This window comes from Phyllobates terribilis, unplaced genomic scaffold (genome assembly GCF_046119375.1).
Source record: "Phyllobates terribilis strain yellow unplaced genomic scaffold, ASM4611937v1 Scaffold_1__5_contigs__length_1240528914, whole genome shotgun sequence".
NCBI classification, from domain to species: Eukaryota; Metazoa; Chordata; class Amphibia; order Anura; family Dendrobatidae; genus Phyllobates; species Phyllobates terribilis.
Genome location: NW_027362761.1, coordinates 1,001,160,560 through 1,001,232,648, shown reverse-complemented (window position 1 = coordinate 1,001,232,648; position 72,089 = coordinate 1,001,160,560). Strand labels below are relative to the sequence as shown.

The following is a 72,089-nucleotide window of genomic DNA, read 5'->3' as shown; positions in this document are numbered from 1 at the left end:
TGCCCTGCGCCTCACAATCAGTGTCCCAATCCGTTAGCCTCAGATCTTGTCGGGCGACCTGCAGTCCCCTGGACCCTCTGTGGCCACCTTTGCAGCGATGTAATTGTGGCTGTGGCAACTGCACCCTAAAAGTACAGAAGCCTCTGGTTTCTAGCTGAGCCTTGTAGTTCTCCACTAGTTTAGGGGCCGGTCCCCTCTGCAGTTTGATCCTTCCACACCTGGTAGATTCGGGCGTACGGGTGGCCTCCAGCACTGCCCGCACCCCTAAGATCCCCTCGTTCCTCCTGGAGCCTTCCTTCCTGCTCCTCTCCTCAGTCTTGGGCCTCTCTGCTAGGCCCTCCTCCTGAGCAGAGCTCCTGCAGAGCTCCTGCTCCCCTCAACTCCACTGACTGACTGGCTTCCCAAGATGGTTCCCTCTTTTATATCACTTCCTTTCCTGTGCTCCCCTGAACTACGTCCTCCACCCACACCCACTACATGGTTCCCCCTCACTTGGTGCCCCTCCACTCCAGCCAGGGACCAGGGACTGTGCTCTCCCTTAGGAGCAATCTCGTCCTACTCTACTGAAGTGGATGTGTTGGATGCAGGTGTTAGGGTCCCGGGCAGCACTCTATCCTTACCTGAGAGTGGGATACCACACCTCTGGGTGAGATGCAATACCTCTGTGGTGACTGAACCCTCAGGGGCGCCACATTAATTCTTCCATTTGATAAATATATGCAATCTCTTTCTGCCAGAGTCTAGGGATCACCAGGTTGCGATCAAACAGAAACGGAGAAGGTTACGTTTTTGAGTTGCAATAGAACCTGGTAGCATAGAGAGGAGAGCTAACTGCGGGGTTGGTACAATATTATCCCCTGTAATTTTATGGTATACTGAAAAAAAACCTTTGCCACAATGGCTTTATGAAATAAAAAAGTTATAGCTCTCAAGCAAAAAAAAAATATTTTTTCTATAAAATAGTTTTTATTGTGTAAAAGCAGCAAAACATTAAAAAACTATATAAATGTGGTACCTCTGTAAACATACTGACCCAAAGAATAAACCTGCCTTATCAATTTTACCACACGTGGAACAGAATAAAAAAACAACAAACAATTCCTGAATTACTGGTTTCTGTTCATTCTGCCTCCCAAAAATCGGAATAGAAAGCGATCAAAAACTGTCATGTGACCGAAAATGGTACCAATAAAAACGTTATCTCGTCCCGCAAAAAACAAGCCATCACATGACTCTGTCGGACGAAATATGGAAAAATTATAGCTCTCAAAATATGGTGATGCAAAAACTTTATTTTGCAAAAAAAAAAAGCATCTTTTAGTGTGTGACAGCTGCCAAACATAAAAACCCGACATAAATCTGGTATCACTGTAATAGCACCGACCCGAAGAATAAAGTCACCTAATCAATTATACCGCACGAGGAACGGCGTAAAAAATAAAACCAATTCTTTACCTGCTGCTGATTTGTTCATTCTGCTTCCCAAAGATCGCAGTAAGGCTCGGCGCACATTTATCCTGCACTCTACGCTGAGCGCTTACACCGGGATTTCCGTGTAAATCTCTGAAATATGTGATTCAGATGGAACCTCCAGCGGAAGATTCCCTGTAATGAGGCAGATGGTGGCACTGTGGATGCCGTCTGGCCTGTGATCACCTTTAATAGATATTTTTTTTTAAATATAATAATTATGATATCTTTAAAACAACAAACCACATTATCAGTGCACAATTCAAAGATGAAGGGGATTGTGTCAGGCCCTATTATGACACTTCCTCACACCTTACCTCTCCCTTGAGAGGTCGCCCTATAGTTTCTGGAAACGATTCAATCACCCAAAACTGTGCCATTTACATTGATAAGGTATTTAGAGGATTTTTAACATGCCTACCATCATACATATGTGACACTTCCAACCTCCTACTAAAACTGGAGGACATCTCGGTGGGAAAACATGTACAGTTGACCTCCATTGACGTGGAGGCCCTGTACAGTAGTATCTCACATGATAGGGGACTACAGGCCACTGAGTTTTTTCTAAAATCAAGAGGAGTCCATTTGGTTAAACCAGTGTTTCTCAAACCCCATCCTCACCGCCCCCCACAGGTCATGTTTTCAGGATCTCCTTAGTATTGCACAGGTGAGAGAATTCCTGATGCCTTGATGATACTTCAATCACCTGTGTAATACTAAGGAGATCCTGAAAACATGACCTGTGGGGGACCGTGAGGATGGGGTTTGGGAAACACTGGGTTAAACCCAGTGAATTTGTAATTAAGCTATTGAGATTCCTGCTGACACATAATTACTTTAAGTTTGATGGAAAATTCTTCCACCAGTTCAGGGACACGGCCATGGAGAGCGCTTGCGCCCCCATGTATGCCAATTTGCTCCTGGGCTGGTGGGAGGATAGGATAGTATTTGGAGAGGAAGAGACGTTGTGGTGAAGCCCCCGGATATTATTCTGGGGTCGCTTCATTGACGACGTTCTGGTAGTATGGGAGGGAGACTCTGTGTCCTCCAGTAGATTCATCGAAGAACTGAATAAGAACGATATTGGTTTAAGATTCACATCAGAGAAACATTCTACATTGATTTATTTCTTGGACGTTAATATTGAGAAGAATGGTTTCGAAAATATTTCGTAAACCAACTGCAACCAATAACTTGCGGAGGTGGGACAGTCATCATCCACCTGCGCTCAGGAGGGGGATCCCTAAAGGTCAATATTTCAGAGTGAGAAGAAACTGTTCTTCATCACATCTATTCCATACTCAGTCGAAACATCTAAGGAATAGATTCATTGATAGGGGTTATCCTGTTAAAATACTTAATGATGCCTTTAAGAATGCGGCACCAGCAAATAGATCTGACTTGTTGAGACCACGACGTGACCAATGTGGGGACCCTCTCATGAGGGTTATAGGAAACTTTGATGACAGTTCCTGTAAAAGTGAGGAAGGACGTAGCCTTCCCTTGGCACTGAGGTAGTTAAAAGAAGTGTTCCTGTAGTTAGACCTCTCTGAACTGTTGGTAGGCCAAGCTTAGGGGTTAGCTTCAGTGGTCCAGTCAGTAGAGTAGAGGGGGAACTTAGTGCCCTGATCAAGCCTTGAGTGTTGTAGAGCTTGTTCCTGGCATAATTCCTTGTGAGCTGCAGTACCTGTAATCAGCCACAAGATGCCACTGTCCTGGGTGCAGATGCCAGGTTGAGTCTGCTAGCAGTGTTACAGACAGTGATGGGGTTAATGCTGTGTTATGACAGCCCACAGAGGGTGGGCACTTTAGGAAAATCCCTGCTTAGTTTCCAGAAGCAGGAAGTGATGATCAGTAAGAGATAGGACAGTGAACTGTACGGGCAGCCTGGCTATATGGTGGCTGCTAGGGTAGACGGGAGCTCCATACCCTCAGACAGTGGGATCACCAGTGTAAAAGTCTCCCTACGCAAAGGTCCTGTTAGCCGGCCGGAGAAACTCAACAGAGGTATTGAGGACCCGGGGCACTTCTAGTCTGCAGGAAGCAGAGGAAGATAAATAGGACTCCAGGCTAAGACGTGGGGGAGATATCGGATCCAGGACACTGTTGGTATTGCAGAAGAGTCTCTTGGGCTAGAGATTAGAGTCACAGAGATGCTTCACTTAAAGAGGGAACCAGGGCTGAAGATGTTGCCAGCGCCTGTGAGAGAGATAATAACCTGTCGGGCCTTATCCATTATATCTGCCTGTAAATACTGTACATATTCCTCTTTCCCAAGTAAAGTCCAAGTTATGGTTAAGAACCTTGTGTCCTCTGAATTTATTGCTGCCCTGGTCCCAGAAGAGAAATGCCTGGAGACAGCCACGATCGGATGGTTTGAAGTAAGGGGAGAGCCCCACATACACAGCCACACATCAGAGGGAGGACACGAATTGTCTGTAGGGTGCCAGAGCGAGAGGGGGCTACAGCTCGCCCACCACTACCTCGCTGGGGCACCTTACATTCCACTGAGGTAAGAAATATATTGGAAAGACATTGGGACATCCTTACGGCCGATACTGAAATCACTGAGTTCCTCCATGTAAGACCTGCCATCACCTTTAGGAGGGGCAGATCTATTAAAGATCAATTGGTGCATAGCACCTATGTTCCCTTAAAGAAAAAAAGGCACATGGCTTTATAATAGGAGTCTAGGCACCTTTTGATGTGGTGGGTGTAATTCATGTAGCTATATCAGGGTGGGTGATCATTTTGAGAGTATTAAAACAGGATTGACGTACAAAAATAAGCACTTTGCGAACTGTAAGACAGCGGGAGTCGTATATTTGCTCCAATGCTCCTGCCTGCTGGACTACATTGGCAAAAGAAAAAGGGAATTAAGAAGGATAGGAGATCATATAGGAGACATAACACATGCCAGAGACACGCCAACTTCAAGACATGTCAGAGAGAAACATATGGGTGATTTAAGCTCCTTTTCATTCTCAGTTATAGAAGTAGTAACACCTGCAGTTAGGAAGGGAAATTGGGATAAAAAGATTCTACAAAAGGAACTGAATGGGTTAAATGAGCAGCTGAATTTTGGCTGCTATATATGAATGATCCCCTGTGTAAATCATGATTATAATATGACTGTAAAGACCTGATGTACTGTATGTCACTGTCCCTTATGGGTAATAGGCCTTGAAATAATTTGCCCTAATCGTGGGCTTTTTTTCATCCACTTTATATGCAATAGTGCATTCTCTGCAAAATGTATCAAATTTGCTATTATTTTAATAAATTCCCCTCTAAAACTTGTTGTAAGTACATGGATGCTGAATTTAATATTTACCTATATGTCTGACATGATCAGCATAATCATTCCTGTTTTTATCCTTATAATGCACTATGGGGTTCTTTGAACTCCTAAATATGAGCCATACGGCGCTGCAGATGCTAATGTATCTGGCACACATATGATGGAATACGCATTGACTTCGGTCATGTGCTTCCCATTATTGTGATGACATCAAGGACGCGTATGTTGAAACGCGTGTGGTCATGTGCTTCCGACCACTATGAGGACGTGGGGAGCAGTGACGTTCGGGGGATGTGTGGTGGAACGCACATAGACTTTCGGTCATGTGCACGCGACCACCTGTGATGACTCCGACAGCGGCGGTATCTGGAACGTACACGGTGGAACGCATTTACACTTCCGGCCATGTGCTTCCGGCCAACCGGATGATGCAATATCCAGTCACATTGAGCACGCTGAGTGCGGCGCGGACTGTATGCTAAATCAAAGAGGGGCATAAAAAAGAAGGGGAGATAGTGAAAAGACTTCCCATCATCTGCCTATTGGAAATGCGGGGGATTCTCCTCAGACTCCAGGAGAGCTCTACTAAGGGACGGGGTCTAAGATGCTTATGGGTCATAACAAGTGAAGGATCCAGATAAGTAACTTTTGATATATAAACATCAACTCTGCCTGATTGACTACACTGGATGAACCTTGTGAAAGGAGAAACGCGTCGAGTTGTAATATGAGTTGGTTAGGCGATGCACTTTAACAATGGCTAAAAGTTCTGTCATTGGTGACTGATATCTTGCAATCCAGTGAATAATATGACTTTTTGATATTTTTTGCTATAAGCTTGATATATACCATGCTACTGGTTTGATATATTCCATGAACCCTATAAAGGATTATTCCTAAATAGGTCAGTTCTTTTTAGGCTATGTGCCCACGATGCAGAAATGAAGCAGAAAATTTCTGCAGCATTTCTGCATCTCCCTGGCAGAAAAAAACGCATGCAGATTGTGCATGCGTTTTTCCTGCAGAATACATGCGGATCCACATGTGGATTCACATGCGTTTCCGCATGCAGATTGACAAGCACTTTCCAGGCGATAGCATCACTTGGAAAGTGCTTGACAACTAGGTCACACTGTATAAATCCATGCAAACAGCATGGATTTATACAGTGTGACCGTAAAAATTAAAACAAAGATATACTCACCCCCGAGGCCCCGGCGTGTGCTGCAGCGCTCATTCCTGTCTGGTTCCCGGCTGCCGGCATATCGCGAGACAGAGCGGTGAAGGGCCTGCGGTCACATGACTGTGACGTCACCGAAGGTCCTTCAGCGTTGCTGGCATTCAGAGAGAAGACGCCGGACAGGTGAGTATAAACTTTATTTGTTATTTTATTCTTTTTTTACAGGTACAATGGTACCCAGGTCTGGATGAGAGTCTCCTCTCCCCCAGAACTGGGTACCATCCGCACATAGAGACGCATAGAAGCCGCTTGTAAAAATGTACAGTCGCGGTTTCTGTGCGTCTCAATGCAAGTCAATGGCGGGAGTTCCGCTGCACTTCCGCAAAATTAAATGACATGCTGCGGATTTTTGTACGAAGCATAAACGCTGCGGAAAAATCCGCAGCATGTGCATAGAACATGCGGAATCCCCTTGGGGACCATGGGGTGCGGATTACCTAGCGTTTTACAAGCGTTTCCGCTGCGGAAATTACGCAGCATAAACGCTTGAAAAACGCTACGTGGGCACACAGCCTTACTGTCATATCTGCAGCTGATATATGTATTTTTCCTACCATTACTATTGAAAATTATTACGCCTCTACTTCAATTTCTTGCTCTTTTTTAGACCCCTAGAATTTCTTTGTCACTATAGGGTGATATAGGATAAGGAGGGCTAGCCGTCGAGGAGCAGGGGCGCCATTGCGCAGGATATAGGGTGCCAACCTCTGCGGTAAGGTAGGATGGGGAAGTGTCAAAATAGGGCCAGACACAATCCCCTTCATCTTTGAATTGTGCACTGATAATGTGGTTTGTTGTTTTAAAGATATCATAATTATTATATTTTTTTAAAAATATATATATATATATTAAGGGTTAATTTTTTAATTTGTCTAATAAGGTACTTTTTCTGTGAGTCCCTAGTTTGACTAGTACTAATAGTATCTTTTGTCTGTGATTTCTGGCCTGTGATCACACGGTGTCCGTCTTTTTATTAGGCGTGCAAAAAAGTGCCGTCAGCCACAGTTTTGTGAACCTCTGAAAAAAAGGACACCGCTAAACAGAGGCCAGACGGAGTCCAGAGTAACTCTGCTGCCTCATTATAGTGAATGGATTCCTCGGGGGTTTCATCTGAATCACATTGCTCAGATTTTGATGAAAACTCCGATGTAAGTGCTCAGCGTAGAGCGCAGGATAAATGTGATCCCAAACATTTTGTAAAATGTTCCCAATAAAAGCTTCATCTCAATCCACAAAAAAAGCAAGTCCCCACTCAGGTCTGTAATCTGTTAACGGAAATATAGGGGGTTTCCATGTTACTGGTAGTACAAAGACTCTGGAAAAGCACTGTGGCTCCTCACCCCCTAAATGAAATCCAGCAAATTCTGTGCTCCCAAATTCTAATGCCCCCCTCCCTTCTGAGCCCTACAGTGTGTCTAAACCGCAGTTAGCGTCCACATGCTTGACATTTCTGTAGCGATGAGAGCCCGCCTAATTTATGGGTACATATGTTCAGAAGCATGAGCTGGGCACTACAACGTACTGGGCACTATAATGTACTGGGCACTACAACGTACTGGGCACTGCAATGTACGGGCACTACAACGTACTGGGCATTACAACGTACTGGGCACTACAACGTACCGGGAACTACAATGTACGGGCACTACAACGTACTGGGCACTACAACATACTGGTCACTACAATGTACGGGCACTACAATGTATTGGGCACTACAATGTACGGGCTCTACAACGTACCGGGCACTACAATGTACAGGTACTACAACGTACTACGCACTACAATGTACGGACACTACAACATACTAGGCACTACAATGTACGGGCACTTCAACGTACTGAGCACTACAATGTACGGGCATTACAACGTGCTGGGCACTACACTGTACAGGCACTATAATGGCAGATTTGACATTTACCCCACATATGGGGTAAAAATGTAATTATTTTTTCTTCACTGCCCAAAGGTATAAAATTATGTGAGGCACTTGAGGTGTCAGTATGATCACTACACCGCTAGGTGAACTCATTGAGAGGTGTAGTTTGCAAAATGGGGTCACTTACAGGGGATTCTGCTGTTCTGGCCACTCAGGAGCTCCCCCAGTGGGTTATGGCACCCACAAACCATAACAACAAGATCTGGCAGGCTTGTGTCAGCAGACTGGAGCTATTCACTAGCGATTGACCCTCTGTTACCCACATAACAGACAAGTGACCCCTGGGGTTACAGCTTCCCCAGTTCTGCCATAAATTAGCATGGCACAATGTTGTGAAAATAACAGGAATAAAAGCAATGACTGCAGTGTGTGAATAGAGCCCTGTATTGTCCTGCATTTCTGAGAACACTGTGGCAGTGAGTTGGCCACCTGAGTGGAAGGCTCATGTCAGGGGCCTGACAGCTCCCTGCCAGTGCCAGCTGCAGCACAGACCTGCCTAACAGCTCCCAGGCTGGTGCCGGCTGCAGCACAGACCTGCCTGACAGCTCCCTGCAGCACAGACCTGCCTGACAGCTCCCTGGCCGGTCCCTGCAGCACAGACCTGCCTGACAGCTCCCTGGCCGGTGCCTCCTGCAGCACAGACCTGCCTGACAGCTCCCTGGCCGGTGCCTCCTGCAGCACAGACCTGCCTGACAGCTCCCTGGCCGGTCCCTGCAGCACAGACCTGCCTGACAGCTCCCTGGCCGGTGCCGGCTGCAGCACAGACCTGCCTGACAGCTCCCGACTGGTGCTTCCTGCAGCACAGACCTGCCTGACAGCTCCCGACTGGAGCTTCCTGCAGCACAGACCTGCCTGACAGCTCCCGACTGGTGCCTCCTGCAGCACAGACCTGCCTGACAGCTCCCTGGCCGGTGCCGGCTGCAGCACAGACCTGCCTGACAGCTCCCTGGCCGGTGCCTCCTGCAGCACAGACCTGCCTGACAGCTCCCTGCCAGATGCAGCACTGCCGATATGATTGGTGATGGGCCCTCTTTGCAGCGGCAAAGCAGGGAGAGTGATCTCCCTGCTTTGCCTGCTGCCGCAGTGCCGCTCACTCCTCTGCGCAGCGCGACACTGCCGGCGTGTGCGCCGGAGATCAGACAGTCTCTGGGACTGCTTCCTTCCTGTGTGGGTGCCGGCGCTCATCGCGCTGCGGAGGACGGACCCGGCTACGCCCCAGGCCTGCAGCAGCTTAACGTGAGTATGGAAGGCTGGGGCCCGGGGGGTGAACGAGGGGGCTGGTGACTGAGGAGCCCATTTCTTATGCCAGAAGAGATGAGCAGTCACCAGCCTGGGGCCAAGGGTCCCAGACAGTGCTCCACTCATCTGTCCTGCTGCCGGCTGGGAGTCCTGTAGTGCAGCATGTAGTGTGATGTCAATGCCACACTATGGAGATGCTGCTCCTACTACTGCTAAGTGAGGCTCTCACAGCCCCAGTATGGTGCCCTCAGGAGCTCCCACAGGGCATCACAGGCCTTAGTATGAAGCAATACTAGAAGACTTCTGGCAGCCATATTTGTCTGATGGCAAAGATGTAGCAGAGCTGAAGATGGAAGACCTGTGGATTACGTCGGAGCGAGGATTTTTTTTTTATTAAAGATGGAGCCCCTAAATGTATTTTGTGTTTTATTTTTATTAAAAAAAAATTTCTCTGTGTTGTGTTTTTTTTTCTGTTTACTAGAAATTCATGGTGGCTATGCCTAGTTTGGCGTGACGCCATGAATTTCAGGCTTAGTACCAGCTGATAATACAAAGCTGCTACTAACCCCAGTATTACCCAGCGTGCCACCCCCACCAGGGCCGCTGGAAGAGCCGGATGAAGCGCCTGGAAATGGCGCTATGATGGATGTGCCAATTCCAGGGGTGGCTGCGGGCTGCCGTTTTCAGCTTGGGGGGGCCCAGAATGCTTGGGCCTTAACATGCTGAGAATCCCAGCCCCCAGCTGCCTGGTTTTACCTGGCTGGCAATCAAAATATGGCGGGAGCCCATGCATTTTTTTATTTTATTATTTTTTTAAATAATTAAAAAGAAAACATTGGCCTTTCCTGACTTTTGATCGCCAGCCAAGATAAAGCCGGAGGTGGCAGCCTGTAGCTGTCTGCTTTATCTGCGATGAAAACCAAAAATTCTGCGGAGCGGTATGTCATTTTTTTTCATTATTTATTTATTTTCACACTTCTATATGTGTGACAGTCCCAACAGCTAATCACAGACGCTGACACAGAGAATGGGCGTCTGTGATTGGCTGCTTGAGTAACCTGAAAGCAGCCCATACATAGTACCATACTAGAATGTATGGGCTAATTGTAGATTACTCGAACAGCCAATCACAGACGCCCATCCTCTTTGACAGCATCTGTGATTGGCTGTTGGGTCTGTCACATATAGAAGTAAAAAGAAATAATTTTTAAAAAACATGACGTAGCGCTCTGCAGAATTTTTGATTCTCACCGCAGATAAAGCGGACAGCTACGGCCTGCCACCCCCAGCTGCCTGGCTTTACCTTGGCTGGCGATCAAAAGACAAAGAAGCCTAAAATTTGTTTTAAACTTATTTAACCCCTTACTTACCGGGGACGTATTAGTACGCATATTTGCGTACTGCCCGTTCAGTGAGGGCTGCTGCGCTGAGCCCTCACTGAACGGAGCACATGTCAGCTGATTCTTACAGCTGACATGTGCCCTCAACAGCCGCGGGTGGAATCGCAATCCACCCGTGGCTGTTAACATGTTAAATGCCGCTGTCAATCTCCGACAGCAGCATGTAACGCGCGCTTCCAGGTAGCGCGTCATAAGCCCCGTCCACCGGCGACCCCGTCACGTGATCGCGGGTCGCCGATGGGTGGGCATGACAACCCAGGGTCTGCAGCAGACGCCTGTTGTTGTCATGATCTTGTCGCTATGAGCGCCACCTAGTGGTCGGCGCTCATAGCACAGGACCATTTCTGCTGCATGCAGGGGACCTGCTCGTCCCCTGTATGTAGCAGAGGCGATCGGATAGTTGCTGCTTCTAGTCTCCTATGGAGACTATAGAAGCATGCAAAAAGTTTAAAAAAAAAGTTTTTAAAAATATAAAAAAAAATAAAAAAATATAAAAGTTTATATCACCCCCCTTTCGCCCCATTCAAAATAAAATATAAAAAAAAAAAAACCCACATACACATATTTGGTATCGCCGCGTTCAGAATCGCCCGATCTATCAATATAAAAAAAGAATTAATCCGATCGGTAAACGGCGTAACGAGAAAAAAATTCTAAACGCCAGAATTCCGTTTTTTGGTCTCCACAAAATTGCAATAAAATGCAATAACGGGCGATCAAAACATCGGATCTACCCCAAATGTTATCAATAAAAACGTCAGCCCGGTGCGCAAAAAATAAGCCATCAACCAGCCCCAGATCACGAAAAATGGAGACGCTACGGGTCTTAGAAAATGGCGCTATTTTTTTATTAATTTTTTTACCAAATTTTGGATTTTTTTTTCACCACTTAAATATAAAAGAACCTATACATGTTTGGTGTCTATGAACTCGTAATGACCTGTAGAATGAGAAGGGCAGGTCAGTTTTAGCATTCAGTGAATGTGGTAAAAAAAATAAAAAACAACTGTGGTATTGCACTTTTTTTGCAATTTTACCGCACTTGGAATTTTTTTCCCGTTTTCCCGTACAGGATATGGTAAAACTAGTAATGGCGTTGAAAAGTACAACTCGTCCCGCAAAAAATAAGCCCTCACATGGCCATATTGACCAAAAAATAAAAACGCTATGGCTCTGGGAAAAAGGGGAGCAAAAACGAAAATGCAAAAACGAAAAATGCTCCGGGGCTTAAGGGGTTAATATATATATATATATTTTTTAGAAAAAGGCGTGTGCTCCTGCCATATGTTGATCGCCAGCCAGATAAAACAAGGCAGCAGGGGGCTGGGATTCTCAGTATGGTAAGGCCCAAGTGTTCTTGGCCCCCCCACGCTGAAAATCGCAGCCCGCAGCCACCCCTGAAAATTTCCAGGCGCTTTACCTGGCTCATCCAGCGGCCCTGGTGGTGAGTGGCACCATGGGAAATAGGGTTAGTACCAGGCCAGCTTTGTATTATCAGCTGGTACTAAGCCCGACATTCATGGTGTAAAGCCAAATTAGACGTGGCCACCATGAATTTCTAGTAAACAGAAAAAAAACACAGAAATTTTTTTAAAATTAAAAATAAAACACAAAACGCATTTAGGCTACGTTCATACGCGGCGCTTTTGGCCGCGTATTCGGCAGTGGCGCTTTTTTGCGAACAAAAAAACTATACTGGATGCCAACGTTGCGCTTTTCCCGAGGCCATGTTAACATGTAGCCTATGGGGAAAGAGCGCCGAAAAAAACTCCAAGAATTGGCATGTCAATTCTTTTAGGGCGGTCGCTTTTGCAGTGAAAGCGCCCGCGCAAAAATACGTGGCAAAACGCGGCGTCTGAACGCCTTTCAGCAAAACCCATAGCTTTTGCTGGAAGGCGTTTCCAGCTTTCTTTGGCACTGCTTTTACGCGAGCGCTCTAAAGCGCCGCTTAAAAGCAGGAATATGCGGCTATTACGCCGCGTGGGAACGTAGCCTAAGAGACTCCATCTTTAATAAAAAAAAATCCTCGCTCCGACGTAATCCATGGGTCTTCTGTCTTCTGCTCTGCTACATCTTTGCCATCAGACAAATATGTCTGCTGACAGATGAGCAGGCACAGAATGACACTGGAGCACTGTTACTGTGTAGTGCGGCACTATGTTGCTTTTTTGTCATTTCATGCAGTGTAGAAGTCTTGGGAAAAGTGTGGATTGTGCTCTGGAAGTGATCAGTTATAGCTAACTATGTTATTTTCTGCAGAGATAAGTCCTGCATAGAAGATGTGATATCGGTCTGCGACAGATAAAGAACTTGTGAGTATGTGTATTACCTATACACGCACACTGACACTATATACAGAGCTCCTGTGTATAATATCAATGGTGATCATTGCATTACCTGTACACTGACACTATATACAGAGCTTCTGAGTATAATGTCACTGGTGATCACTGTATAACCTGTACATTATATACAGAGCTCCTGTGTATAATGTCACTGGTGATCACTGTATAACCTGTACACTGACCCAATATACAGAGCTTTTTTACATTTTTATTATTTTAGTATTATTTCTCACTATGTTGTGGCATTATGTGCTTTGGTCATGACATGACGATATTTGTCCCTTGTATGTGGTATTATTTGGTCACTATGTGGTGGTAATATGTGGTCTCATGGTGTGTCAGTATTTATACCTTGTATCTGGTAGCATTTGATCACTATGTGGTGGTATTATGTGCTTTGGTCATGGTGTGGCGGTATTTCTGCCTTCTATCTGGTAATATTGGTCTTGGTAGAGTGGATTGTGGTTGGTCATTTGTTTTATCTGATATCAGTAAGGGGAAACCTCTTTATTTCCAATAGATATTAAATACTTGGATGTTTAACCCCTCCCTGTCCTGTGACTATTACACAGCAGCAGAGATGCAGTTACAGAGGTTCACCAGAGAAAGCAAGTTGGCATTTGGTGAGATTTTCACCTCTGTATTTATAAGACAAAACCAGGAGTGGGTGTGAAATGCATAAAACATTACCTCGGATTGCTCCACTCCTGGTTTTGTCTTACAAATACTGAGGTAAAAATCTCACCTAATACTCAAAGTGCCACAATCTTCTGACAGTGCGGATTCCACCAATAAGTAAGTGATCACCTTCCCAACCTGTGCATCGCTGATAACTTGTTTTCACCAACAAAAACCCTTTAATGCAAACTACAGTAATTGTACATCGCAGTTCTGGTGAGCGCACAGTGATGTGCAGGAGCCGCCAATATAATGGGTATAAAGACTAACAGGTATTTGCAAATAGCTGAAGTGTGGGTGGGTGGGTGGGCCCCTGGAGTCAATTTCCCTGGTGGGCCCCAGACACCCCAGTCTGGCGCTGAGCACAGACCTGCCTGACAGCTCCCGGCTGGTTCCTCCTGCAGCACAGACCTGCCTGACAGCTCCCGGGCCGGTGCCGGCTGCAGCACAGACCTGCCTGACAGCTCCCGGGCCGGTGCCGGCTGCAGCACAGACCTGCCTGACAGCTCCCACCGGTGCCGGCTGCAGCACAGACCTGCCTGACAGCTCCGGGGCCGTTGTCTCCAGCAGCACAGACCTGCCTGACAGCTCCCGGGCCGGTGCCTCCTGCAGCACAGACCTGCCTGCCAGCTCCCGGGCCGGTGCCGGCTGCAGCACAGACCTGCCTGACAGCTCCCGGGCCGGTGCCTGCTGCAGCACAGACCTGCCTGACAGCTCCGGGGCCGGTGTCTCCAGCAGCACAGACCTGCCTGACAGCTCCCGGCCGCAGCCTCCTGCAGCACAGACCTGCCTGACAGCTCCCGGGCCGGTGCCGGCTGCAGCACAGACCTGCCTGACAGCTTCCGGGCCGGTGCCTGCTGCAGCACAGACCTGCCTGACAGCTCCCGGGCCGGTGCCTCCTGCAGCACAGACCAGCCTGCCAGCTCCCGGGCCGGTGCCTCCTGCAGCACAGACCTGCCTGACAGCTCCCGGGCTGGTGCCTCCTGCAGCACAGACCTGCCTGACAGCTCCCGGGCTGGTGCCTCCTGCAGCACAGACCTGCCTGACAGCTCCCGGGCCGGTGCCTCCTGCAGCACAGACCTGCCTGACAGCTCCAGGCCGGTGCCTCCTGCAGCACAGACCTGCCTGACAGCTCCGGGGTCGGTGCCTCCTGCAGCACAGACCTGCCTGACAGCTCCGGGGTCGGTGCCTCCTGCAGCACAGACCTGCCTAACAGCTCCCGGTGCCTCCTGCAGCACAGACCTGCCTGACAGCTCCCGGGCCAGTGCCTCCTGCAGCACAGACCTGCCTGACAGCTCCCGGCCGGTGCCTCCTGCAGCACAGACCTGCCTGACAGCTCCCGGCCGGTGCCTCCTGCAGCACAGATCTGCCTGACAGCTCCCGGCCGGTGCCTCCTGCAGCACAGACCTGCCTGACAGCTCCCGGCCGGTGCCTCCTGCAGCACAGACCTGCCTGACAGCTCCCGGCCGCTGCCTCCTGCAGCACAGACCTGCCTGACAGCTCTCAGGCTGGTGCCGGCTGCAGCACAGACCTGCCTGACAGCTCCCGGGGCCGGTGCCTCCTGCAGCATAGACCTGCCTGACAGCTGCCGGGCCGGTGCCTCCTGCAGAATAGACCTGCCTGACAGCTCCCGGGCCGGTGCCTCCTGTAGCACAGACCTGACTGACAGCTCTCGGGCCGGTGCCTCCTGCAGCACAGACCTGCCTGACAGCTCCCGGGCTGGTGCCTCCTGCAGCAAAGACCAGCCTGCCCGCTCCCGGGCCGGTGCCTCCTGCAGCACAGACCTGCCTGACAGCTCCCGGGCTGATGCCTACTGCAGCACAGACCTGCCTGCCAGCTCCCGGTGCCTCCTGCAGCACAGACCTGCCTGACAGCTCCGGGCCGGTGCCTCCTGCAGCACAGACCTGCCTGACAGCTCCGGGGTCGGTGCCTCCTGCAGCACAGACCTGCATGACAGCTCCGGGGTCGGTGCCTCCTGCAGCACAGACCTGCCTGCCAGCTCCCGGTGCCTCCTGCAGCACAGACCTGCCTGACAGCTCCCGGGCCGGTGCCTCCTGCAGCACAGACCTGCCTGACAGCTCCCGGCTGCTGCCTCCTGCAGCACAGACCTGCCTGACAGCTCCCGGCCGGTGCCTCCTGCAGCACAGACCTGCCTGACAGCTCCCGGCCGGTGCCTCCTGCAGCACAGACCTGCCTGACAGCTCCGGGGTCGGTGCCTCCTGCAGCACAGGCCTGCCTGACAGCTCCGGGGTCGGTGCCTCCTGCAGCACAGACCTGCCTGCCAGCTCCGGGGTCGGTGCCTCCTGCAGCACAGACCTGCCTGCCAGCTCCCGGTGCCTCCTGCAGCACAGACCTGCCTGACAGCTCCCGGGCCGGTGCCTCCTGCAGCACAGACCTGCCTGACAGCTCCCGGCCGGTGCCTCCTGCAGCGCAGACCTGCCTGACAGCTCCCGGCCGCTGCCTCCTGCAGCACAGACCTGCCTGACAGCTCCCGGCTGGTGCCTCCTGCAGCACAGACCTGCCTGTCAGCTCCCGGTGCCTCCTGCAGCACAGACCTGCCTGTCAGCTCCCGGGCCGGTGCCTCCTGCAGCACAGACCTGCCTGATAGCTCCGGGCCGGTGCCTCCTGCAGCACAGACCTGCCTGCCAGCTCCGGGGTCGGTGCCTCCTGCAGCACAGACCTGCCTGCCAGCTCCGGGGTCGGTGCCTCCTGCAGCACAGACCTGCCTGCCAGCTCCCGGTGCCTCCTGCAGCACAGACCTGCCTGACAGCTCCCGGGCCAGTGCCTCCTGCAGCACAGACCTGCCTGACAGCTCCCGGCCGGTGCCTCCTGCAGCACAGACCTGCCTGACAGCTCCCGGCCGCTGCGTCCTGCAGCACAGACCTGCCTGACAGCTCCCGGCCGCTGCGTCCTGCAGCACAGACCTGCCTGACAGCTCCCGGCCGCTGCCTCCTGCAGCACAGACCTGCCTGACAGCTCCCGGCCGCTGCCTCCTGCAGCACAGACCTGCCTGACAGCTCCCGGCCGGTGCCTCCTGCAGCACAGACCTGCCTGACAGCTCCCGGCCGGTGCCTCCTGCAGCACAGACCAGCCTGACAGCTCCCGGCCGCTGCCTCCTGCAGCACAGACCTGCCTGACAGCTCTCAGGCTGGTGCCGGCTGCAGCACAGACCTGCCTGACAGCTCCCGGGGCCGGTGCCTCCTGCAGCATAGACCTGCCTGACAGCTGCCGGGCCGGTGCCTCCTGCAGAATAGACCTGCCTGACAGCTCCCGGGCCGGTGCCTCCTGTAGCACAGACCTGACTGACAGCTCTCGGACCGGTGCCTCCTGCAGCACAGACCTGCCTGACAGCTCCCGGGCTGGTGCCTCCTGCAGCACAGACCAGCCTGCCCGCTCCCGGGCCGGTGCCTCCTGCAGCACAGACCTGCCTGACAGCTCCCGGCCGCTGCCTCCTGCAGCACAGACCTGCCTGACTGCTCCCGGCCGCTGCCTCCTGCAGCACAGACCTGCCTGACAGCTCCCAGGCTGGTGCCGGCTGCAGCACAGACCTGCCTGACAGCTCCCCGGCTGGTGCCTCCTGCAGCACAGACCAGCTTGACAGCTCCCTGCCCGGTGCCTCCTGCAGCACAGACCTGCCTGACAGCTCCCAGGCTGGTGCCGGCTGCAGCACAGACCTGCCTGACAGCTCCCAGGCCGGTGCCTCCTGCAGCACAGACCTGCCTGTCAGCTCCCGGTGCCTCCTGCAGCACAGACCTGCCTGTCAGCTCCCGGGCCGGTGCCTCCTGCAGCACAGACCTGCCTGACAGCTCCGGGCCGGTGCCTACTGCAGCACAGACCTGCCTGTCAGCTCCCGGTGCCTCCTGCAGCACAGACCTGCCTGTCAGCTCCCGGGCCGGTGCCTCCTGCAGCACAGACCTGCCTGATAGCTCCGGGCCGGTGCCTCCTGCAGCACAGACCTGCCTGCCAGCTCCGGGGTCGGTGCCTCCTGCAGCACAGACCTGCCTGCCAGCTCCGGGGTCGGTGCCTCCTGCAGCACAGACCTGCCTGCCAGCTCCCGGTGCCTCCTGCAGCACAGACCTGCCTGACAGCTCCCGGGCCAGTGCCTCCTGCAGCACAGACCTGCCTGACAGCTCCCGGCCGGTGCCTCCTGCAGCACAGACCTGCCTGACAGCTCCCGGCCGCTGCGTCCTGCAGCACAGACCTGCCTGACAGCTCCCGGCCGCTGCGTCCTGCAGCACAGACCTGCCTGACAGCTCCCGGCCGCTGCCTCCTGCAGCACAGACCTGCCTGACAGCTCCCGGCCGCTGCCTCCTGCAGCACAGACCTGCCTGACAGCTCCCGGCCGGTGCCTCCTGCAGCACAGACCTGCCTGACAGCTCCCGGCCGGTGCCTCCTGCAGCACAGACCTGCCTGACAGCTCCCGGCCGCTGCCTCCTGCAGCATAGACCTGCCTGACAGCTGCCGGGCCGGTGCCTCCTGCAGAATAGACCTGCCTGACAGCTCCCGGGCCGGTGCCTCCTGTAGCACAGACCTGACTGACAGCTCTCGGACCGGTGCCTCCTGCAGCACAGACCTGCCTGACAGCTCCCGGGCTGGTGCCTCCTGCAGCACAGACCAGCCTGCCCGCTCCCGGGCCGGTGCCTCCTGCAGCACAGACCTGCCTGCCAGCTCCCGGGCTGGTGCCTACTGCAGCACAGACCTGCCTGCCAGCTCCCGGTGCCTCCTGCAGCACAGACCTGCCTGACAGCTCCGGGCCGGTGCCTCCTGCAGCACAGACCTGCCTGACAGCTCCGGGGTCGGTGCCTCCTGCAGCACAGACCTGCATGACAGCTCCGGGGTCGGTGCCTCCTGCAGCACAGACCTGCCTGCCAGCTCCCGGTGCCTCCTGCAGCACAGACCTGCCTGACAGCTCCCGGGCCGGTGCCTCCTGCAGCACAGACCTACCTGACAGCTCCCGGCCGCTGCCTCCTGCAGCACAGACCTGCCTGACAGCTCCCGGCCGGTGCCTCCTGCAGCACAGACCTGCCTGACAGCTCCTGGCCGATGCCTCCTGCAGCACAGACCTGCCTGCCAGCTCCCGGTGCCTCCTGCAGCACAGACCTGCCTGACAGCTCCGGAGTCGGTGCCTCCTGCAGCACAGACCTGCCTGACAGCTCCAGGGTCGGTGCCTCCTGCAGCACAGACCTGTCTGACAGCTCCGGGGTCGGTGCCTCCTGCAGCACAGACCTGCCTGCCAGCTCCCGGTGCCACCTGCAGCACAGACCTGCCTGACAGCTCCCGGGCCGGTGCCTCCTGCAGCACAGACCTGCCTGACAGCTCCCGGCCGGTGCCTCCTGCAGCGCAGACCTGCCTGACAGCTCCCGGCCGCTGTCTCCTGCAGCACAGACCTGCCTGACAGCTCCCGGCCGGTGCCTCCTGCAGCACAGACCTACCTGACAGCTCCCGGACGGTGCCTCCTGCAGCACAGACCTGCCTGACAGCTCCCGGCCGGTGCCTCTTGCAGCACAGACCTGCCTCACAGCTCCCGGCCGCTGCCTCCTGCAGCACAGACCTGCCTGACAGCTCCTGGGCTGGTGCCGGCTGCAGCACAGACCTGCCTGACAGCTCCCTGGCCGGTGCATCCTGCAGCACAGACCTGCCTGACAGTTCCGGGCCAGTGCCTCCTGCAGCACAGACCTGCCTGACAGCTCCCAGGCTGCTGCCTCCTGCAGCACAGACCTGCCTGACAGCTCCCGGCCAGTGCCTCCTGCAGCACAGACCTGCCTGACAGCTCCCGGGCCGCTACCTCCTGCAGCACAGACCTGCCTGACAGCTCCCGGCCGGTGCCTCCTGCAGCACAGACGTACCTGACAGCTCCCGGCCGCAGCCTCCTGCAGCACAGACCGGCCTGACAGCTCTCGGGCCGGTGCATCCTGCAGCAAAGACCTGCCTGACAGCTCCCGGGCCGGTGCCTCCTGCAGCACAGACCTGCCTGACAGCTCCCGGGCCGGTGCCTCCTGCAGCAGAGACCTGCCTGACAGCTCCCGGCCGCTGCCTACTGCAGCACAGACCTGCCTGACTGCTCCCGGCCGCTGCCTCCTGCAGCACAGACCTGCCTGACAGCTCCCAGGCTGGTGCCGGCTGCAGCACAGACCTGCCTGACAGCTCCCCGGCTGGTGCCTCCTGCAGCACTGACCAGCTTGACAGCTCCCTGCCCGGTGCCTCCTGCAGCACAGACCTGCCTGACAGCTCCCGGGCTGGTGCCTCCTGCAGCACAGACCTGCCTGTCAGCTCCCGGTGCCTCCTGCAGCACAGACCTGCCTGTCAGCTCCCGGGCCGGTGCCTCCTGCAGCACAGACCTGCCTGACAGCTCCGGGCCGGTGCCTACTGCAGCACAGACCTGCCTGTCAGCTCCCGGTGCCTCCTGCAGCACAGACCTGCCTGTCAGCTCCCGGGCCGGTGCCTCCTGCAGCACAGACCTGCCTGATAGCTCCGGGCCGGTGCCTCCTGCAGCACAGACCTGCCTGCCAGCTCCGGGGTCGGTGCCTCCTGCAGCACAGACCTGCCTGCCAGCTCCGGGGTCGGTGCCTCCTGCAGCACAGACCTGCCTGCCAGCTCCCGGTGCCTCCTGCAGCACAGACCTGCCTGACAGCTCCCGGGCCAGTGCCTCCTGCAGCACAGACCTGCCTGACAGCTCCCGGCCGGTGCCTCCTGCAGCACAGACCTGCCTGACAGCTCCCGGCCGCTGCGTCCTGCAGCACAGACCTGCCTGACAGCTCCCGGCCGCTGCGTCCTGCAGCACAGACCTGCCTGACAGCTCCCGGCCGCTGCCTCCTGCAGCACAGACCTGCCTGACAGCTCCCGGCCGCTGCCTCCTGCAGCACAGACCTGCCTGACAGCTCCCGGCCGGTGCCTCCTGCAGCACAGACCTGCCTGACAGCTCCCGGCCGGTGCCTCCTGCAGCACAGACCTGCCTGACAGCTCCCGGCCGCTGCCTCCTGCAGCATAGACCTGCCTGACAGCTGCCGGGCCGGTGCCTCCTGCAGAATAGACCTGCCTGACAGCTCCCGGGCCGGTGCCTCCTGTAGCACAGACCTGACTGACAGCTCTCGGACCGGTGCCTCCTGCAGCACAGACCTGCCTGACAGCTCCCGGGCTGGTGCCTCCTGCAGCACAGACCAGCCTGCCCGCTCCCGGGCCGGTGCCTCCTGCAGCACAGACCTGCCTGCCAGCTCCCGGGCTGGTGCCTACTGCAGCACAGACCTGCCTGCCAGCTCCCGGTGCCTCCTGCAGCACAGACCTGCCTGACAGCTCCGGGCCGGTGCCTCCTGCAGCACAGACCTGCCTGACAGCTCCGGGGTCGGTGCCTCCTGCAGCACAGACCTGCATGACAGCTCCGGGGTCGGTGCCTCCTGCAGCACAGACCTGCCTGCCAGCTCCCGGTGCCTCCTGCAGCACAGACCTGCCTGACAGCTCCCGGGCCGGTGCCTCCTGCAGCACAGACCTACCTGACAGCTCCCGGCCGCTGCCTCCTGCAGCACAGACCTGCCTGACAGCTCCCGGCCGGTGCCTCCTGCAGCACAGACCTGCCTGACAGCTCCTGGCCGATGCCTCCTGCAGCACAGACCTGCCTGCCAGCTCCCGGTGCCTCCTGCAGCACAGACCTGCCTGACAGCTCCGGAGTCGGTGCCTCCTGCAGCACAGACCTGCCTGACAGCTCCAGGGTCGGTGCCTCCTGCAGCACAGACCTGTCTGACAGCTCCGGGGTCGGTGCCTCCTGCAGCACAGACCTGCCTGCCAGCTCCCGGTGCCACCTGCAGCACAGACCTGCCTGACAGCTCCCGGGCCGGTGCCTCCTGCAGCACAGACCTGCCTGACAGCTCCCGGCCGGTGCCTCCTGCAGCGCAGACCTGCCTGACAGCTCCCGGCCGCTGTCTCCTGCAGCACAGACCTGCCTGACAGCTCCCGGCCGGTGCCTCCTGCAGCACAGACCTACCTGACAGCTCCCGGACGGTGCCTCCTGCAGCACAGACCTGCCTGACAGCTCCCGGCCGGTGCCTCTTGCAGCACAGACCTGCCTCACAGCTCCCGGCCGCTGCCTCCTGCAGCACAGACCTGCCTGACAGCTCCCAGGCTGGTGCCGGCTGCAGCACAGACCTGCCTGACAGCTCCTGGGCTGGTGCTTCCTGCAGCACAGACCTGCCTGACAGCTCCCTGGCCGGTGCATCCTGCAGCACAGACCTGCCTGACAGTTCCGGGCCAGTGCCTCCTGCAGCACAGACCTGCCTGACAGCTCCCAGGCTGCTGCCTCCTGCAGCACAGACCTGCCTGACAGCTCCCGGCCAGTGCCTCCTGCAGCACAGACCTGCCTGACAGCTCCCGGGCCGCTACCTCCTGCAGCACAGACCTGCCTGACAGCTCCCGGCCGGTGCCTCCTGCAGCACAGACGTACCTGACAGCTCCCGGCCGCAGCCTCCTGCAGCACAGACCGGCCTGACAGCTCTCGGGCCGGTGCATCCTGCAGCAAAGACCTGCCTGACAGCTCCCGGGCCGGTGCCTCCTGCAGCACAGACCTGCCTGACAGCTCCCGGGCCGGTGCCTCCTGCAGCAGAGACCTGCCTGACAGCTCCCGGCCGCTGCCTACTGCAGCACAGACCTGCCTGACTGCTCCCGGCCGCTGCCTCCTGCAGCACAGACCTGCCTGACAGCTCCCAGGCTGGTGCCGGCTGCAGCACAGACCTGCCTGACAGCTCCCCGGCTGGTGCCTCCTGCAGCACTGACCAGCTTGACAGCTCCCTGCCCGGTGCCTCCTGCAGCACAGACCTGCCTGACAGCTCCCGGGCTGGTGCCTCCTGCAGCACAGACCTGCCTGTCAGCTCCCGGTGCCTCCTGCAGCACAGACCTGCCTGTCAGCTCCCGGGCCGGTGCCTCCTGCAGCACAGACCTGCCTGACAGCTCCGGGCCGGTGCCTACTGCAGCACAGACCTGCCTGTCAGCTCCCAGTGCCTACTGCAGCACAGACCTGCCTGTCAGCTCCCGGGCCGGTGCCTCCTGCAGCACCTACCTGCCTGACAGCTCCGGGCCAGTGCCTCCTGCAGCACAGACCTGCCTGCCAGCTCCGGGGTCGGTGCCTCCTGCAGCACAGACCTGCCTGCCAGTTCCGGGTCGGTGCCTCCTGCAGCACAGACCTGCCTGCCAGCTCCCGGTGCCTCCTGCAGCACAGACCTGCCTGACAGCTCCCGGGCCAGTGCCTCCTGCAGCACAGACCTGCCTGACAGCTCCCGGCCGCTGCGTCCTGCAGCACAGACCTGCCTGACAGCTCCCGGCCGCTGCCTCCTGCAGCACAGACCTGCCTGACAGCTCCCGGCCGCTGCCTCCTGCAGCACAGACCTGCCTGACAGCTGCCGGCCGGTGCCTCCTGCAGCACAGACCTGCCTGACAGCTCCCGGCCGGTGCCTCCTGCAGCACAGACCTGCCTCACAGCTCCCGGCCGCTGCCTCCTGCAGCACAGACCTGCCTGACAGCTCCCGGCCGCTACCACCTGCAGCACAGACCAGCCTGACAGCTCCCAGGCTGGTGCCGGCTGCAGCACAGACCTGCCTGACAGCTCCCGGGCCGGTGCCTCCTGCAGCACAGACCTGCCTGACAGCTCCCGGGCCGGTGCCTCCTGCAGCATAGACCTGCCTGACAGCTCCCGGGCCGGTGCCTCCTGCAGAATAGACCTGCCTGACAGCTCCCGGGCCGGTGCCTCCTGCAGCACAGACCTGACTGACAGCTCTCGCGCCGGAGTCTCCTGCAGCACAGACCTGCCTGACATCTCCCGGGCTGGTGCCTCCTGCAGCACAGACCTGACTGACAGCTCTCGGGCCGGTGCCTCCTGCAGCACAGACCTGCCTGACAGCTCCCGGGCTGGTGCCTCCTGCAGCACAGACCTGCCTGCCAGCTCCCGGTGCCACCTGCAGCACAGACCTGCCTGACAGCTCCCGGGCCGGTGCCTCCTGCAGCACAGACCTACCTGTCAGCTCCCGGTGCCTCCTGCAGCACACACCTGCCTGTCAGCTGCTGGGCCGGTGCCTCCTGCAGCACAGACCTGCCTGACAGCTCCCGGCCGGTGCCTCCTGCAGCACAGACCTGCCTGTCAGCTCCGGGTGCCTCCTGCAGCACAGACCTGCCTGACAGCTCCCGGGCCAGTGCCTCTTGCAGCACAGACCTGCCTGACAGCTCCCGGCCGGTGCCTCCTGCAGCACAGACCTGCCTGACAGCTCCCGGCCGCTGCGTCCTACAGCACAGACCTGCCTGACAGCTCCCGGCCGCTGCCTCCTGCAGCACAGACCTGCCTGACAGCTCCCGGCCGCTGCCTCCTGCAGCACAGACCTGCCTGACAGCTCCCGGCCGGTGCCTCCTGCAGCACAGACCTGCCTGACAGCTCCCGGCCGGTGCCTCCTGCAGCACAGACCTGCCTGACAGCTCCCGGCCGCTGCCTCCTGCAGCACAGACCTGACTGACAGCTCCCGGCCGCTACCTCCTGCAGCACAGACCAGCCTGACAGCTCCCAGGCTGGTGCCGGCTGCAGCACAGACCTGCCTGACAGCTCCCGGGCCGGTGCCTCCTGCAGCATAGACCTGCCTGACAGCTCCCGGGCTGGTGCCTCCTGCAGAATAGACCTGCCTGACAGCTCCCGGGCCGGTGCCTCCTGCAGCACAGACCTGACTGACAGCTCTCGCACCGGAGCCTCCTGCAGCACAGACCTGCCTGACATCTCCCAGGCTGGTGCCTCCTGCAGCACAGACCTGACTGACAGCTCTCGGGCCGGTGCCTCCTGCAGCACAGACCTGCCTGACAGCTCCCGGGCTGGTGCCTCCTGCAGCACAGACCAGCCTGCCAGCTCCCGGGCCGGTGCCTCCTGCAGCACAGACCTGCCTGACAGCTCCCGGGCTGGTACCTCCTGCAGCACAGACCTGCCTGACAGCTCCCGGTGCCTCCTGCAGCACAGACCTGCCTGACAGCTCCCGGGCCGGTGCCTCCTGTAGCACAGACCTGCCTGATAGCTCCGGGCCGGTGCCTCTTGCAGCACAGAACTGCCTGACAGCTCCAGGGTCGGTGCTTCCTGCAGCACAGACCTGCCTGACAGCTCCGGGGTCGGTGCCTCCTGCAGCACAGACCTGCCTGCCAGCTCCCGGTGCCTCCTGCAGCAGGAACCTGCCTGACAGCTCCTGGGCCGGTGCCTCCTGCAGCACAGACCTGCCTGACAGCTCCCGGCCGGTGCCTCCTGCAGCACAGACCTGCCTGACAGCTCCCGGCTGCTGCCTCCTGCAGCACAGACCTGCCTGACAGCTCCCGGCCGCTGCCTCCTGCAGCACAGACCTGCCTGACAGCTCCCAGGCTGGTGCTGGCTGCAGCACAGACCTGCCTGACAGCTCCCAGGCTGGTGCCTCCTGCAGCACAGACCTGCCTGACAGCTCCCTGCCCGATGCCTCCTGCAGCACAGACCTGCCTGACAGCTCCCGGGCTGATGCCTCCTGCAGCACAGACCTGACTGACAGCTCCCGGGCCGGTGCCTCCTGCAGCACAGACCTGCCTGACAGCTCCCGGGCCGGTGCCTCCTGCAGCACAGACCAGCCTGCCAGCTCCCGGGCTTGTGCCTCCTGCAGCACAGACCTGCCTGACAGCTCCCGGGCTGGTGCCTCCTGCAGCACAGACCTGCCTGACAGCTCCCGGTGCCTCCTGCAGCACAGACCTGCCTGACAGCTCCCGGGCCGGTGCCTCCTGCAGCACAGACCTGCCTGACAGCTCCGGGCCGGTGCCTCCTGCAGCACAGACCTGCCTGACAGCTCCGGGGTCGGTGCCTCCTGCAGCACAGACCTGCCTGACAGCTCCGGGGTCGATGCCTCCTGCAGCACAGACCTGCCTGCCAGCTCCCGGTGCCTCCTGCAGCACAGACCTGCCTGACAGCTCCCGGGCCGCTGCCTCCTGCAGCACAGACCTGCCTGAAAGCTCCCGGCCGCTGCCTTCTGCAGCACAGACCTGCCTGACAGCTCCCGGCCGGTGCCTCCTGCAGCACAGACCTGCCTGACAGCTCCCGGCCGGTGCTTCCTGCAACACAGACCTGCCTGACAGCTCCCGGCCGGTGCCTCCTGCAGCACAGACCTGCCTGACAGCTCCCGGCCGCTGCCTCCTGCAGCACAGACCTGCCTGACAGCTCCCAGGCTGGTGCCGGCTGCAGCACAGACCTGCCTGACAGCTCTCGGGCCGGTGCCTCCTGCAGCATAGACCTGCCTGACAGCTCCCGGGCCGGTGCCTCCTGCAGCACAGACCTGACTGACAGCTCTCGCGACGGTGCCTCCTGCAGCACAGACCTGCCTGACATCTCCCGGGCTGGTGCCTCCTGCAGCACAGACCTGACTGACAGCTCTCGGGCCGGTGCCTCCTGCAGCACAGACCAGCCTGCCAGCTCCCGGGCCGGTGCCTCCTGCAGCACAGACCTGCCTGACAGCTCCTGGGCTGGTGCCTCCTGCAGCACAGACCTGCCTGCCAGCTCCCGGTGCCTCCTGCAGCACAGACCTGCCTGACAGCTCCTGGGCCGGTGCCTCCTGCAGCACAGACCTGCCTGACAGCTCCCGGCCGGTGCCTCCTGCAGCACAGACCTGCCTGACAGCTCCCGGCTGCTGCCTCCTGCAGCAGAGACCTGCCTGACAGCTCCCGGCCGCTGCCTCCTGCAGCACAGACCTGCCTGACAGCTCCCAGGCTGGTGCCGGCTGCAGCACAGACCTGCCTGACAGCTCCCGGGCTGGTGCCTCCTGCAGCACAGACCTGCCTGACAGCTCCCTGCCCGGTGCCTCCTGCAGCACAGACCTGCCTGACAGCTCCCGGGCTGATGCCTCCTGCAGCACAGACCTGACTGACAGCTCTCGGGTCGGTGCCTCCTGCAGCACAGACCTGCCTGACAGCTCCCTGCCCGATGCCTCCTGCAGCACAGACCTGCCTGACAGCTCCCGGGCCGGTGCCTCCTGCAGCACAGACCTGCCTGCCAGCTCCCGGTGCCTCCTGCAGCACAGACCTGCCTGACAGCTCCCGGGCCGGTGCCTCCTGCAGCACAGACCTGCCTGACAGCTCCGGGGCCGGTGCCTCCTGTAGCACAGACGTGCCTGACAGCTCCAGGCCGGTGCCTCCTGTAGCACAGACGTGCCTGACAGCTCCACGCCGGTGCCTCCAGCAGCACAGACCTGCCTGACAGCTCCCGGCCGCTGCCTCCTGCAGCACAGACCTGCCTGACAGCTCCCGGCCGGTGCCTCCTGCAGCACAGACCTGCCTGACAGCTCCCGGCCGGTGCCTCCTGCAGCACAGACCTGCCTGACAGCTCCCGGCCGCTGCGTCCTGCAGCACAGACCTGCCTGACAGCTCCCGGGGGGGTGCCTTCTGCAGCACAGACCTGCCTGACAGCTCCCAGGCTGGTGCCTCCTGCAGCACAGACCTGTCTGAGAGCTCCGGGGTCTGTGCCTCCTGCAGCACAGACCTGCCTGACTGCTCCCGGTGCCTCCTGCAGCACAGACCTGCCTGACAGCTCCCGGTGCCTCCTGCAGCACAGACCTGCCTGACAGCTCCCGGGCCGGTGCCTCCTGCAGCACAGACCTGCCTGACAGCTCCCGGCCGGTGCCTCCTGCAGCACAGACCTGCCTGACAGCTCCCGGCCGGTGCCTCCTGCAGCACAGACCTGCCTGACAGCTCCCGGGGGGGTGCCTTCTGCAGCACAGACCTGCCTGACAGCTCCCAGGCTGGTGCCTCCTGCAGCACAGACCTGCCTGACAGCTCCGGGGTCTGTGCCTCCTGCAGCACAGACCTGCCTGACTGCTCCCGGTGCCTCCTGCAGCACAGACCTGCCTGACAGCTCCCGGTGCCTCCTGCAGCACAGACCTGCCTGACAGCTCCCGGGCCGGTGCCTCCTGCAGCACAGACCTGCCTGACAGCTCCCGGCCGCTGTCTCCTGCAGCACAGACCTGCCTGACAGCTCCCGGGACGGTGCCTCTTGCAGCACAGACCTGCCTGACAGCTCCCGGCCGCTGCCTCCTGCAGCACAGACCTGCCTGACAGCTCCCGGGACGGTGCCTCTTGCAGCACAGACCTGCCTGACAGCTCCCGGCTGGTGCCTCCTGCAGCACAGACCTGCCTGACAGCTCCCGGGCCGGTGCCTCCTGCAGCACAGACCTGACTGACAGCTCTCGCGACGGTGCCTCCTGCAGCACAGACCTGCCTGACATCTCCCGGGCTGGTGCCTCCTGCAGCACAGACCTGACTGACAGCTCTCGGGCCGGTGCCTCCTGCAGCACAGACCAGCCTGCCAGCTCCCGGGCCGGTGCCTCCTGCAGCACAGACCTGCCTGACAGCTCCTGGGCTGGTGCCTCCTGCAGCACAGACCTGCCTGCCAGCTCCCGGTGCCTCCTGCAGCACAGACCTGCCTGACAGCTCCTGGGCCGGTGCCTCCTGCAGCACAGACCTGCCTGACAGCTCCCGGCCGGTGCCTCCTGCAGCACAGACCTGCCTGACAGCTCCCGGCTGCTGCCTCCTGCAGCACAGACCTGCCTGACAGCTCCCGGCTGCTGCCTCCTGCAGCACAGACCTGCCTGACAGCTCCCGGCCGCTGCCTCCTGCAGCACAGACCTGCCTGACAGCTCCCAGGCTGGTGCCGGCTGCAGCACAGACCTGCCTGACAGCTCCCGGGCTGGTGCCTCCTGCAGCACAGACCTGCCTGACAGCTCCCTGCCCGGTGCCTCCTGCAGCACAGACCTGCCTGACAGCTCCCGGGCTGATGCCTCCTGCAGCACAGACCTGACTGACAGCTCTCGGGTCGGTGCCTCCTGCAGCACAGACCTGCCTGACAGCTCCCTGCCCGGTGCCTCCTGCAGCACAGACCTGCCTGCCAGCTCCCGGTGCCTCCTGCAGCACAGACCTGCCTGACAGCTCCCGGGCCGGTGCCTCCTGCAGCACAGACCTGCCTGACAGCTCCGGGGCCGGTGCCTCCTGTAGCACAGACGTGCCTGACAGCTCCAGGCCGGTGCCTCCTGTAGCACAGACGTGCCTGACAGCTCCACGCCGGTGCCTCCAGCAGCACAGACCTGCCTGACAGCTCCCGGCCGCTGCCTCCTGCAGCACAGACCTGCCTGACAGCTCCCGGCTGGTGCCTCCTGCAGCACAGACCTGCCTGACAGCTCCCGGCCGGTGCCTCCTGCAGCACAGACCTGCCTGACAGCTCCCGGCCGCTGCGTCCTGCAGCACAGACCTGCCTGACAGCTCCGGGGGGGGGGGTGCCTTCTGCAGCACAGACCTGCCTGACAGCTCCCAGGCTGGTGCCTCCTGCAGCACAGACCTGTCTGAGAGCTCCGGGGTCTGTGCCTCCTGCAGCACAGACCTGCCTGACTGCTCCCGGTGCCTCCTGCAGCACAGACCTGCCTGACAGCTCCCGGTGCCTCCTGCAGCACAGACCTGCCTGACAGCTCCCGGGCCGGTGCCTCCTGCAGCACAGACCTGCCTGACAGCTCCCGGCCGGTGCCTCCTGCAGCACAGACCTGCCTGACAGCTCCCGGCCGGTGCCTCCTGCAGCACAGACCTGCCTGACAGCTCCCGGGGGGGTGCCTTCTGCAGCACAGACCTGCCTGACAGCTCCCAGGCTGGTGCCTCCTGCAGCACAGACCTGCCTGACAGCTCCGGGGTCTGTGCCTCCTGCAGCACAGACCTGCCTGACTGCTCCCGGTGCCTCCTGCAGCACAGACCTGCCTGACAGCTCCCGGTGCCTCCTGCAGCACAGACCTGCCTGACAGCTCCCGGGCCGGTGCCTCCTGCAGCACAGACCTGCCTGACAGCTCCCGGCCGCTGTCTCCTGCAGCACAGACCTGCCTGACAGCTCCCGGGACGGTGCCTCTTGCAGCACAGACCTGCCTGACAGCTCCCGGCTGGTGCCTCCTGCAGCACAGACCTGCCTGACAGCTCCCGGCTGGTGCCTCCTGCAGCACAGACCTGCCTGACAGCTCCCGGGCCGGTGCCTCCTGCAGCACAGACCTGCCTGACAGCTCCCGGCTGGTGCCTCCTGCAGCACAGACCTGCCTGACAGCTCCCGGGCCGGTGCCTCCTGCAGCACAGACCTGCCTGACAGCTCCCGGGCCGGTGCCTCCTGCAGCACAGACCTGCCTGACAGCCGGGCACAAGTTTGTTATTCAGTGCGAACTGTGTTGCAGCTTGTAAGGGGCGGGCAGTGGGCGGGACTTGTATGAACAGAGGGCGGGGCCTGTGTAACCTTTCACTGAATGTAATGCACCGGAGCGCAGACACTATTCACACATGCCAGGTACGCGTTGAGTGAGCGCTGCTGCTGTGCACACCATGAACGGCTTCCCCTCCGAGGATTTACACCGGGATAGTGGGGGTGAGGTGACCTCCCCTGCAGCTGCCGCAACCCCCCCGGTCCCGTCTGTGGGGCTGGGACCCCTGAACGGGCAGCTGTGCTGTCTGCGGGACGAGGGCGAGAGGTGCACCCGGCCGGCGGGCAATGCCAGCTTCAGCAAGAGGATCCAGAAGAGCATTTCCCAAAAGAAAGTCAAGATCGACCTGGACAAAACAGTAAGTGCTGCTGGTTGTTTACGTGTGGTGGCACCGGCTGCCCATTGTGTGCTCGCCGCCGGGGGGCGCTGCACGGACAGCCGGGTCCTGCTGCGGGATTATTAGTCCGGAGTTTGGGATTAGTGCTGCTCTCATCTCCTGCAGCAGAGACATGAGGCCGGGAGCAGGGAAGAACAGCAGCTATCCCTGCAGAGCAGGAGTGAGGGGAGGACATGGAGGAGGGGAGTACAGGAGTGAGGAGAGGACAGGGGTGAGAGGAGTACCACACGTGAGGGGAGGACAGGGGTGAGAGGAGTACAGGAGTGATGGGGGTACAGGGATGAGGGGAGTACCCACACTGCAAGATTGAGGGGGTACAGGGGTGAGGGGAGTACCCACACTGCAAGATTGAGGGGGTACAGGGGTGAGGGGAGTACAGGGGTGAGGGGAGTACCCACACTGCAGGGGTGAGGGGAGTGCCCACACTGCAGGGACGATGGGAGAATTCAGACCCGGTACATGGATGACGGCAGTTCTCAGACTCTGTGCCGGGATGATGGGAGTTAGAGTTGCCAATCATCCAAAAATTCATGGACAGTCTGTAAAAATAGGGCACTTTAGTCCCTTGTCTGTAAAAAAAAAAATGATGTGTCTGTAACTTTTTGGAAGCTAGAAAAGATTTTTTATGACTAATTATCCCCGTTTTACAAGTCACAGTGCTGGCAGCTCATGTCTTCATATCAGAATTATTTCTTATAGGCACGTATCACTTATAATCTTTAATGATTCATTATTGCTGTCTAATGTGTCCAGTAAAAATGTGGGCTGTCCATGATTTATTTTTTGATATGTACCGAAAAAATAAAAAAATGAAGTTAGCAACCTTTAGGGGAGGACTCGCGCTCAGTACATGTCTACACTAGGAAACCCAAAATCCAGGTACACGAACATGTCCACTGCTATCCATACATGGGAACACAAGACATGTACTCACACACCTCTATACATACTGCACCCATACTACACGTGTATAGTGGTATAGCCCCCGTATACACACACCTCTATTCATACTGCACCCATACTACACGTGTATAGTGCCCATACTACACGTGTATAGTGGTATAGTCCCCGTATACACACTGCTTATATATATACTGCACCCATACTACACGTGTATAGTGGTATAACCCCTGTATACACACTGCATATATATACTGCACCCATACTACACGTGTATAGTGGTATAGCCCCCGTATACACACTGCATATATATACTGCACCCATACTACACGTGTATAGTGTTATAGCCCCCGTATACACACTGCATATATATATACTGCACCCATACTACACGTGTATAGTGGTATAGCCCCTGTATACACACTGCATATATATACTGCACCCATACTACACGTGTATAGTGGTATAGCCCCCGTATACACACTGCATATATATACTGCACCCATACTACACGTGTATAGTGTTATAGCCCCCGTATACACACTGCTTATATATATACTGCACCCATACTACACGTGTATAGTGGTATAGCCCCCGTATACACACTGCATATATATATACTGCACCCATACTACACGTGTATAGTGGTATAGCCCCTGTATACACACTGCATATATATATACTGCACCCATACTACACGTGTATAGTGGTATAGCCCACGTATACACCCTGCATACAGTACAAACCAAAAGTTTGGACACACCTTCTCATTTAAAGATTTTTCTGTATTTTCATGACTATGAAAATTGTACATTCACACTGAAGGCATCAAAACTATGAATTAACACATGTGGAATTATATACTTAACAAAAAAGTGTGAAACAACTGAAAATATGTCTTATATTCTAGGTTCTTCAAAATAGCCACCTTTTGCTTTGATGACTGCTTTGCACACTCTTGGCATTCTCTTGATGAGCTTCAAGAGGTAGTCACCGGAAATGGTCTTCCAACAATCTTGAAGGAGTTCCCAGAGATGCTTAGCACTTGTTGGCCCTTTTGCCTTCACTCTGCGGTCCAGCTCACCCCAAACCATCTCGATTGAGTTCAGGTCTGGTGACTGTGGAGGCCCGGTCATCTGGCGTAGCACCCCATCACTCTCCTTCTTGGTCAAATACCCTTACACAGCCTGGAGGTGTGTTTGGGGTCATTGTCCTGTTGAAAAATAAATGATGGTCCAACTAAACGCAAACCGGATGGAATAGCATGCCGCTGCAAGATGCTGTGGTAGCCATGCTGGTTCAGTATGCCTTCAATTTTTTATCAATCCCCAACAGTGTCACCAGCAAAGCACCCCCACACCATCACACCTCCTCCATGCTTCACGGTGGGAACCAGGCATGTAGAGTCCATCCGTTCACTTTTTCTACGTCGCACAAAGACACGGTGGTTGGAACCAAAGATCTCAAATTTGGACTCCTCAGACCAAAGCACAGATTTCCACTGGTCTAATGTCCATTCCTTGTGTTCTTTAGCCCAAACAAGTCTCTTCTGCTTGTTGCCTGTCCTTAGCAATGGTTTCCTAGCAGCTATTTTACCATGAAGGCCTGCTGCACAAAGTCTCCTCTTAACAGTTGTTGTAGAGATGTGTCTGCTGCTAGAACTCTGTGTGGCATTGACCTGGTCTCTAATCTGAGCTGCTGTTAACCTGCGATTTCTGAGGCTGGTGACTCGGATAAATTTATCCTCAGAAGCAGAGGTGACTCTTGGTCTTCCTTTCCTGGGGCGGTCCTCATGTGAGCCAGTTTCTTTGTAGCGCTTGATGGTTTTTGCAACTGCACTTGGGGACACTTTCAAAGTTTGCCCAATTTTTCAGACTGACTGACCTTCAGTTCTTAAAGTAATGATGGCCACTCGTTTTTCTTTACTTAGAATGTGTATTATGGCAAGAAAAAAGCAGCTAACAGTCTATTCAGTAGGACTATCAGCTGTGTATCCACCAGACTTCTGCACAACACAACTGATGGCCCCAACCCCATTTATAAGGCAAGAAATCCCACTTATTAAACCTGACAGGGCACACCTGTGAAGTGAAAACCATTTCCGGTGACTACCTCTTGAAGCTCATCAAGAGAATGCCAAGAGTGTGCAAAGCAGTCATCAAAGCAAAAGGTGGCTACTTTGAAAAACCTAGAATATAAGACATATTTTCAGTTGTTTCCCATTTTTTTGTTAAGTATATAATTCCACATGTGTTAATTCATACTTTTGATGCCTTCAGTGTGAATGTACAATTTTCATAGTCATGAAAATACAGAAAAATCTTTAAATGAGGTGTGTCCAAACTTTTGGTCTGTACTGTATATATACTGCACCCATACTACACGTGTATAGTGGTATAGCCCCTGTATACACACTGCATATATATATATACTGCACCCATACTACACGTGTATAGTGGTATAGCCCCTGTATACACACTGCATATATGTATACTGCACCCATACTACACGTGTATAGTGGTATAGCCCCTGTATACACACTGCATATATATATACTGCACCCATACTACACGTGTATAGTGGTATAGCCCCTGTATACACACTGCATATATATATACTGCACCCATACTACACGTGTATAGTGGTATAGCCCCTGTATACACACTGCATATACAGTGCCTACAAGTAGTATTCAACCCCCTGCAGATTTAGCTGGTTTGATAAGATGCAAATAAGTTAGAGCCTTCAAACTGCAAACGAGAGTAGGTTTTATGAACAGAAGCATAAATCTTACAAACCGAAAAGTTATGTTGCTCAGTTGAATTTTATTAAATTTTAAACATAAAAGTGTGGGTCAATTATTATACAACCCCTATGTTTAATATTTTGTGGAATAACCCTTGTTTGCAATTACAGCTAATAATCGTCTTTTATAAGACCTGATCAGGCCCGCACAGGTCTGTGGAGTTATCTTGGCCCACTCCTCCATGCAGATCTTCTCCAAGTTATCTAGGTTCTTTGGGTGTCTCATGTGAACTTTATTCTTGAGCTCCTTCCACAAGTTTTCAATTGGGTTAAGGTCAGGAGACTGACTAGGCCACTCCAACACCTTGACTTTTTCCCTCTTGAACCAGGCCTTGGTTTTCTTGGCTGTGTGCTTTGGGTCGTTGTCTTGTTGGAAGATGAAATTACGACCCATCTTAAGATCCTTGATGGAGGAGCGGAGGTTCTTGGCCAAAAATCTCCAGGGAGGCCGTGCTATCCATCTTCCCATGGATGCGGACCAGATGGCCAGGCCCCTTGGCTGAGAAACAGCCCCACAGCATGATGCTGCCACCACCATGCTTGACTGTAGGGATGGTATTCTTGGGGTCGTATGCAGTGCCATCCAGTCTCCAAACGTCACGTGTGTGGTTGGCACCAAAGATCTCGATCTTGGTCTCATCAGACCATAGAACCTTGAACCAGTCTGTCTCAGAGTCCTCCAAGTGATCATGAGCAAACTGTAGACGAGCCTTGACATGACGCTTTGAAAGTAAAGGTACCATACAGGCTCGTCTGGAACGGAGACCATTGCGGTGGAGTACGTTACTTATGGTATTGACTGAAACCAATGTCCCCACTGCCATGAGATCTTCCCGGAGCTCCTTCCTTGTTGTCCTTGGGTTAGCCTTGACTCTTCGGACAAGCCTGGCCTCGGCACGGGAGGACACTTTCAAAGGCTGTCCAGGCCGTGGAAGGCTAACAGTAGTTCCATAAGCCTTCCACTTACGGATGATGCTCCCAACAGTGGAGACAGGTAGGCCCAACTCCTTGGAAAGGGTTTTGTACCCCTTGCCAGCCTTGTGACCCTCCACGATCTTGTCTCTGATGGCCTTGGAATGCTTTGTCTTTCCCATGTTGACCATGTCTGAGTGCTGTTCACAAGTTTGGGGAGGGTCTTAAATAGTCAGAAAAGGCTGGCAAAAGAGATCTTTAATCCACACATGTGAAGCTCATTATTCTTGGTGCCTGAACTACTTCTTAATACTTTAGGGGGACCAAACAGAATTCTTGTGGTTTGAGGGGTTGAATAATAAATGACACTCTGAATTAACTTTTAACGTTTTTAAAAAAAAAAAAAAAATTGCTGCAGTGCATTTCCCACTTCCAGGCTGATCTACAGTACAAATGTCACAATGCCAAGTTAATTCCGCATGTGTGAACCAGCTAAATCTGCAGGGGGTTGAATACTACTTGTAGGCACTGTATATACTGCACCCATACTACACGTGTATAGTGGTATAGCCCCTGTATACACACTGCATATATATATATATATATACTGCACCCATACTACACGTGTATAGTGGTATAGCCCCTGTATACACACTGCATATATATATATATACTGCACCCATACTACACGTGTATAGTGGTATAGCCCCTGTATACACACTGCATATATATATATATATATATATATATATACTGCACCCATACTACACGTGTATAGTGGTATAGCCCCTGTATACACACTGCATATATATATATACTGCACCCATACTACACGTGTATAGTGGTATAGCCTCTGTATACACACTGCATATATATATACTGCACCCATACTACACGTGTATAGTGGTATAGCCCCTTTATACACACTGCATATATATATACTGCACCCATACTACACGTGTATAGTGGTATAGCCCCCGTATACACACTGCATATATATATACTGCACCCATACTACACGTGTATAGTGGTATAGCCCCTGTATACACACTGCATATATATATATACTACACGTGTATAGTGGTATAGCCCCTGTATACACACTGCATATATATATACTGCACCCATACTACACGTGTATAGTGGTATAGCCCCCGTATACACACTGCATATATATATACTGCACCCATACTACACGTGTATAGTGGTATAGCCCCTGTATACACACTGCATATATATATATACTGCACCCATACTACACGTGTATAGTGGTATAGCCCCTGTATACACACTGCATATATATATACTGCACCCATACTACACATGTATAGTGGTATAGCCCCTGTATACACACTGCATATATATATACTGCACCCATACTACACGTGTATAGTGGTATAGCCCCCGTATACACACTGCATATATATATATACTGCACCCATACTACACGTGTATAGTGGTATAGCCCCTGTATACACACTACATGTATATACACTGCACCCATACTACACGTGTATAGTGGTATAGCCCCCGTATACACACTGCATATATATATATACTACACGTGTATAGTGGTATAGCCCCCGTATACACACTGCATATATATATATACTGCACCCATACTACACGTGTATAGTGGTATAGCCCCTGTATACACACTACATGTATATACACTGCACCCATACTACACGTGTATAGTGGTATAGCCCCCGTATACACACTGCATATATATATATACTACACGTGTATAGTGGTATAGCCCTCGTATACACACTGCATATATATACTGCACCCATACTACACGTGTATAGTGGTATAGCCCCTGTATACACACTGCATATATATATACTGCACCCATACTACATGTGTATAGTGGTATAGCCCCCGTATACACACTGCATATACAGTACAGACCAAAAGTTTGGACACACCTTCTCATTTAAAGATTTTTCTGTATTTACATGACTATGAAAATTGTACATTCACACTGAATGCATCAAAACTATGAATTAACACATGTGGAATTATATATTTAACAAAAAAGTGTGAAACAACTGAAAATATGTCTTATATTCTAGGTTCTTCAAAGTAGCCACCTTTTGCTTTGATGACTGCTTTGCACACTCTTGGCATTCTCTTGATGAGCTTCAAGAGGAAGTCTCCAGAAATGGTTTTCACTTCACAGGTGTGGCCTGTCAGGTTTAATAAGTGGGATTTCTTGCCTTATAAATGGGATTGGGACCATCAGTTGTGTTGTGCAGAAGTCTAGTGGATACACAGCTGATAGTCCTACTGAATAGACTGTTAGCTGCTTTTTCTTGCCATAATACAAATTCTAAGTAAAGAAAAACGAGTGGCCATCATTACTTTATGAAATGAAGGTCAGTTAGTCCGAAAAATTGGGCAAACTTTGAAAGTGTTCCCAAGCGCAGTTGCAAAAACCATCAAGCGCTACAAAGAATCTGGCTCACATGAGGACCTCCCCAGGAAAGGAAGACCAAGAGTCACCTCTGCTTCTGAGGATAAGTTTATCCGAGTCACCAGCCTCAGAAATCGCAGGTTAACAGCAGCTCAGATTAGAGACCAGGTCAATGCCACACAGAGTTCTAGCAGCAGACACATCTCTACAACAACTGTTAAGAGGAGACTTTGTGCAGCAGGCCTTCATGGTAAAATAGCTGCTAGGAAACCATTGCTAAGGACAGGCAACAAGCAGAAGAGACTTGTTTGGGCTAAAGAACACAAGGAATGGACATTAGACCAGTGGAAATCTGTGCTTTGGTCTGAGGTGTCCAAATTTGAGATCTTTGGTTCCAACCACCATGTCTTTGTGCGACGCAGAAAAGGTGAACGGATGGACTCTACATGCCTGGTTCCCACCGTGAAGCATGGAGGAGGAGGTGTGATGGTGTGGGGGGGCTTTGCTGGTGACACTGTTGGGGATTTATTCAAAATTGAAGGCATACTGAACCAGCATGGCTACCACAGCATCTTGCAGCGGCATGCTATTCCATCCGATTTGCGTTTAGTTGGACCATCATTTATTTTTCAACAGGACAATGGCCTCAAACACACCTCCAGGCTGTGTAAGGGCTATTTGACCAAGAAGGAGAGTGATAGGGTGCTACGCCAGATGACCTGGCCTCCACAGTCACCAGACCTGAACTCAATCGAGATGGTTTGGGGTGAGCTGGACAACAGAGTGAAGGCAAAAGGGCCAACAAGTGCTAAGCATCTCTGGGAACTCCTTCAAGATTGTTGGAAGACCATTTCCGGTGACTACCTCTTGAAGCTCATCAAGAGAATGCCAAGAGTGTGCAAAGCAGTCATCAAAGCAAAAGGTGGCTACTTTGAAGAACCTAGAATATAAGACATATTTTTAGTTGTTTCACACTTTTTTGTTAAGTATATAATTCTACATGTGTTAATTCATAGTTTTGATGCCTTCAGTGTGAATGTACAATTTTCATAGTCCTGAAAATACAGAAAAATCTTTAAATGCGAAGGTGTGTCCAAACTTTTGGTCTGTACTGTATATATATACTGCACCCATACTACACGTGTATAGTGGTATAGCCCCCGTGTACACACTACATGTATATACACTGCACCCATACTACATGTGTATAGTGGTATAGCCCCCGTATACACACTACATGTATATACACTGCACCCATACTACACGTGTATAGTGGTATAGTCCCCGTATACACACTGCATATATATATACACTGCACCCATACTACACGTGTATAGTGGTATAGCCCCCGTATACACACTGCATATATATATACACTGCACCCATACTACACGTGTATAGTGGTATAGCCCCCGTATACACACTGCATATATACAGTGCCTACAAGTAGTATTCAACCCCCTGCAGATTTAGCTGGTTTGATAAGATGCAAATAAGTTAGAGCCTTCAAACTGCAAACGAGAGTAGGTTTTATGAACAGAAGCATAAATCTTACAAAGCAAAAAGTTATGTTGCTCAGTTGAATTTTATTAAATTTTAAACACAAAAGTGTGGGTCAATTATTATACAACCCCTATGTTTAATATTTTGTGGAATAACCCTTGTTTGCAATTACAGCTAATAATCGTCTTTTATAAGACCTGATCAGGCCGGCACAGGTCTGTGGAGTTATCTTGGCCCACTCCTCCATGCAGATCTTCTCCAAGTTATCTAGGTTCTTTGGGTGTCTCATGTGGACTTTATTCTTGAGCTCCTTCAACAAGTTTTCAATTGGGTTAAGGTCAGGAGACTGACTAGGCCACTCCAACACCTTGACTTTTTCCCTCTTGAACCAGGCCTTGGTTTTCTTGGCTGTGTGCTTTGGGTCGTTGTCTTGTTGGAAGATGAAATTACGACCCATCTTAAGATCCTTGATGGAGGAGCGGAGGTTCTTGGCCAAAATCTCCAGGTAGGCCGTGCTATCCATCTTCCCATGGATGCGGACCAGATGGCCAGGCCCCTTGGCAGAGAAACAGCCCCACAGCATGATGCTGCCACCACCATGCTTGACTGTAGGGATGGTATTCTTGGGGTCGTATGCAGTGCCATCCAGTCTCCAAACGTCACGTGTGTGGTTGGCACCAAAGATCTCGATCTTGGTCTCATCAGACCATAGAACCTTGAACCAGTCTGTCTCAGAGTCCTCCAAGTGATCATGAGCAAACTGTAGACGAGCCTTGACATGACGCTTTGAAAGTAAAGGTACGTTACGGGCTCGTTTGGAACGGAGACCATTGCGGTGGAGTACGTTACTTATGGTATTGACTGAAACCAATGTCCCCACTGCCATGAGATCTTCCCGGAGCTCCTTCCTTGTTGTCCTTGGGTTAGCCTTGACTCTTCGGACAAGCCTGGCCTCGACACGGGAGGACACTTTCAAAGGCTGTCCTGGCCGTGGAAGGCTAACAGTAGTTCCATAAGCCTTCCACTTACGGATGATGCTCCCAACAGTGGAGACAGGTAGGCGCAACTCCTTGGAAAGGGTTTTGTACCCCTTGCCAGCCTTGTGACCCTCCACGATCTTGTCTCTGATGGCCTTGGAATGCTCCTTTGTCTTTCCCATGTTGACCATGTCTGAGTGCTGTTCACAAGTTTGGGGAGGGTCTTAAATAGTCAGAAAAGGCTGGCAAAAGAGATCTTTAATCCACACATGTGAAGCTCATTATTCTTGGTGCCTGAACTACTTCTTAATACTTTAGGGGGACCAAACAGAATTCTTGTGGTTTGAGGGGTTGAATAATAAATGACACTCTGAATTAACTTTTAACGTTTTAAAAAAAAAAAAAAAATTTGCTGCAGTGCATTTCCCACTTCCAGGCTGATCTACAGTACAAATGTCACAATGCCAAGTTAATTCCGCATGTGTCAACCAGCTAAATCTGCAGGGGGTTGAATACTACTTGTAGGCACTGTATATACTGCACCCATACTACACGTGTATAGTGGTATAGCCCCCGTATACACACTGCATATATATATATATACTGCACCCATACTACACGTGTATAGTGGTATAGCCCCCGTATACACACTACATGTATATACACTGCACCCATACTACACGTGTATACTATCACACACATTCTGTACTCATACTACGTGTATACTGGCATAATCCCCATATACACACTGCATATATATATTCTGTAATCATACTACACGTGTATAGTGGTATAGCCCCCTTATACACACTGCATATATATACTGCACCCATACTACACGTGTATAGTGGTATAGCCCCCGTATACACACTGCATATATATACTGCACCCATACTACACGTGTATAGTGGTATAGCCCCCGTATACACACTGCATATATATACTGCACCCATACTACACGTGTATAGTGGTATAGCCCCCGTATACACACTGCATATATATACTGCACCCATACTACACGTGTATAGTGGTATAGCCCCCGTATACACACTGCATATATATATACTGCACCCATACTACACGTGTATAGTGGTATAGCCCCTGTATACACACTGCATATATATATACTGCACCCATACTACACGTGTATAGTGGTATAGCCCCCGTATACACCCTGCATATATATACTGCACCCATACTACACGTGTATAGTGGTATAGCCCCCGTATACACACTGCATATATATATACTGCACCCATACTACACGTGTATAGTGGTATAGCCCCCTTATACACACTGCATATATATATACTGCACCCATACTACATGTGTATAGTGGTATAGCCCCCGTATACACACTGCATATATATATAGTGCACCCATACTACACGTGTATAGTGGTATAGCCTCCGTATACACACTGCATATATATATACTGCACCCATACTACACGTGTATAGTGGTATAGCCCCCGTATACACACTGCATATATATATACTGCACCCATACTACACGTGTATAGTGGTATAGCCCCCGTATACACACTGCATATATATACTGCACCCATACTACACGTGTATAGTGGTATAGCCCCCTTATACACACTGCGTATATATTGCACCCATACTACACGTGTATAGTGGTATAGCCCCCGTATACACACTGCATATATATACTGCACCCATACTACACGTGTATAGTGGTATAGCCCCCGTATACACACTGCATATATATACTGCACCCATACTACACGTGTATAGTGGTATAGCCCCCATATACACACTGCATATATATACTGCACCCATACTACACGTGTATAGTGGTATAGCCCCCGTATACACACTGCATATATATACTGCACCCATACTACACGTGTATAGTGGTATAGCCCCCGTATACACACTGCATATATATACTGCACCCATACTACACGTGTATAGTGGTATAGCCCCCGTATACACACTGCATATATATATACTGCACCCATACTACACGTGTATAGTGGTATAGCCCCCGTATACACACTGCATATATATACTGCACCCATACTACACGTGTATAGTGGTATAGCCCCCGTATACACACTGCATATATATATACTGCACCCATACTACACGTGTATAGTGGTATAGCCCCCGTATACACACTGCATATATATATACTGCACCCATACTACATGTGTATAGTGGTATAGCCCCCGTATACACACTGCATATATATATAGTGCACCAATACTACACGTGTATAGTGGTATAGCCTCCGTATACACACTGCATATATATATATACTGCACCCATACTACACGTGTATAGTGGTATAGCCCCCGTATACACACTGCATATATATATACTGCACCCATACTACACGTGTATAGTGGTATAGCCCCTGTATACACACTGCATATATATACTGCACCCATACTACACGTGTATAGTGGTATAGCCCCCGTATACACACTGCATATATATATACTGCACCCATACTACACGTGTATAGTGGTATAGCCCCTGTATACACACTGCATATATATATATACTGCACCCATACTACACGTGTATAGTGGTATAGCCCCCGTATACACACTGCATATATATACTGCACCCATACTACACGTGTATAGTGGTATAGCCCCCGTATACACACTGCATATATATACTGTACCCATACTACACGTGTATAGTGGTATAGCCCCCGTATACACACTGCATATATATACTGCACCCATACTACACGTGTATAGTGGTATAGCCCCCGTATACACACTGCATATATATACTGCACCCATACTACACGTGTATAGTGGTATAGCCCCCGTATACACACTGCATATATATACTGCACCCATACTACACGTGTATAGTGGTATAGCCCCCGTATACACACTGCATATATATATACTGCACCCATACTACACGTGTATAGTGGTATAGCCCCCGTATACACACTGCATATATATATACTGCACCCATACTACACGTGTATAGTGGTATAGCCCCCGTATACACACTGCATATATATACTGCACCCATACTACACGTGTATAGTGGTATAGCCCCCGTATACACACTGCATATATATATACTGCACCCATACTACACGTGTATAGTGGTATAGCCCCCGTATACACACTGCATATATATATACTGCACCCATACTACATGTGTATAGTGGTATAGCCCCCGTATACACACTGCATATATATATAGTGCACCAATACTACACGTGTATAGTGGTATAGCCTCCGTATACACACTGCATATATATATATACTGCACCCATACTACACGTGTATAGTGGTATAGCCCCCGTATACACACTGCATATATATATACTGCACCCATACTACACGTGTATAGTGGTATAGCCCCTGTATACACACTGCATATATATACTGCACCCATACTACACGTGTATAGTGGTATAGCCCCCGTATACACACTGCATATATATATACTGCACCCATACTACACGTGTATAGTGGTATAGCCCCTGTATACCCACTGCATATATATATACTGCACCCATACTACACGTGTATAGTGGTATAGCCCCCGTATACACACTGCATATATATATACTGCACCCATACTACACGTGTATAGTGGTATAGCCCCTGTATACCCACTGCATATATATACTGCACCAATACTACACGTGTGGTACGTACCCATGGGATAAATATTCTGTACTCATATTCTGTACCCCCCATGTACACATATGCGTGTGTGTACATGGGGGGTACATCTGCACACACTACACGTGAGTTACACATACTTCTGCAGACACCATTGTTGTACATTGTGTGCAGTCACTTTCTGAGCCCCGGTGACATCAGGGTTGCAGATGTCGGTGCACTATGTGCCAGTACTTGTGGATGAGGTGGGGAAGACACCGTGCACCGGAGGCTGCTGCAGGCGGGGCGGACTCTCTGCTCACGTTGTGTCCGGGTGATGGGGCAGACGGACGGCGTGTAGCAGTGCTCTGACACTGAGGTGTGCCGCCCCAGCCCCATTATTGCACAGGTGACTGTGGTCTATTGTTCCCTGTGAGCAGCCATGTCAGTAATTGCAGCGGATACTGACAGGAAGGGCCGCGCAGTCTGTGCACATGGACACTGCGGCGCATACAGTGTGTGCTGGGGCTCTGGACACTGCGGCGCATACAGTGTGTGCTGGGGCTCTGGACACTGCGGCGCATACAGTGTGTGCTGGGGCTCTGGACACTGCGGCGCATACAGTGTGTGCTGGGGCTCTGGACACTGCGGCGCATACAGTGTGTGCTGGGGCTCTGGACACTGCGGCGCATACAGTGTGTGCTGGGGCTCTGGACACTGCGGCGCATACAGTGTGTGCTGGGGCTCTGGACACTGCGGCGCATACAGTGTGTGCTGGGGCTCTGGAGACTGCGGCGCATACAGTGTGTGCTGGCGCTCTGGAGACTGCGGCGCATACAGTGTGTGCTGGCGCTCTGGACACTGCGGCGCATACAGTGTGTGCTGGCGCTCTGGACACTGCGGCGCATACAGTGTGTGCTGGGGCTCGGCATGGCTGACACGGCACGTCTGGATAGCGCATTGTTCCCGCCGCACACAGTCCTGGGAGTTGTAGTCCTTGCTCAGTGTGGCAGAAGTTAGCTGTGAGAGCTGAAACTTGTTGTCTGCTGGTGTTCCATCATGGCCGCTGCGGCGCTGACACATGTCTCCGGCTGTAACTGCTGAAGGAATTGGCTCTAGTCGGCTCTGTGTTATGGAGTCTGGAGCATGAAGTTTATGTCCAGCTGCAGAGCCTGCAATGTCACCAAGGGGCTTCCACGCTGCAGAGCGTGCAATGTCACCAAGGGGCTGCCCCGCTGCAGAGCCTGCAATGTTTCCAAGGGGCTGCCCTGCAGCAGAGCCTGCAATGTCGCCAAGGGGCTGCAGAGCCTGCAATGTCACCAAGGGGCTGCCCCGCTGCAGAGCCTGCAATGTTTCTTAGGGGCTGCCCTGCTGCAGAGCCTGCTATGTCGCCAAGGGGCTGCAGAGCCTGCAATGTCACCAAGGGGCTGCAGATCTTGCAATGTGACCAAGGGGCTGCCCTGCTGCAGAGCATGCAATTTTACCAAAGGGGTGCAGGGCCTGCAATGTCGCCAAGGGGCTGCAGAGCCTGCAATGTCGCCAAGGGGCTGCAGAGCCTGCAATGTCACCAAGGGGCTGCAGAGCCTGCAATGTCACCAAGGGGCTGCAGATCTTGCAATGTGATCAAGGGGCTGCCCTGCTGCAGAGCATGCAATTTTACCAAAGGGGTGCAGGGCCTGCAATGTCACCAAGGGGCTGCCCGCTGCAGAGCCTGCAATGTCACCAAGGGGCTGCCCGAGTAAACCAGCGTCTTCCCAGACTGCGCCCCACCACAATCCCACGGCCGCTGATTTGTGGTATCTTTATGTGCTTCATCTGGATACGCTCCGAAATCCCTGGCGGTTTTGCGGGATGGTTCTCTGCCCCGCTGCCCACTACAGCTTTGTACTTGCCCCGTAAATACCCAGCCTTGGAATAAAAGCCCCTAGACACATAAGATGGCAGCTCATCCAACAACAATCTGTTGTGTATGGGGCCGTCTGCTGGCTCTACCCTACATAGGATCGCTCATTCAGCCGATCACTCCTGTATTCTCCATGAGAACATTGGCTGACATGTCTGGTGGCAACTTATCTGTGGGGACAGTATGATTGGCAGTCCAAAATCAGACGTGCCGATTTGATATTTCCCCAAGAATAAATTGGGGCTCCCATACACATTAGAATGTCAGCAGAGCCTATCGATTAGTCAGATATCTGTATTGCACGTACTTAATACGTCTGTTTTTTCTGACAGATATGCTCATTATAGTCTAGAGAAATTGCTTTGTGTTTTTGTCTCCCTCGAGGGGAAAAAAAAGTCATGTTTGATTTGCAATCGGGTCAAAACCAATCTCGCCCATGTACGTGACATGCAAAGAAACGATTATCACTGATGCCAAACATGTGCCATGTAAGGGCTGTCCGTTCTTTGCGGTCTAATGGATAGGATAACCTTGCACTATTTTATTTTTTTTTTTTTGAGAAAATCCGATTCCATGCTGATGACAAAAAATGCCTGAAACTTGGATCCAGCACACTGATTAAAAATGGTCTTTTTTTCTCATACAAAAAGGATAATGGAGGGAGACCAGGGATGGACATACTATAGGTGCAGCGACACAGGGGCGCAATAGGTAAGGGGGCCACCTCCAAAGCAGCAAGCAACACATTAATGGACTGTAAGACTCTGTTCCCACTATTGATTTTGGGTGAGTTATTTTTGCAGCATGATATGTCTATCGTCTTACAGTTCCAGCAAAGTGGATGGGATTTATAGAAATCTTGTGCCCACGCTGCATAAACTGACCTGCGGTGCTTGTTCCAAATCCACAACATGTCAATTTCTCTTGTGAGTTCTCTAATTTTCATGGGCAGATTTCATCCATAGAATTATATTAGATGCAGAAAATCTGCAGGTAAAAAAGCACAAATGTATTTTTAGCGCGTTTCAGCTGTGGAAACGACCTGCATGTACTACATCAAGAATGCACATAAGTGTATCAATAGAGTTTTGTCAAAGCCAAATACCATCAAAAACAAAGCAGCTTTATTAAAACATGACATATTAACTGCCACCATGTACTGTATCCTCACCCATCCCTTGTAGATTGTGAGCCCTCGTGGGCAGGGTCCTCGCTCCTCCTGTATCAGTCAGCGACTTCTATTGTCTAAGATTATTGTATATAAGGAAAAAAAGGGAAATTTCAGCCTACCATGCATATGCCATAAGGGTCCACTGGTGCACGGAAATCCTTGGTAGCAAGTCCAGGGATAAGAAGCAATAGGAAGTAGTTTAGAAAAACTTCAGCACCTTCTCCGTATCCGTCACAAGAAAGTTAAAACGTCCATTTTATTAGTTCCATTAAAAAAGTGCTATATGTAAGGCAGACCTTACGCGTTTCGAACCAAACCAGGGTTCTTAATCATATGATTAACTACTTCCTAAGATTATTGTACTTTTATTATGTATACCCCTTCTCACATGTAAAGCGCCATGGAATAAATGGCGCTATAATAATAAAAACTGCAGCGTAAAAAAAAAAACATGTAAAAATAATGCAACGAACCTAATTTACATAATGTGTGCAGAAAATACTAACCATGGGAACGTAGCCTTATGGTATGTTCACACAATGTATATGCATTATGTTTCTGGCCGTGATTCTCCGAAAAGGTGGTAAAATAGGAGGATTTTTACCACGAGTAGCAAAAACCACTTTGCATCGTGTGAACTGTGTTGAGATCATATTTTTGTAGGCAAACCGTTAGGTTTCTGTGGATTTTCCAGGTGCCTGTGTATGGAGGCCTTCAGACTACTAAGCGGAGGGATCTACTTCCAGTACAGTTCTTTGTTTCCCATGTGGAGCAGTGAAAATCACCTGTGATTCTCTCCTAAATGCTAATAATACACATTATATTTACAGGATAATTTTCCATTTTATCCTGAGGCCTACATACTGACTGTTGGCGCCCATTACATTCGGGGAGTTTCATGTTACGCCTCTCGTGCCACAAGAATTACCTGAATTTGTTCTGTGTCCTCGATTAATACTGATCCCTTTGTGTATTCACTGCATGATGCTATTTATATGGAAAGACCTGAATATTTTCACAGTTTTGGAGGATTATCGTAAACTCCAGTCTGTTTCCTAAATTATTTTGATTGCACTGCTTTGCATTTACTTCGTTCCTCTTTTGCTGTGTAGACAAGCAGGATAATAATTGCTGCCTGCGCATAAGAGCAAAGCTTTGTTTGAGAATAGTGAATAACATGCTGTATAGTAACAATACAATCGCCATATACATACTTATACCTACTGTGTTGTGTGATGGCAGGTCTGGGTTATACAAAAATACACTTTCTGAACAAAAGTATTTGGGACGCCCAACCCACTGAATTCAGGGTTTTCATTCAGTCCCATTGTCACAGATGCATAAAATCCAGCCTAACATGAAGTCTGTCTTTACTGACATTTGTATAAGAATGGCTCCTTCTGGAGGGCTCACTGAATTTCAATGTGCTACTGTAAAAGGAGGCCAGCCTTAAAACAAGTCTTACCATCTAAATATTCAGCTAGCCCGGCCCTCCGCTCCAACATCAGCGTCTGACCTCACAAGTCCTCTTCTGAATGAATGGACAAAAATTCCCACAGACACTCTCCAACGTCTTGCAGAAATCCTTCCCAGAAGGGTGCAAGCTGTTCTAGCTGCAAAGCAGTGGCCGATTGTATAATAACCCATTTTATCAGATTAGCAGCAGAACATGGGCAGATTTATTTTTGCATCCTACTATGATTTACTGCGTAATCATGATTGGTAAAATACTCCAATTAAGTTCACAATATAAATGGTCACATGCAAAAATCAAAATACAACTCCTATACGGGAAGCACGAGAAATGACCAAGAAGAAAAATATCAAAATACGTGCTTCATTAGAATTCAGGGAATAAAAACCACATACATAAAATAAATCCACTCAGTAAGAAAGGTGGAACAGCTGGAAAAAGCCGATTCTACATATTGCTGTCCATAAGTACAGTACAGTGCGTATGTAATTTTAGGATAGCACTGCAGGTACAAATAAAACCTTATTCCTAGTAGGCTTTCAACATAGGAGTGCAGGCAAAAGCTGTCAGGAACGTGCACCTCATTCAGACATTACAGATTTTTCTCGTATGCAAAAAAAATTGATCGTTGTTCATCAATGTTTTGGATCAGAGTTTCATCAGTGTTCGGTCAGTGTGTCAGTTCTTACCATCAGAGTTTCATCAGTTTTTCTAGCATGCAAAAAAAAACTGTTAGAGCCCGAGGCATCTCGAGCTTCTATCAAACAGTCAAAACAGCAAAAACTTTCTACTTTTCACCTGATGACAGGTAATCTTTAAAGGGGTCTTTTGATGAAAGCAAATTATGGACTATTTGCAGGATAGGTCATAACTTCTTAATCTGTTGGGTCAACTGCTAGGACCCGCACTGATAGGCCGAACGGGACACCTCTATCCCCATTAGAATAGAGTGGCCGTGCACGTGCTTGATCATCGCTCCATTCATTCCTCATGAGGGAAAAGAGAATGAATGGAGCAGTGGTCAGGCATTCCACCTGCCCTTCATTTTTGTAACTGGGATAACAGGCACCGTTGAGGATATAAACTCCCCTGATTGCTGGGGGTCTGACCTCTGGTACCCGCACCACTCAGCACATTGGATAGGTGATAACTTGTTTTCACCAGACTGCCCCTTTAAACTGTATATTGTGCAACAATCTGCATTCAGCCCTAGGCTAGGAGGCTCTAGATCAGGGATGTGAAACTAAAATGCAGAGAGGGCCAAAATAAAAAACTTGGACAAAGTCGCGGGCCAAACTTGATATCTATTAACAGCCCTCCACACAGTATAATAGGCCCCACATTTTCCTCCATACACAATAATGGGCCCCACATAGTCCTCCATACACAATAATGGGCCCCGCATAGTCCTCCATACACAATAATGGGCCCCGCATAGTCCTCCATACACAATAATGGGCCCCGCATAGTCCTCCATACACAATAACGGGCCCCGCATAGTCCTCCATACACAATAACGGGCCCCGCATAGTCCTCCATACACAATAACGGGCCCCGCATAGTCCTCCATACACAATAACGGGCCCCGCATAGTCCTCCATACACAATAACGGGCCCCGCATAGTCCTCCATACACAATAACGGGCCCCGCATAGTCCTCCATACACAATAACGGGCCCCGCATAGTCCTCCATACACAATAACGGGCCCCGCATAGTCCTCCATACACAATAACGGGCCCCGCATAGTCCTCCATACACAATAACGGGCCACGCATAGTCCTCCCTACACAATAACGGGCCACGCATAGTCCTCCCTACACAATAACGGGCCACGCATAGTCCTCCCTACACAATAAGGGGCCACGCATAGTCCTCCCTACACAATAACGGGCCACGCATAGTCCTCCCTACACAATAACGGGCCCCGCATAGTCCTCCCTACACAATAACGGGCCCCGCATAGTCCTCCCTACACAATAACGGGCCCCGCATAGTCCTCCCTACAAAATAACGGGCCCCGCATAGTCCTCCCTACACAATAACGGGCCCCGCATAGTCCTCCCTACACAATAACGGGCCCCGCATAGTCCTCCCTACACAATAACGGGCCCCGCATAGTCCTCCCTACACAATAACGGGCCCCGCATAGTCCTCCCTACACAATAACGGGCCCCGCATAGTCCTCCCTACACAATAACGGGCCCCGCATAGTCCTCCCTACACAATAACGGGCCCCGCATAGTCCTCCCTACACAATAACGGGCCCCGCATAGTGCTCCCTACACAATAACGGGCCCCGCATAGTGCTCCATACACAATAACGGGCCCCGCATAGTGCTCCATACACAATAACGGGCCCCACATAGCCCTCCTATTTTTGGGTACCAATTTCCGGCTGTGTTGTCTTTTGGAACGTGACAAATTTCCTGCTACTTTGACATCCGGAATGTTGACTTTTGACTGGGTCAACAAGCAAAAAGTTTATAGTGGGTCCTATTCCTTTTTGGTTTTATCAGGTTACCATAATATTTGGCAAAAGGCTTTATTTTCCCTAGTCAGTATACTTTTATAGTTGACCTCTCCCACCTTTTCTACCACTTTTATAGGGATCCTACCACTGGTTAAGGAACCAGATCTCCCCTGTGGGCACTAACTAAGTACCCGATCCACAGGCTTAAATTGTCTCACTCAAGACAACCGATTATACTCCCTGGATTGTGCCTTGAGGAGGCACACTTTTACCTAGCCCCTCAATTTAGTCTCTTGACACAACAGATCATTATGCCTAGCAAATTGTGCAAAACAATTTTTGGCTCCTGTTGAACACAATTTAACACACTTACATTTTCCCGAGTACCTTTTACGTCTGTTAGCGGGGCAGTCCCCTAGTTGTCTTGGGGCTCCTCCAGGTCAGGAATATTGGCTTCAGGGGAGCTAATCCTCCTCTCTAGCCAGTACAGTGACTTCACTGTTTATATCATGTGACCTTGTTACCATAGCTGACTCCTGACGGCGTACTGGACTACGGGGTGGTACAGCTTTAGCCCATAAATCCTAGAACACCAGAAAGTCACGTCTGATAACAATAGCATGCATTAAAGGGGTATTCCCATCTCCAAGATCCTATCCCAATATGTAGTAGGTGTAATAATAGTAATATTAGCAAATACCTCCAATTAGAAATGTAGTATATTTTTTCTGATTTGCTATGTCTCTTTCCTCATATGCAGGCATCACAGGACCTTGGGTATCCATGATTACGTCCTCTGATAAAGTCAGTTAGTTAGCTAGCTGCTAGTGGTCGTAACCGTGGATACCTAAGGTCCTGCGATGCCTGCACATGAGGTAAGAGAGATAGCGGATCAAAAATACTATACTATATTTCGAATTGGAGATATTTGCTAATATTATTATTATTACACCTACTACATATTGGGATAGGATCTTGGAGATGGGAATACTCCTTTAAGTCATTGATCACTCCCACCTCCTGTGGCACGGAACCACCGTCTGTGTGTATGTCGACTTGTGCCATGGGATAGTGACATCTCCATGGATATACCTTATCCCCACCCCCTTCCCAGGGACTAGTACATGCAGAATTGTGGCCCTTGGCCGAGTTACCATAATCCCTGAGTCCAAAAGTCACTTGGGCACCATGCACAGTCACCAGTAGTGTTGAGCGATACCTTCCGATATCAGGAAATATCGAATCGGCCCGATCCAATCCGATACCCAAAAAGTATCGGATATCGCCGATTCCGATACCTGAAACTAATGCAAGTCAATGGGACACAAATATCGGAATGAAAATAAACCCTTTCTTTCCTTGTAGGTTAATTCTACATGAAGGAAAACAACTAACAATAATGTAGAATGTATTGGGGGAGGTGGTTGCCCAAATCGATGGGAACAGTGCTCACAGTGAAACATGAAAAGCCGGCAATTCATCAGTGGCATACACCGGTACCCGACAATTTATAACAGAAAGAATAGAGCTTCACACATAGATTAGATAGATAGAAACATGTCAGTCACATATATAAGAAGCACAGTGACAGTGTTGGTTACTGTACTTGTCATTTAGTGTTAAAGGATTTAATAAAAAAAATAAGTGTTTTCATGCACCGTCTCTTTAAAAAATCCGGCCGGCAATTCAGCAGCTTTACCCGACAATTTGTGTCCTGCTGTACCTGGCTGGACACAAATATAGTGCGAAGCCCCACGTCAACTTTTTTAAAATTATTTCAGGAAATTCATGAAGTAATAAAAAAAAAAATTGATGTGGGGCTTCGCCCTATATTTGTATCCAGCCAGGTACAGCAGGCAGGAACGGGCTGCCCCCAACCACCAGCTGACTATTTGTACCTGGTTGGACACAACAATATAGGAAAGCCCTTTTTTTTATTAATTATTTCATGAATTTCATTAAATAATTAAAAAAAAAAAAAAATACGTGGGGCTTCGCCCTATTTTTGTGTCCAGCCAGGTACAACTAGGCAGCTGGGGACTGGAATCTGCGCCCCCCCCCCCCGCTGCAAATTGCAGTCCGCAGCCACCCCGGAAAATGGCGCGTTCATAGAAGCGCTATCTTCTGGCGCTGTACCCAACTCATCCAGGGCCCTGGTGCGGTGGCTCACTGGGTAATAAAGGGGTTAGGGCCAGCTTGGTATTATCAGCTGGCCCTAAGCCCGAAATTCATGGGGTCACGCCAATATTAGACATGACCGCCATGAATTTCTAGTAAAGTATTTAAAAAAAACACAACACCCAGAAAAAAGTCCTTTAATTGAAATAAACACACAATTCTTTATTGTTCTAAATGAAACCATACTTACCATCACGCCCATTCCAGCTGAAGCCAACGATCTCCTGCAATAAAAGAAAAATAATAAACCAACATCATCCTTACCTTTCCATGGTTCCCAGGACAGCTCCAGCTCTGCTACATCGAGATGACAGGCTGGATCTGCAGAACGCTGCCATCCAGCCTGTCATCCCGCAGACACTGAGAAGCGCAGGCTTGCTTGCGCTCCTCAGTGTCAGGCTGTGATGGCATCCAGATGAGCCGAGTCTCTCACGCTCACCGCATGCGCAGGAGAATTCTCCCACGCTGTCAGTGACGTGCATGAGGTGAGCTGAGTTCATTGTCGGCTCATCTGGATTCTGTCACAGCCAGACACTGAGGAGCGCAAGCATGCCTGCGCTTCTCAGTGTCTGCGGGATGACAGGCTGGGTGGCAGCGTTCTGCTGCGCTCCAGCCTGTCATCTCGATGTAGCAGAGCTGGAGCTGTCCTGGGAACCATCGAAAGGCAAGGATGATGTTGGTTTATTATTTTTCTTTTATTGCAGGAGATCGTTGGCTTCAGCTGGAATGGGCGTGACGGTAGGTATGGTTTAATTTAGAACAATAAAGAATTGTGTGTTTATTTCAATTAAAGTTCTGGGTGTTGTGTGTTTTTTTTACTTTGACTATGGGGCTAGTAATGGGGGTGTCTTATAGACGCCTCTCCATTACTAACCTGGGCTTGATGTCAGCTGGCATTATAAGCTGACATCAACCCCAACCCTATTACCCCACTGCCACCGCTACAGGGCAGTGGGAAGAGCGATGCTAAGTGCCAGAATTGGCGCATCCTATGGATGCGCCATTTCTGGGACGGCTGGTGTTTCTAGCCTGGGAGGGGGCCAATATTCATGGCTCCCTTCCTGGGCTATTAATATCAGCTCCCAGCTGTCTGCCTAGCCTTTGCTAGTTATTAAAATAGGGGGGACCCCACGTCATTTTTTTGGGGTCCCCCATTTTAATAGCTAGTAAAGGCTAGGTATTCAGCTGGGGGCTGATATTAGTAGCCTGGGAAGCTCCGTGGGTATTACCCCCTTCCCAGGCTTCAAACATCTGCCCCAGCCGTCTGCTTAACCTCCGCTAGAGACTAAAATTACGGGGAACCCCACGCCAATTTTTTTTTAAATAAATCCTTTATTTTAACACTAAATGACAAGTACAGTAACCAACACTGTCACTGTACTTATTATATGTGTGACTGACATGTTTCTATCTATCTAATCTATGTGTGATGCTCTATTCTGTCTGTTATAAATTGTCGGGTACCGCTGCTGAATTGCCGGCCGGCTTTTTTAAAGAGACGGTGCATGAAAACACTATTATTTTTTTAAATAAATCCTTTAACACTAAATGACAAGTACAGTAACCAACACGGTCACTGTATTTCTTATATATGTGACTGACATGTTCCTATCTATCTAATCTATGTGTGACGCTCTATTTTTTCTGTTCTAAATTGTCGGGTACCGGAATATGCCGCTGATGAATTGCTTTTCATGTTTCACTGTGAGCACTGTTCCCATCGATTTGGGCAACCACTGTAATGCCACAACCACCATGGCCGTGGCATTAACGTCTTAAAAAAATATTAATTCCTGCTATTCCATTTAATTGTAATGTAAGGGAGATAATGTAATGTCAGCGCTTGAGCAGGAGAATTCTCCCACGCTGGGATGGCATTCTGATGACAGGCTGGATCGCAGCTGAGCGCTGCCATCCAGCTTGTCATCCTTCAGAGACACTGCAGAGCGCAGGCATTATGTGAACTTCCGATTCCGGTATTCGATATTGTAAAAGTATCGGAACTCCGTATTGGAACTCCGATACAGCGAATATCGGTCGATACCCGATATTTCAGTATCGGAATGCTCAACACTAGTCACCAGGCATTCCTGAGGTCCCTCACCAGCATGAGGAACAGCACTGCAGGCAGGGTAGTATAAGTAGGAGTAGCCCCAGCCTACGCTCCAGTGCAGTGGCTCCGAGGTCAAGGTACAAATGGCTGATATATGAGCCGGGACACAACACCTCCAAGAGACAACGGTGCGAGATGTACTCTGTGACCTGCCTCTGCCCCCCCATCTCCTCCGGGTCTTTGTGCGCACCTCAGATGTGGACTTGGACCCCTTATTTTGGGTCTCCCAGAAATATGACTTCAGGCTCCCTTGGTTGCTCAGGGAGTTATCCATGGCCAAGTATCTTTCCACCAGCCCCACTGTCGCAGGGATACCACGACAGAGAGGGGCCAGAAGATTACGGCGTCTGGTTACTAGAACTCCTGCACTGGTTGGAACTGCTTCACCAGTATACTAAACAGTGCAGGTTTTCTTTGCTAGGGTTAATAAGGTTCAGTTGATCTCCTTAAGCTTTCCATCATGGATTGTCTCAGCTGTTCTGTGTTGCACACTCCCCTATGGTATATATGCTTGCCATTGGCATTTGGGAATTGCCAGTGATAGTTCATTCTGTCTGGTTTGGAGTTGGAGGTGTTGTTCGGTGTTTGTAGTTGGCAGTTGGAGAGTTGTTCTGGAGATTTCTGTGTGAAGTTTGTTTGCGTGTTTATCCTCATCCTCTCCTATTTGGTTTCACCTACCTTACCCTCCTCTTTTTTCCACTTTTTTGTTGTTTGGTGAGTGTATTTTTTATAATTGCAGTTTTCATTTATCCCTGTCTCTCTAGCTATTGTAATCCTATACACTTCTGCTTCACACCTTCCTGGGTAGGGGAGGGAACAGATAAGGGTAAGTCAGGAGCATAGCAAGGCACATGACCCCGGCGTCTCCACAATCCGGGGGACAGAGATAGACTTGGGCGCCCCTTAGCGTGAGGGATGGGGAAGGAGCCCCTTGCCCCGAGAAATCCTGAAACAGTACCGTGACACCCACAAAGTCATCTGCATTCTGGGGATCTCCTAGGGCAACCCACTTTTGTATGGATTTCGGTAGTGAGAGGATAAATTGGTCCACTACCACCACTCTTTCCTCCATTTGTGCTAGAGATCAGGTTTCAGTCTGCAACCATTTTTGCACCAGGTGTAACAAGTCGAATATCTGGGACTAAAGAGGTTTGTTCCTTTTAATAGTGCAAGATGTGTGAACAGCTCCATAGATTATAATGGTTACATGTCCCATAAGTGTAAACCATGGCTAAAACACGTTTGTGAAAAATGGACATCTGAATGAGGCCTAAATGTGAACCTAGCATAGGTTAAAAATAAAGGTTAGAAAATCTTGTAAGCAGAGCATTTATGATGTATTTTACTAAATGCTGTGGATTTCCATCTTGTTTTACCATTTATTTTTCTGTTTTCTTTACTTAGGCAAGACACCTTTATATCTGTGACTTTCACAAGAACCTTATTCAGAGTGTGAGAAACAGACGGAAAAGAAAAGGTAGCGATGATGACGATTTGGATTCTCCGGTTCACGACGCTGATACCCCAGAGGTAAATGTTCTGATAAACGTGTTTTTATTAAGGTACCAGATGCAGTTACTCTTTATTAGCTTTCACTCTGTCCATTGTTCCTTAAAAGTTTCAATTGAACGTATAGTGTCACTTCTCTTTAGCTATGTGTAGAGGAAGATTTAATGACACTGCCCCATGGCCTTAATTTCTTCGGCTGTGAAGAATATCCTTTATCTGTCTTTACTTTAAAACTCTGGGACTAAGATGAAAATGTCTTTCTTGTAAAGAAAGCCTTATAAAGACAGTATTTGATGTGTGACTTCTGTGCAAAGCCGTCCAGAGAAGACCTTTTATGTGTCAATGTACATAGCGTTAGTACCAAGTCAGCAGCCGGGTTCAGTTTTACCAATAATACAAGTGAGAAACCATTTTTTTATGGACAGCTTATCAAAAAATCAGCGACAGCCGACATATTTGCAGACATTGAAAAGCTAAAATAAATAATTAAGATTGTAATTAACTTCAGCTCATAATCCCGATATCTTCATTCACTGTGACCTGCGAAATGATGACAATTTCGGTCATAATAATCTGTACAAGTTTCTCCATCTTCAAGGAAATCTCGGACGCTTCACTTTTTTTTTACGGACAGGGAAAAAGTGTCTTTTACGGACTGCTCAGGACGTGGTTGGCAGCCCTCTTTGTACGGAGGCAGCAAAGTGTGAATTTCTACTAAGTCCACGTGCACATGTTGAGTATTTGGTGAGTTTTTTACCTCACCAAATACTGAGGTAAAATACTGACCAAATACTCATTGGGTGCACGTGGCCAAAGCAAGTAATTAGGTGATGAAGTTGGAAGAACGGTTGCCCTCCCATGAAACACATATAAAAGGGGGGTCTAATGATAACAAGGACCCTAATAATTTATTTGGTTGATTCAGTTATATGGTTGTCATTATAGTATTCAATGGGGTCATACAGTAAGCTGTGGAGGTCCACGAGCAGATTTTTACCAGTTTCAGCTGGTTGTTCTTGGCGCTCTTTTTGTGGCTTTTGATTGGTCAATTTCAAGTTGGCGCAGGAATACTAGTAGTATAAAAGAGCGCTGTATGTCAGTTTTTCCTCAACCTGCAAAAGAACGACGATCCCACCCTCCCTCTCTTTATTTTTTAACAGTTCTGACGTGTGATTTGTTTGTGACAAAATCGATCAGTATTTTCTGGGTGGATTGGATTATTTAAAAGTGGTAATTTATCGGTTTTATTAATTTATACAAATGTGTTATCGAATCAGTTACTCTGAATAAACACCACGGCCATTATTTTCCACATATCAGGCTCTTGTGTATTTTATGTATTTGTGGGTTCTGTGTTACCATGGCTGCCTTAGCTGAATTATAGATAGATGAAAAGCTGGAGCTACATATTTATACTGACAATTGACCAGAGGATTCAGAAACTTGAAAAACACCACTCAGGTGGCTGTCAACTATTATGTGTTATGTCATGTCATAGCGTCCCAGCATACCGGGTAGATTTCTAAAACTGTCTAAAAAGAAAAACTCTTTTTGCAAGAAGCAACAAATCACGGCACAGTTTTCATTTTTCAAAAGCAGAATACAAAATGAAAGCTGTGCTGTAATTGGTTGTTATGAGAAATAACTTTTACCACGCCTTTTAGTTTCAAAGGCCACCCTGATGATACTTGGCAACTATTAAGAACTAGATGGTGGCCCGATTCTAACGCATCGGTTATTCTAGAATAGGTATGCGGCCGACCGGGCGCAATCAGCAAAGCGGTGTTTAAATTTGGCGGCAATATCGGTGATTGGTCGCGGGCGGTGGCCGCGACCAATCAGCGAACCGTGTTAGTGAGGACTGGAGAGCGTGTTTAAATTTGGCATCAAAATCGCTGATTAGTCGCGACCAATCAGCAGAGCGGTGTTTAAATTTGGCGCCAATACTGCTGATTGATCTCGGCCAGCGACCGCGATCAATCAGCAGAGCGTTGTTTAAATTTGGCGCCAATCTCGCTAATTGGACGCGTCCTACGTCCGCGTCCAATCAGCACAGCAGTGTTTAAATGTGGCGGCAAGATCGGTGATTGGTCGCGGCCGCTATTTAAATGTGGCGCCCAAATCGGTGATTGGTCGCGGCCGCTGCCCGCAACCAATCACCAGAGCGGTGTTTAACTTTAGCGCCAAGATCACTGATTGGTCGAGCTCTCCACACCCGACCAATCAGCGAATCGTATTGGTGAGGAGCGGGGAGCGGAATCGTATTAGTGAGGACCGGGGAGCGCCGCTGCCTGTGCGGCTACTTCCGCTGCGAGAACCCGGGACATGAGCGGGCGCTCGGAGCAGAAGTATCCCGACCCGCAGCGCCGCTCCCCGGTCCTCCCTTCACACCCTAGCCGCTGATGTCCCCACAGTATCCGCATGGTGTTACAAAGGTCCGGACATTTGTGCTAAAAATCGCTGATTGGTCGCTGGCGCTGCCCGCGACCAGTCACCGATTTGGGCGCCAAATTTAAATATCGGCCACGACCAATCACCGATCTTGGCTCCACATTTAAACACCGCTGTGCTGATTCATAATATATAAGCAATGGTAACCAAAATGCAGTCCTATGTAACACAATGATAACCTGAGTACAGATAATGTAGTAGATGCTCTATGCAGTTCTGTATAGCGCTAGTATTACCACCATGGAGTACCATATAGTGGCAGATACCAGGCTCTCTGCAGACGTATATGTGAATACAATACGGATGAAACCCTGTGTCTCACAGTAACGTGCTCTGTAATCATAGTTGTGCGTTTGGTTCGGTCCAGACCATCATTACAACTTTCTCTATTAACAACTCCTCTGTGCAGAATGTTACATACCGACATCCTTGTTCGATCTCCTATCCAGCACCACTACACAAAACCACGCAGAACCATACAGCCTTTGGATAGGTCATCAATATCAGATCATGGGGTTGCGACACCTGTAACCCCCGTCAATCAGCTGTTCCAGGTGCCAGTGGATTCCGAATGTACTCAGCTATGGAGTGGAACTATACTGCTTCATGAACCCTATAGTGACAGTAATGGGGTATTGCAGATGCAATCCTGTTTATTTGAATAGGGGTGGATCTGCAGTAACCTCCTGCAGCCACTATACAGTAGATGGTGCTGTGCTGTTCTGCTCCTCAACTAATCACTTCCTGCTGACACTTGAGAACAACTGATCGGCAGGGGTGCAAGGGTTTGCACCCCACGATTTGATATTGATGAACTTTCCTAAGGATAAACCATCATTATAAAAATCCTGGACAGTGTTTGCCCATGAGCTTCCTCACCATGAGTTTCTAGCCATAAGAAGTTGATGAGATTCCATAAGAAACCAGAGTCTGTAAGGGTGCGTCCACACAGGACAAAAAAAAATGTTAGAAATTTGTCTCCGTGTGTAACGTAAATATTTTGCTGCAGATTTCTGATGGATTTTACACCTTAAAAGGGTGAAATCTGTTGAAAATCTGCAGTGGAAGTTGACACGCTGCAGATATTAACCTGTGAAATGCAACTCAATTTCCTTGCGAAAGAATTCTGCAACGTGTGGAAAAGATTTGTTTCAAACCACATAGCTAATCTGCAGCATTCCTACCAGTGTCAATGTACCCTAAAGCTGTATTTTCAGATGCATATTAAGAAAAAAGCTAAATGTTATGCTGAATGAATAATAAATCAAACGGCTTTTGTACAAGTGTCTAGGGTAAAGGAAACACATTTCCTGTGCACTGTTCTGAAGGCCACTTCCAGCATTAACTTTCAGCGATATAAAAACAATCCTTGCAATAACCTTGGTTTTGCTAATGTCTTTTTTTAAGAAAACTGATATCTTTCTGATTTTCCTTTTTGTTTCCCTCTCTTAGGTGGACCTTTTCCAGTTGCAAGTTAACACTCTGAGAAGGTATAAGAGGCATTTCAAACTTCAAGCAAGGCCTGGTCTAAATAAAGCACAGCTCGTTGAGGTAAGAAGTAGTATTATTGCGGAAACCATGGCATTAATTCTCATAATGGGTCTGGATTTATGTAACATGCCATGATGGTCCATGTTGTTGTATTAACCCTGACTTGTGACATGCATGAGCATTACACATCAAGTGAAGGGTGTATGGAGCAGGCTCAGGAGCTGAGCCCACTCAAACACGGAGTGTGCTGGCTGTGTTATACATGCATGACACAACTATTCTGAAGCCCCAAAGCACAATCATGGGGTGCTGTCACTTTGTGCTTCCACTGGCTGGACTTAATAGGAAATTGCCATTTCTACTATACACTACAGTATTGCAATATATAGTACAAGCTATCAATTAAAAAAAAATAAAATAATGCAAAATAAAAATAAAAATCTCATTTCAAAATTAAAGTGGTATTGCGAAAGTCCCATCTGTCAAAATATTAAGTTATTCTGTATTGTAAATGCTGTAAAGAGGAAAGGAATTGAAATGCCAGAATTGCTGTTTTTTGGGCACCTCCCAAACAATGTGCAATACATAGCAAGTAAAATATCTTGTGTGCCCTAAAGTGGTATTAATAAAAGAAAGATCAGATCGTCGCACAAAAAAAAGCAAGTACTCACACAGTTTTAATTTCCAGGACAATAAAAAAGTTGTGGATCTCAGAAAATGGCAACACACTTTTTTTTTGTTATTTAGTTATTTTCTTACTAAGTTCAGATTTTTGTTTTCAAGCACCAAAATGTAATTAAAACTATACAAATTTGGTATTGCAGTAATCATACTGGAACATTTTATATAGGTAATTTTTACTACAAAATTTACTCTAAAATTAAAACCTATAAAACAATTACAGAATTGCCGTTTTATCACCATTTCACCCCTTTAGAAATTTTTTATTTTTCAGTACAAAATATGGTAACATGTCGTTGTATGGCTATGTCAGCGGGAAAAAAATGATGGCTCTACGAAGATTAAAGTAAAAACGAAATTGCAAATAATAAATATCGCTCTGTCATGATGGGGTTGAATGCATCTAGCTGTCAATTTTTCCTGCAGTACAAAGTCTTGATAAACCTATAATGCAAGTTATTGTTGATTTTATCCCCTAGATCATTGGTGGTCATTTCAGAACGCTCCCAGTGAATGAAAAGGACACGCTTACATATTTCATCTGCTCAGTCAAGAATGAAAAAAACAAATCGGATCACAAGTCTGACGGAGGTCTCCATTAGAGAGAACACATTCATGCTTTATGGACATTTGCAGTTCAGGAGATCTATACAAGCCTTGGAAAAGAAGGACACTTTTAAATAAAGTTCAATGTTCTTTTAGTGATTTCTGTGGAAACGGTAATTGCGGTAACATCAGAGATTTGCCTTTGCTTCCCAATCCTAATCTATAGGGATGTTTCCTTTGTGCATGGCATTGACTAGTAAGATTTGATACTGCAATCATTTCGAATTCATGTTATAAATTTTTTTCCCTTATCCATGTTTGATTTATATTTAAGAAATTGTATCTAGTGAATTAGAGAATTTGCTGCTTGACATATATTTAATGGGGTTTTACAGTTTTTAGAAATGCGGCTAAAGTAGCAGATCGCACAGTTGATAATGCACTTTGTGGTGTAATATAATCCCAAAGATTGGGGTACGGGGCGCGGTGAGGAGAAGTATATACTTCTCAGTAAGTGTCTATGAACATATCCCTTTTCATATGGGAATACTATAAATGGATAGTGCCCCCACACCACCCTGCAGACTTCTATAGTTCTATATTTGCTCTGTTCTTTAAAGAAGCCCTGTTACCACTTTATACATATTAAACTGGCTACCCTGTGATATAGGGGCTAAAGAGCTGAATAAAACATTGTTTTTATTTTCTTCTCTTTGTGGAGATATTGACTTCTACACTTTAGGACGTCTAGTATGCTAATTTACTTTTCAAGCAGAGATTCTTCACTGGAGGAGTTTACTTTTTTCCCCTGTATAATATTTCCCAGTCATAAGAAGGCAGCATCATAAAGGCGGAAAATAAACCAAACGCCCCCATAGCAGGTCAGAACCTGGTAAGCCTGACTAGCCTCCTCACACTGAGGTCTCCTTACTCCTGGTTCCTACTGACAACACAAGCACTGGGAGAGGAGGGGAGTGGAGTTATCAGGTCATTATATGATGAATCCCATGAGAGCGCTAGGCTGTAATAACATACCATGCTCTGGATCTGTCCCAGGTACTGAGCATTATTCGCTGTTGCCTGGGATAGATCTCCACCTATCCCGGCACTGTAATTTCAGTAAGCTCCGGAGTGCAGACATCTTGGTGTGATAAGGTTAGACACGTCAGTCTTACCAGATCACAGTGAAAAATTCAGTTCTGACCTTCTCTGGGACAATTGCCTATATTCCTGACACTGCCTTCTTGTGATTGGGCAACACCATACAAAAAAAGTGAATCCCCTTAGAGGAGAATCTCTGCTGATACCTCCTTGGTTGAAGGGGAAATTGGCAGCTAAGCAGCCGTAATGTTTTATTCTGCTCATGAGCCCCTATATCATGAGGTTTCCAGTTTAACTTGCCAAAACTGGTAAAAGGTCTTCTATAAAGAAAAGTGCCATCTTGATATTTCTTATTGTTCCGATGCATTTCAAATGACGCAACTTTCCAAATATCCTTAAAAGTGAACCTGTCAGTTGGTATATACTGCCCGAAGCGTGATCAGCATGTATCAGCTCCTGGCTATGCGATCACATCCATTATATTTTGCTGTGAAACACAGGCGTTTTAGAGAAAAACGTACTTTTAATCACCACCGGAGACCGATCCACACAGGTGACTAGTCGTACAGGCGGGTCCCCGATGGCCTCTCCCCGCCCGCTGACAGGCCTCTGCCTGCGTGCACCTATAGACATAGGCTTGCCAGTCACTGTCAGAGGGAGGTGAGAAGCTGTCGCCTGTATGAATAGTCAATGGCGCATCTCGGTCGGTCTCGGTGATTAAAAGTATGTTTGTCTCTGAAACGCTGCAGCATGTATCAGCTGATAGGTTCACTTTAATTAAGAATTAAGATTTGTGTTAACAGGTACTACTCAGACCTATGGATTTCCATGATAGAAAAAGCTATAAATGAACCCTAATCCACCAACCATTCTTCTGTCTGTCTTCTGCAATATATTTGGTAGGTTCCAATATTTGGGAACAGATGGAAGGTATTGTAACTAGAAATGGAGCACGCCATCTTTGTTTATTATCTGGGGTCCCAAAGCCCTAAGTAATAGCTGTAGACACAAAACTACTACATATGAGATATTTAACTAAAGGCCCCGTCACACTAAGCGACGCTACAGCGATCCCGACAACGATACGACCTGGCAGGGATCGTTGCTGCGTCGCTATGTGGTCGCTGGTGAGATGTCAAACAGTCAGATCTTCGCAACGATGCGGCGACCCGTAGCGACCTGTATACCGATGCACGCCTATATGTTTCTGTGTCTGAGTCGTCAACAAGGTCGTTGGTAAGGTGTCAAACACAGCGATGCATGCTACCAGCGGAGCCTCAACGATCAAAGAAATGTCCAGACCTTTCCGACACGACCAGCGATCTCACAGCAGGGGCCTGGTCGCGGCTAAGTGTCAAACGTAGCGAGATCGCTACTGAGGTCACTGTTGCGTCACAAAACTTGAGACTCAGCAGCGATCTCGCTAGTGATCTCGCTTAGTGTGACGGGGGCTTAAGTTTGTTTTGAAAAAAATGGCTTCCTTTTTCAATTTGGATGCATTGCAACAGTATAAAAATTGTCTGGGAAGGCAAACAGAGCCTGTATATATTTTATATTATCTTTTATATAGAATACCTCTAATGTCACCCTCCACCCAGGCTCTGAAAAGTGACTATACTTTTGTCACGTGCAGTGTGCAGTCAGTCTACCTGGTGTTCTTTGTAGGCATCTCGCTGCCTCCTCTGCTGATATCTATGTTCCGGTTCTGCCTCCAGGATGGCTGATGCAGTGGTAAACCAGAACCACATGTCGACAACACGGGTAAGGCAGAGGAAGTAAGGCTCAGACTTACCACTGCGCTCCTTATGCCACTGCCACGGTCACCTTGGAGGAGCTGGACACTGGTCTCAGCAGACAAGGCAAAGGGAAGGCACTAGGTATGGTGACTACAATTGCATGGTCAATTTTCTATGCTAGGATGGAGGGCAGCTGTAAAATTAGTTTGTCACACAATAGTGAATTCCTATTGAAATGTGTGCTGGGATGATATTGCCCTTCGTATTCTGGTGTCAGCTTTCTTTTCCTAATCTGCACTACAGCAGTAGTGGATAAAACCTGAATGCTGTGGCGGTTGTTTAAGATCATGTTCTATCTCTGTATCGTAAGTTGTGATGCTGGGCAATTAACCTTGTACTTTATTAAAGTGGCTCTTCGATCTGTACAAATACAGCTGACTATGGTGAGCACATACCCACCTGCACTTTGTGATGAATTATATGTAATGAATCATTGCATATGATGCATTACTAAGTGTGAGATCACTTTAGCGTATGTGCAAACAACATCTGGAACCCACCTGAAAACCTGCTGCAACAAGGGAGCATAACACACAGCTAAGTAAAATTACATTGCTATGCACATGTTGTGTCTTTTAAGGCTATGTGCCCACGTTGCGGAAATGAAGCAGAAAATTTCTGCTTCATTTCCGCATGTCCTCTCCCGGAAAAACGCATGCGGAATTCCGCACGCGTTTATTGCGCGTTTATCGCGCGTTTTCCACATGCGGAATTGCCTTGCGTTTTTAATGCATTGCACAAGGCAATTCCGCATGCGGAAACGCAAAATTAATGGACATGCTGCGGATTTTTGAACGCAGCATAAACGCTGCGGAAAAATCCGCAGCATGGGCATAGAACTTGCGGATTCTCATTGGGGACAATGGGATGCGGATTACCAAGCGTTTTACAAGCGTTTCCCCTGCGGAAAATCCGCAGCAAAAACGCTTGTAATCCGCAACGTGGGCACGCAGCCTAAAAAAAATAAAAAAACAACTTTGGCGGCACTGCTATCTGAATTAAGACATTGGCCCCAATTCATCAAGACCAGATTTTTTTGTGCCCGTTGTGATTAGCAGGCGGGATTGAGTCCTAGTCTCCTGATTCATTAAAAGGAGCACGCCTCTTTATGAATTAGGCGGGGGCACAAAGTGGCGTGCACCTCAGTGTTTATCATCTCAGTCATACTCCAGTAGGGGACTGGAGTAAGCTTTGTTGTGTAGCGAACCCTACCGATCATCATGGATTTGACGAGCGGGGGTCGCCAAGCCGTGCCCTCGTCCCACTCCGGCTCTGCCCATTTTGGTGAAGCCAGGCAAAACTGGCTTGAAAATGCCAAAAGGCACAAACTTTTTTGCACAACTCCGCGTTGCGCAAAAATGTAACTTTTCAAAGCTTTTTATGCCAGAATTATGGCATAAAAGCTTTGAAGAATCGGGGTCATTGTGTGCACATGCATTATCTAAACTTATTTTTTTTTTTTGTCTTCCACAATCCGATTTTAAAAGAAGGAAAAAAAAAGTTGGACAGAATATTGTACTACCACCACTACTTCTATCATTTTATTACACAATATAACTGCAATTTCCCTTGCAAAAAATCCTAAAATGTGTTTCTGTGATTCTGAACTCTTTAATTTATTTCTCTAGGAGACTAGAGTTTGGGAAGTGTTCACCCACTCCTGCTACAGAGGAAACTATCCCATAAAGACTGTTGCTGTCAAAGCTGCACTTTTTCATGTAGAGCAGATAGTTTTATTACCTTTAGGGCACAGTCGGACGCCATATATCACGATCACATTGCAATGCTTGGACTGGCCGGCAGCTCTCCTTCCCGAGCGTGACAGCATGTATTTCTATGCAGCAATCATCCTCCGGTCAGGAGAGCCGCCGGCCAGTCCGAGCATTGCGGTCTGATCTCAGTCCGATTTATATGGCCGTCTGACTGCGCCCTTATCCCAAGACTCAGCAAATGAGCCCTGACTAAATATGCTTTTAGTAGTTTAGAGTTACATTTCTTGTATAGTATGTATTAATGCAATCGGTTGCACAGACCCCTTTTATCTTGGTATTGCCGTTAGAAGTTGCACTTTCCTTTCCTGGGGTTTTTTCGTCCTATAAATATTGTTGGCATGTACTGATTAATGTTAGTGACCTAAAATGTCTGGATCATCCTGAATGTATAATATTAAGATGGCTTTAATAAAAATATAAAATACATGCTCCCGATGAATATTTCACCGCTATCGCTGAGTGAATTGCCATGTTTTTCTTAGTTCACTCTTGTCACACATTACAATATCAGTCCCGATACAGTGACCATTGTGGGATTATGGGTACAACCTACAGGGAAAGAAAACAGTGATGCCTATATTATACCGACATCCCTGCAATTATTACCATTATCTTTTTTAATGATCTAAGCCAGGGGTCCTCAAACTTTTTAAACACGGGGCCAGTTCACGGTCCCTCAGACCATTGGAGGGCCGGAATATAGTTTTTAAAAAAAACTATGAACAAATTCCTATGCACACTGCACATATCTTATTTTGAAGTAAAAAAACAATACAGGAACAAATACAATATTTAAAATGAAGAACAAGTGAAGTTAAATCAACCGGTATTTCAATAGGCAGGTAAATGTCCCCAATAGGCAGGTAAATATCCCCAATAGGCAGGTAAATATCCCCAATAGGCAGCATAGGTCCTCAATAGGCAGGTAAATGTCCCCAATAGGCAGCATAGGTCGTCAATAGGCAGCATAGGTCGTCAATAGGCAGCATAGGTCGTCAATAGGCAGCATAGGTCCCCAATAGGCAGCATAGGTCCTCAATAGGCAGGTAAATGTCCCCAATAGGCATCATAGGTCCCCAATAGGCAGGTAAATATCCCCAATAGGCAGCATAGGTCCTCAATAGGCAGGTAAATGTCCCCAATAGGCAGCATAGGTCCCCAATAGGCAGCATAGGTCCTCAATAGGCAGCATAGGTCCCCAATAGGCAGCATAGGTCCCCAATAGGCAGCATAGGTCCTCAATAGGCAGCATAGGTCCCCAATAGGCAGGTAAATGTCCCCAATAGGCAGCATAGGTCCTCAATAGGCAGGTAAATGTCCCCAATAGGCATCATAGGTCCCCAATAGGCAGGTAAATATCCCCAATAGGTAGCATAGGTCCCCAATAGGCAGGTAAATGTCTCCAATAGGCAGCATAGGTCCTCAATAAGCAGGCTGTTTCCCCCTTATAATGCCCTATGCAGGCTGTTCCCCCCCCCCTTATAATGCCCCATGCAGGCTGTTCCCCCCCTTATAATACCCCATGCAGGATGTCACCCCCCATATAATGCCCCATGCAGGATGCCCCTTTCTCCCACCATATAATGCCCCATGCAGGATGTCACCCCCCATATAATGCCCCATGCAGCATGTCACCCCCCCATATAATGCCCCATTCAGCATGTCACCCCCCCCCCATATAATGCCCCATTCAGGATGTCACCCCCACCATATAATGCCCCATGCAGGATATCACTCCCCTGTCGTTATAATGCCCCATTCAGGATGTCACCCCCCCATATAATGCCCCATGCAGCAATGCACTCCCCTATATAATGCCCTATGCAGCATGTCACTCCCCCATACAATGCCCCATGCAGGCTGTTACCCCCCCATATAATGCCCCATGCAGCACGTCACCCCCCCATATAATGCCCCATGCAGGATGTCACCCACCCCACCCATATTATGCCCCATGCAGGATGTCACCCCTAATATGTCCCAAGCCTCCATACATTAAAAAAAAAAAAATACTCACCTCACTCCTCCTCACCTGCTGTCGCTGCTCTGGTCTGGACTCCAGGTTCGCCGGCGTCTTCCCGCTCTGCACTGCCTGTGACGGCTCAGGGGAGGGCGCGGTGGAAAGACGTCACCGCACCCTCTGACCTGAGTCGTCACAGGGAGCGCACAGCAGGAAGACAGCGGATCTGCAGAGGCACGGGGAGAGGTAAGCATCCGGCTGCCGGGGCCCTGAGCAAGCGGGAGGGAGCGGGCGCTGGCACTGCTCTCCTCCGCCCACAGCCCGGCGGGCCGGATAAAAATCCGTAGTTTGAGGACCCCTGATCTAAGCAATGGCAGTTCTTCATCAACACATTGTGATTTCACTAGTTCTGCATGTTTGTGCTATTCCTGATATTACACACCTTTACTTGGATAGTAATTTCACCCTAAGGCTACATTCCCACTTTGAGCTTTTGGTGAGGTTTTGATGTACCAGATTTTCTGCATCTATTAAATAAATTTGGTTACTTGTGATTTTTCATTGCATTTTTGAGTGCGTTTTTTTACATGCATTTTTATCTAATTTTTGATGCTGTGTTTTTTGTCTCATTAGTATGTCATATTTTAAATAAAGCTGCATTGTTTTTGATACTTCTTGGTATTTGGCTTTGACAAAACCTTACTGATATAATCAAGTAAGTTTTATGTGTTTCTGCTGCAGAAATGCACTAAAAACACGTGTGTTCTTTACCCGTGGATTTTCCGCTTGTAATGCAAGTCTATGGGAAAAATCTGCACAGAAAACTCAGCGTACCTGCATGAGAAGTTGACATGTTGTGGATTTGAAACACGCACCGCAGATCAGTTTACTGTGAGTAAAAAAAAAAAAAAAAAGCAGTGGGCACGAGATTTCTATAGATTCCATCCACTTTTCTAGAACTGTAAGATGCTGCGTTTTTGCCTCAGCAAAAATATGCATCATTGAAGACTCACCAAAAACTCATTGTGGGCATATAACCTTAAGGCAACATGCTGCCGGCCCTTTAAAACTCTCTTGCACTGTGAGTATCTGCACACAGCGTTCACTACTGAACGCTGCGCACACATGCATTAACCCCTTTAAAGCCCAAGACGTACTAATACGTATCTGCACCCTGGGCTTTAAGAGCCTCATACGTATTAGTACGTCTTTGTGATCTCGCCCGCACACAGGCCGCCGGGTGTCAGCAAGTCGATCGCAGCAATGCGGTGGCAAGGGGAGGTGATCGCAATACTCACCTCCTCTTCCGGCCTCCAGCGCTGTCTGCCGCGGCTTCCCAGATGTTGCCATGACGACCCTATTCCGTCATGACAACATCCGGGTCACCAGACAGCAGTAAGATAGTTTGGTTATGCACTGCGCATGACCAAACTATCTTCTCCCTGTGCAGCGCTGACAGCCTGTATAGCACAGGGATGGTGCTCTATCCCTATGCTATGCAAGCGATCAGAATAAAAAAGGGAAAGTCCCATAGTGGGACAAAGTAAAAAAAATGTCAGAAAGTGAAAAAAAAAAAATTGTAAAAATATAAAAAAAAAAATAATCCACCAAAAATAAAAATATAATGTACCCATCAATAAATATTATTATGAAAAAAAACAATAAGAGTACACATATTTGGTATAGCCGCGTCCGTAACGACCTGACCTATAAAATTGTCCCACTTTATAACCCCTTCAGTGAACACGGTAAAAAAATAAAATAAAAACGAAGCAAAAAACAATGCTTTATCATCATACCGCCAAACAAAAAATGGAATAACACGCGATCAAAAGACAAATATAAATAAAAATGGTACCACTGAAAACGTCATCTCGTCCGGCAAAAAACAAGCCGCCATAAAGCTCCATCCAAAATAAAAAAGTTATAGCTCTCAGAATAAAGCGATGCAAAAAAAAAGAATTTTTTCTATAAAATTGCTTTTATTATGTAAAAGCGCCAAAACATAGAAAAACTATATAAATGTTTTTACCGCTGTAAACGTACTGACCCGAAGAATAAAGCTACCTTATCAATTTTACCACACGCAGAACAGAATAAAAAAAAACAATTCCTGAATTGTTGGTTTTTGTTTATTCTGCCTCCCAAAAATCGGAATAGAAAGCGATCAAAAAAAGTCAGGAGAAATTGCACAAAAGTTTTTGGGGCCCATTTTCTCCTCTTACCCTTGTGAAAATAAAAAAAAAACATCATTTTTATGGAAAAAGTTAGATTTTTTTATTTTCACGGCTCCATGTTATAAACTTCTGTAAAGGACTTGGGGGTTCAGGGTGCTCACCACACATCTAGATAAGTTCCCTGAGGGGTCGAGTTTCCAAAATGAGGTCACTTGTGGTGGGTTTCCACTGTTTAGGCACATCAGGGGCTCTCCAAACGCAACATGGCATCCGCTAATTATTCAAGCAAATTTTACAATCAAAAAGTCAAATGGCACTCCTTCCCTTCCGAACCCTGCCGTGCGTCCAAGCAGTGGTTTTCCCCCACATATGGGGTATCTGCTTACTCAGGAGAAATTGCGCAACAATCTGCATAGTGCATTTTCTCCTGTTACCCTTATGAAAATGCCAAAGTGGGGGCTGAAAAACATTTTTTGTGGGAAAAATGTGAAAATTTTATTTTTACGGCTCAATGTTATAAACTAAAGCACCTGGGGGTTCAAGGTGCTCACCACACATCTAGATAAGTTCCCTGAAGGGTCTAGTTTCCAAAATGGTGTCACTTGTGGGTGGTTTCCACTGTTTAGGCACATCAGGGGCTCTCCAAAGGCAACATGGCGTCCGCTAATTATTCAAGCAAATTTTACAATCAAAAAGTCAAATGGCGCTCCTTCCCTTCTGAACCCTGCCGTGCGCCCAAGCAGTGGTTTTCCCCCACATATGGGGTATCTGCTTACTCAGGAGAAATTGCACAACAATCTGCTTAGTGCAATTTCTCCTGTTACCCTTATGAAAATGCAAAAGTGGGGGCTGAAAAACATTTTTGTGGGAAAAATCTGAAAATATTATTTTTACGGCTCAATGTTATAAACTTCTGTGAAGCACCTGGGGGTTCAAGGTGCTCACCACACATCTAGATAAGTTCCCTGAGGGGTCTAGTTTCCAAAATGGTGTCCCTTGTGGGTGGTTTCCACTGTTTAGGCACATTAGGGGCTCTCCAAACGCAACATGGCGTCCGCTAATTATTCAAGCAAATTTTACAATCAAAAAGTCAAATGGCGCTCCTTCCTTTCCGAACCCTGCCGTGCGCCCAAACAGTGTTTTTTTTTCCCACATATGGGGTTTCTGCGTGCCCAGGGGAAATTGCACAACAAATTTTGGGGTCTATTTTTTCCTGTTACCCCTGCGAAAATAAAAAATTGGGTCTAAAGTAACATTTTTGTGAAAAAAATTAAATGTTAATTTTTTTCTTCCACATTCCAAAAATTCCTGTGAAGCACCTGAAGGGTTAACAAAGTTCTTGAATGTGGCTTTGAGCACCTTGAGGGGTGCAGTTTTTAGAATGGTGTCACTTTTGGGTATTTTCTGTCATAAAGACCCCTCAAAGTGACTTCAAATGTGATGTGGTCCCTAAAAAAAATGGTTTTGTAAATTTTGTTGGAAAAATGAGAAATCGCTTTTAACCCTTATAGCTCCCTAATAAAAAAAATGTGGTTCCAAAATTGTGCTGATGTAAGGTAGATATGTGGGAAATATTATTTATTAACTATTTTGTGTGACATATCTCTCTGATTTAAGGGCATAAAAATTCAAATTTTGAAAATTGCTAAATTTTCGCCAAATTTCCGTTTTTTTCACAAATAAACGCAAGTGATATCGAAGAAATTTTACCACAATCATGAAGTACAATATGTCACGAAAAAACAGTCTAAGAATCAGGAGGATCCGTTGAAGCGTTCCAGAGTAATTACCTCATAAAGTGACAGTGGTCAGAATTGTAAAAATTGGCCTGGTCATTAACGTGCAAACCACCTTGGGTTATAAAGGGGTTAAAGGATTATGTTCGCCAGCACCAGCGTAAGAACATACTTTGTAGGAGGAGCTAGCA

At 49.9% G+C, this 72,089-nt stretch overlaps 1 protein-coding gene across 1 annotated transcript; it reads left to right on the top strand.

Annotated features, from left to right (window-relative positions):
* The first annotated feature begins 29,839 nt into the window (after positions 1-29,839).
* On the top strand, positions 29,840-66,451 carry SAP30 (Sin3A associated protein 30). Its single transcript, XM_073643933.1, has 4 exons — positions 29,840-30,199; positions 56,083-56,208; positions 60,091-60,189; positions 61,290-66,451. The coding sequence occupies exons 1-4, from the start codon at positions 29,963-29,965 to the stop codon at positions 61,410-61,412; spliced, it is 585 nt and encodes a 194-aa protein (XP_073500034.1). The 5' UTR covers positions 29,840-29,962; the 3' UTR covers positions 61,413-66,451.
* Positions 66,452-72,089: the final 5,638 nt, after the last annotated feature.

Coding starts and splice junctions, on each gene's coding strand:
- SAP30 (XM_073643933.1), top strand. CDS start 29,963: ATGAACGGCTTCCCCTCCGAGGATTTACACCGGGATAGTGGGGGTGAG. Junction 30,200..56,082: donor AGATCGACCTGGACAAAACA/GTAAGTGCTGCT, acceptor TTCTTTACTTAG/GCAAGACACCTTTATATCTG. Junction 56,209..60,090: donor ACGACGCTGATACCCCAGAG/GTAAATGTTCTG, acceptor TCCCTCTCTTAG/GTGGACCTTTTCCAGTTGCA.